Consider the following 72089-nt stretch of genomic DNA (forward strand, 5'->3'; position numbering starts at 1 on the left):
TGTATGTTATGTTCTCTTGAGTTGAGGTCTTTTTCTAAATTAATTATTAATTCATGTCATAAATGTTTTATTACTCCTATTAATTCCCTGATGGCTCAGACGGTAAAGCGTCTGCCTACAATATGGGAGACTCAGGTTCGATCCCCTCCTGGGTTGGGAAGATGCCCTGGAGAAGGAAATGGCAACCCACTCCAGTATTCTTGCCTGGAAAATCCCATGGATGGAGGAGCCTGGCAGCCTACAGAGTCGCAAAGAGTCAGACATGACTGAGTAACTTCACTTTCACCCCTAGTGTATGTCAAGTTTCAGTCAGCTTTTGCTGTTCCATTCAGTTTTCTTTAATACAATTATAGGAAATCATACTTTCAACTGGTTTCATATTTTATCCATATTTTGTCATTTTATAATTTCTCATTTTCTTAAGTGTGTTTTTAAAATAAATGCAAATATATCCACAGACTTGGGAAAACAAGAATTGAACAAGGCAATTTAAGTCTTTGATGATTAGTATCTTGCAATATAGTGACAATGTCATAGAACACTGAAATAAAATATAGTGTCCTCAGGTTTAATTCATGTAAAGAAATTTATCCAGAATAAGAGAAAGAATTTTCATGACCTGCTCAAGCTTTATAGTGTTTGGTCTGGAAAGGCCTTTGCCTGTTGGACAAAGACCAGAACTAGAATTGAAGTGTGCCCATTGGATTAATTAAAAAAAGGAAATCATTAAGCCCAAGAGTAATAAACAAATTATCACCTATAAGAAAAGAGAGACAGCGCTTGCCTCATTCAGTATCAGAATGCACAAAAAAGATCAAATTATATAGAGAAGCACAGGAAAGACATCTTCTACTGTCTCATATATCACATACATAACTTTTGTCATATTTTATAGGTTTTTATTTTTGAATTGTTGAGTTTATGACCTTTACTTATTTTACTCTTGGGGTATTAAATCTGTATGGTTTTTCACATCGTACACGTATGACTGCTTCTGTCCTTGGAAATAAGATATGTTTCTTTCTGATTTTTCCTGGGCATCAAAGAGATATAGCTGAAGTTGGAAGGTTGCTAATCCAAGGAAGCTTTCCTTCATCAAATTGTTTCAGGGATGATTTGAGTTTCTTAGATCTTTTTCCTTCATTTTATTTCTCCCTCACATTTCATGTTTCTTAAAATACAGGGCAGAAAGTGGCTGTAGCTAAAAGGAACCCCAACTTTACTATTCCCCCAGAAGTTTATGATCTGGAATTTATGGGTGCCATTTAAACATTGTTTAGGAGAAAATTAATCTGATCTGACTAGTTCGAGTGTTTACCACCCCTGGCCTAAGGAGGGTGGGTCTCGTTGAGAAATTCATGACAGAAACACAGCTCAGAAGCCATGGTGTATCTGTGTATTGTGGAGTGGGAGCAGGTCTTAAAGCACAGGCACTGGGACTCATACATTAAGGTGATACAGTAAGGTGACAGAGGCCAGAACTCAATCAAAGATGGTACTGAGACTAGGATCTGCTTTAATTCACAGGAAGCCTTTGCAACTAAAACCATAAAGTGCAGGAACAATGTGAAAGGAGGGATTCTCTGTGGACTGAAGTGTCAGCTCTAGCTGGGAGGCTTCCTTTTTCCTCAGAATCCCTGACACCATCTCTAGTCACTGCCCCTCTTGATTATCCCTCTGCCCTGATGGCTTTCTTGTTTGCCTTTGAACATGTGGAACCAGCATCTTCCTCAGGTCCTTTGCAGTGGCAGTTCCCTTGGCCAGACACACACTTCTCCTGGTATCTCACTAGGTACTTCTCTCTCTTCCTTGACATCACTTCAAATAACCCCTTGTTTGCAGCCCTTGCAACTTGGTATAAAATAATGCCACCTACTATTCTCTCCTTTATACATGTTTTTGTTTTCTTCATAACACCTGTCACCTTCTAATATATTATATATTTATTTGAATATCATCTTTCACCATCCTTGGGTTGTGGGGGATTTGGTTTTAAGCACCTCTACTTATTCTCTGTATGGCTTGGGACAAGTTTGCTCTCAATATTTTTCTCAAATTCATGAAAGAATTTCTCATTAAAACTGTAAATACATGAACCATTTGGAAATATACTGAGAATGGGAAAAAATTTCTATTCAGAGGTGAAATGGGGTATAACTTCATGGAGAATTTATCTACATACAACATATTAACATCAATTTCATGCCAACAAAATTGAAATTATAGTGTCTCAGTGATGTGAGTTGTGTCTGTTTGGGTGAAAATTCTTCATGCTATTTTCTTTTTTCCTGATAGTCATCTTCATCACATGGAGCCAGGGAACAATACACAAATCCCAGAATTTCTTCTTTCTGGGACTTTCAGAGGGACCAGAATTGCAGCCCCTCATCTTTGGGCTTTTCCTCTCCATGTACCTGATCACTGTGTTTGGAAACCTACTCATCATCCTAGCTGTCAGCTCAGATCCCCTCGTCCACACCCCCATGTACTTCTTCCTCTCCAACCTGTCCTTTGTAGACATCTGCTTAACTTCCACCATCATCCCAAAGATGCTGCAAAGCACTCAGACACAGAGCAAAGTCATCACCTATGAAGGCTGCATCGTCCATCGCTGTATTTTTACTTATTCTTTGCAGGATTAGATGACCTCCTCCTGACTGTGATGGCCTATGACTGGTATGTGGCCATCTGCCACCCATTGCACTACATGGTCATCATGAGCCCCTGGCTCTGTGGACTGCTGGTGCTGCTGTCTTGGGTGTTGAGTTCTATGCATTCCTTGTTACAGAGTTTAATGATTTTGCGACTGTCTTTGTGTTCAGACTTGGAAATCCACCACTTTTTCTGTGAAACCACATGGCTCATCCAACTGGCCTGTTCTGACCCCTTTCTCAATAACATGGTGATGTCATTTGAATCTATAATTCTCGGGGGTGGTCCCCTGGCTGGCATCCTTTACTCTTACTCTAAGATAGTGTCCTCTATCTGTGGAATCTCATCAGCTCAGGGGCAGTATAAAGCATTCTCCACCTGTGCATCTCACCTCTCTGTTGTCTCCTTATTTTATTGTTCAGCCTTAGGAGTGTATCTTAGCTTCACAGCTGCCCACAGCTCACACACAAGTGCTATAGTATCGGTGATGTACACTGTGGTCACACCCATGCTGAACTCCTTCATCTACAGTCTGAGAAACAAAGACATAAAGAGAGCTCTAAAAAGATTCTTTGGGATGGAAACTTTTAGAAAAGGTCCATTTACCTCGAGCTGAAGAATGATAGCAGGGCTTAAAGTCTCAGAGTCAGATAGTGAGATTATTTGTTTAGATTATGGTAATATCAACTGCTTCCTCATTTTATTACCTGGTATTTCCATTTCTTCAATTTCACTTCTCTCTACAATTTTAAAAACATCCTTTATTAACTTTTCTCTTCTCTGTCATCTAAGTTTTTTCTTTTGCTATTTTTCTGCTCTCTCAAATTGATTCAAACCTTGTGTGAAACATATGTAAATTCCCATTTATCTCATGAGCTTTCACACATTTCTTAAGAATAAATTCTTCTGAAATGAAATGCTTTGTACTGAGTAAACTTTTTTTTTCATTTTATTAAAAGAATAAACATAGTTTGTGCTACTTCTATGAAAAATCTAACTTGGTAACCAAACTAATTATATAATTTCATAGGAGAATAAAATATGAAACTATAATTTGTTACTGTTTTAATTCATCATACCTTGGAATATTACTACCATAATTTCTCTTTCTGGAAATGTAGACATGAACAGATGTATGTTTCATAACTGGTCATCTGATTTTACACCCCTCAAGGTACTATTCTCTATTTAGCTCAGTGTTGCATTCTCTACAGGAGTTACTGAGAAAGCAGAGCATCAGATGCATGTCTCTAATTGGTATCTATATGAAACAGCAATTTCAATACAGAGTTTGATATAATAAGACCTAGAATCAGACAGGACCTTAAGTATGATGCAACAGAAATTTATGTCAGATTATTCCTATGCAAAGCATTTTTTCATAGTGTCCATTTAGTTATTGAGACCTTGGTTTAGTGTCTGTATGTAAAAGGGTTTATTGTTGGGGTGAAGGATTATTTGGTGTAAATATATCTTTCTGCTTGAAAACTTCCATTGTGCCTAAAAATATATGGTTCCTTCCAATGCTCTAAATGAAATATTTCCCCCATTCCATTTCTGTCATAACCAATACTGTTCTTTTATTATATATAATGTATATCATATATATATATATCACATATCTCATATCTATATTGTATATAGATATAATATATATAACATCATATATATGCATATATATATATATATATATATATATATATATACACATCTCCAAATCATGGCTCACTAGAGAGCTTAAATTCCTATCCAGTCCTTTGATAAAGGTGTAAGTTTTTACAAATAGGCATATCCTTTTTTCTCTTTTTTTAATTAATGTGTTTTTCATTGAAGGATAATTGCTTTACAGAATTTTGTTGTTTTCTGTCAAACCTCAACATGAATCAGCCATAGGTATGCATATATCCCCTCCCTTTTGAACCTCCCTCCCATCTCCCTCCCCATCCCACCCCTCTAGGTTGATACAGAACCCCTGTTTGAGTTTACTGATCTATACAGCAAATTCCTGTTGGCTATCTATTTTACATATGGTAATGTAAGTTTCCATGTTACTCTTTCCATACATATCATCCTCCTCTCTCCCCATGTCCATAAGTCTATTCTCTATGTCTGTTTCTCCGTTGTTGCCCTGTAAATAAATTCTTTAGTACCATTTTTCTAGATTCTAACACATAGGAATCTAGATTCTAACACATAATATATATGTGTTAGAATATGGTATTTATCTTTCTCTTTCTGACTCACTTCACTCTGTATAATAGGTTCTAGGTACCTCATCAGAACTGCCTCAAATAAATTCCTTTTTATGGTTGAGTAGTAGTCCACTGTGTATATATACCACAATTTCTTTGTCCATTCATCTGTTGATGGACATCTAGGTTGCTTCCATGTCCCAGTTATTCTAAATAACACTACAATTAACAATGGGATACATGTGCCTCTTTCAATTTTGGTTTCTTCGGGCTATATGCCTCGCAGTGTATTGGTGGGTCATATGGTGGTTTTATTCCTAGTTTTTAAGGAAAAATTCCAAACTCCATACTGTCTTCCATAGTGGCTGTATAAATTTACATTCCCACCAACAGTGCAAGACTGTTCCCTTTTTTCCACACCCTTTCCAGCATTTTTTGTTTGTAGACTTTTTGATGAGGACCATTCTGAATGGTGTGAGGTGATATCTCATTGCAGTTTTTATTTGCATTTCTATAATAAGGAGCAACATAGTGGCAGATTTATTTTTGGGGGCTCCAAAATCACTGCAGATGGTGACTGCAGCCATGAAATAAAAGGACGCTTACTCCTTGGAAGAAACGTTATGACCAACCTAGATAGCATATTGAAAAGCAGAGACATTACTTTGCCAACAAAGCTCCATCTAGTCAAAGCTATGGTTTTTCTGGTAGTCATGTGTGGATGTGAGAGTTGGACTATAAAGAAAGCTGAGCGCCAAAGAATTGATGCTTTTGAACTGTGGTGTTGTAGAAGACTCTTGAGAGTCCCTTGAACTGCAAGGAAATCCAACCAGTCCATCCTAAAGGAAATCAGTCCTGGGTGTTCATTGGAAGGAGTGATGTTGAAGCTGAAACTCTAATACTTTGGCCACCTCATGCGAAGAGTTGACTCATTGGAAAAGACTCTGATGCTGGGAGGGATTGGGGGCAGGAAGAGAAGTGGACGAAAGAGGATGAGATGGCTGGATGGCATCTCTGACTCAATGGACATGAGTTTGAGTAAACTCCAGGAGTTGATGATGGACAGGGAGGCCTGGCGTGCTGAGATTCATGGGTTCACAAAGAGTCAGACATGACTGAGTAACTGAACTGAACTGAATATACTGCTAATTTTTAAAATTCAGAAAGTTGAATACTTTAAAAATGTACAGTTTATTGCATGGAATTGCACTCTAATAGCATATCCCAGAGGCAGAGGTCACCATGGTTGTTTGCTGGGTTTCCTGAAAATGTTTTTATCTATCATGCTGAAAAAGGAACACTGCACTTAAAAATGAGAGTGTCAATGTTGAAAATTAAATCATTCTAGGCAAAGGCTACCCACTCCAGTCCATGGGGTCGTGAAGAGTCAGACACAACAGAGCAACTTTCACTTTCAGTGGAAGTCCGACAGAAGAATGAATGGGAGGTAGAAATTGCATCCAGTAAAAGTGGAACCTGAGTCTAAAGTTCTTGCTAATTAACAGGAGTAGACAAATAGGGTATTAATTGTAGAGGGTCAGTCGATGAGGTGAGGGCATTTCATTTTATTGTAAGATGGGGCGTATTAGACTGTGCCTCCACATAGAGGAGAAAGATCTAAACTGAGGACTGTTGGCAAATACACACTTTCAATAGCTGTGTAGGAAACACACACATTACAGTATCTTCTCTCACTCTTGTGTGCACATAAGAAACAAAAATCTTAGTTATTTTTAAAAAATTGGATGTATGCTAGGGACGTTTACTTTGCAACTATTTTATTATCTGTGAGGCTAAATAAATCTATGAATTTGTTAGTCATGCAGTGTTTCTCTATTTAAAAAATGTCTCTATAACTATTTTGTTTTATATAGTGGTATCAGAGTGTTGTTATTTCTTTTTAAAATTGCATTCTTTGATAGGAAGGATTATTTTTTAACAGAAACCTTAAATTTGTGATTTAGTTCTTTTATATATGCATAGATATATTTGTGAGATTGTATAAGAACTGATAAATTTTGTTGGTCTAATCTGCCAAAATTCTCTTCATTGCTTTTCCAAAAGAATTTGGGTATTTGACCTACAACAATATATGAGTTACAGGTACATGGCATAATGATTTAATACTTGTTTATACTGCTAAATGATCACTACAGTAAATCTCCTTAACATCTGTCACCACATATAGTTACAATTTATTTCTTGTGAGGGCAGCTTTTAGGATATACTGTCTCTTAGCAACTTTCAATTATGCTAAAAAGAGTATTATGAACTATAGTCACCATGCTGCACAGTACATACCACTCATTGCTCTTGATTGCTATTTTTCTTACCGTAATAATTTGTCACTTTAATATTCTAAATGTTTCAACTCTTGCTGTAAGCAAGAAAGGAAAGTGAGAGCTATTTAGCATTCTTAGTGGTGAAAGACAACTTATATATATTTACTTCTATTTAGAGTTTCTCATCAGTTATTCCTTATTATTCCTTTCGGCCTTCTGATTAAATCTTTTCCTAAAAATTCCATCTCCTCTGATCATAATTCTCTACCATTTGACTTACATTCTATAGCCATATTTGAATTCCTCTCTCTACACATAAGATAAAATTATAACTTAGATACTGCTCCTTCCTCACTTCGTAAATGTTCTTCTGTTATATTGTTTCACTTCCAAATCTTTGGCAATTTGATCTTGAATTAGAGATCCATGTTAATATTGTTAAATTTTTACTCTTTTGTGTCTTTTTATCAGTTATTTGTAGATTTTCATTCAATTTTATTAGATCCTATTGTTCAGGAAGGGGCTTCCCAGGTGTACTAATGGTAAAGAACCCATCTGCCAATGCAGGAGAATTAAGAGATGCAGGTTCGATCTCTGCATTGTGAAGATCCCCTAAAGGAGGGTATGGCAACTCACTCCACAGTTCTTGCCTGGAGAATCCTTTGGCCAGATGGAGGCTACTGGCAAACTACACTCCATAGGGTCACATGGAGTCTGACATGACTGAAGTTACTTAGCACATGGCATATTGCTCAGGAAACAATATACTTAACATAATTGCACTCTCACCGATATATTTTGTTCCATAAGTTTTTAGTTTTTGAAAAATCTCTTTCTAAAATGTGTTCTTTCTAAATTCTGTATATCGTGACCATCTTTCTAAATTCCATATATATGTGTTAGTATTCTGTATTGGTTTAGAAAGATGGTAATGATAACCCTGTATGGGAGACAGCAAAAGAGACACAGATGTATAAACAGTCTTTTGGACTCTGTGGGGGAGGGGATGATTTGGGAGAATGGCATTGAAACTTGTATAATATCATATAAGAAATGAATCGTCAGTCCAGGTTCGATGCAGGATACAGGATGCTTGGGGCTGGTGCGCTGGGATGACCCAGAGGGATGGTATGGGGAGTGAAGTGGGAGGGGGGTTCAGGGTTGGGAACACGTGTACACCCGTGTAGGATTCGTGTTGATGTATGGCAAAACCAATACAATATTGTAAAGTAATTAGCCTCTAATTAAAATAAGTAAATTTAATTAAAAAATAAAATGTGTTCTTTTATATACTTTTACACAAATGAATCAATACAATCCTGAATTTATGATAAATGGTCTTTATATTTTAGGGACAAATATTCGTTATGTTTAATATTTTCTACAATTTGTCCCTCTTTTGTTTCTTTCTCAATAATACCTCAGGGACTTGCTTCCAATCAACCAGTATAATGCTGGTTCATTATTTCCATATCTGTATAATACTGCATGGTGTGGTTGTGTGACTCAGACATTTGGTGGTGTATTATATTATTTATAAATAAGTGACTATTATATCACTGCTACAAAAGTACTTTGGAATTCTTAGTTTAATATTATTTTTCTCAAACAAGGATAATTGTGTCCTCCAGGAACCTTTAAGCAATATTTCTAGACATTATTCACTGTCACACTGATGATGGGTAAGTGGTGGGCAAGGATGCTTCTAAACATCTTGCAATTTATAGGACAGACCCCACCCCAGAGAAGAATCTGGCAGAGAATGCCCAATAGTGCAGAGACTGAGGAATCCTGAGTTAAAAGTTATCCGTGTTTCTAATATCAATGGAAAAGTGGTTCCAATGTAGTTTTTCATATTCATCTAAAGAGTACTGCTTACTTTTGCACTGGGGTCTTTAGTTCATTTTAAAAAGATGTGTCAGATAAGGAACTACTTAATTTCTTTCTAGATAGGTGGCCATTTACTCCAGCTTTTATTCAACAATCCAACATTTTCCAACCAAATTGGATGCAATCATCCCATAGGATAGTGTTCATATCTAAAGAGACCTAATTCTTTATTTATTTGAGTTTTTTTTTAATTTTATTTTATTTTTAAACTTTACATAATTGTATTAGTTTTGCCAAATATCAAAATGAATCCGCCATCATTCAACAAATAATAGCAAAACATTTGCTACTTGCGAGAAATTTCTGGATAATTCTATGTTATATTCTCTTGAGCCAAGGTCTTTTCTAAATTAATTCTTAACTCATGTCATAAGTGCTTAATTATTCCTATTATATATATCATGTTTCAGTCAGTTTTTGCTGTTCCATTCATTTTTCTTTAATACAATTGTGTGAAGTCACCCTTTTAACTGGTTTCATAATTTAGCCATATTTTGTCATTTCATAATTTATATTTTTCTTCAGTGTGTTTTTAAATAACTGCAAATATATTCACAGACCTGGGAAAATAAGAATTGAACAAGGCAATTTAAATCTCTGGTGATTAGCATCTTGCAATATAGTGACAATGTCACAGTACACTGAAATAAAATATAGTCCTCAGGCTTAAATCATGTAAAGAAATTTATCCAGAATAAGAGAAGGAATTTTCATGGCCTACTCTATAAAGTAAGATCTGGAAAGGCCTTTGCCTGTTGGTCAAAGACCAGAACTAGACTTGAAGTATGCCCATTAGATTAATTAAAAAAGTGAAAACATTAAGACCAACAGTAGCAAACAAATTATGACTCGTAAGAAAAAAAGAGACAAGGCTTGCCTCATTCAGTATCAGACCACACAGAAAAAGGTCAGATTATATGGAAAAGCACAGGAAAGACATCTTCTACTGCTTCATGTAACACATATGAAACTTGTCATATTTTTTGTGTTTTTATTTTTGAATTGTGAGTTTGCTATCTTTACTTTTTCTTCTCTTGGGATATTAAATCTGTACGGTTTTGGTTTTTCACATCATTTAGATATAACTTTCTTTCATTGGAAAAGAGATATGTTTCTTTCTGATTTTTCCTGGGCATCAAGGAGATGTAGCTAAAGTTGAAACATTGCCAAACCAAGGAGGGTTTTCTTTGTCCCATTGTCTCTGGGATGATTTGAGCTTGTTAGATCTTTTCCCTTCATTTTATCTCTCTCTCTCCCATACTTTTTATATTTCTTTAAACACAGGACAGAAAGTGGTTGTAGTTAAAAGGAACCCTAAATATATTACTCTCTCAGAAGCTTATGAACTAGAATTTCTGGGTACCGTTAAAACATTGTTTAGGAGAAAGGTAATCTGATCTGACCAACTTGAGTTGTAACCACCCATGGCCCAAGGAGGTTGGTTCTGGATGAGAAATTCATGCCAGTAATGTAGTCCAGGAGGCTGTGGGGTGTGTGTGCCTGTGCCTTGTGAAGTGAGGGCAGTTCTTAAAGCAGAGGCAACTGGACTCATATATTAAGTTGGCATGAGAAGTTCACAGAGGCCAGAACTCAATCAACAGATGAAACTATGAAAGGGATCTAATATAATTCATAGGACATTTTTGCAAGAAAATTAATAAAGTGCAAAGAACCACATGGAAGGAGGAATTCTCTGTGGACTGAGGTGTCAGTTTTAGCAGAGAGGCCACTTTGATCCTCAGTATCCTTGACACCATCTCTAGTCACTCCCCGTCCTGCTCATTCCTCTGGCTTCCTTGTTTGCATTCAAACATGTGGAACAAGTGTCTTGCTCAGGACCTTTGCAGTGGCTGTTGCCTCTTCCAGCCACACACTTCTCCTGGTGTCGTACTATATCCTTCTGTTTCTTTCTTAACATCTCTTCAAATAACCTCTTGTTTGTTGGCCTTGCCTGAACACTCAGTACATAATAGATTTCCCTCCTACTCGCTTCTTTATATCTGTTTTTGTTTTCTTCAAAACATCGTTCACCTTCCGACATAAAATATATTTATTTGAATATCATCTTTCACCATCCTTGGATTGTGGGAAATTTGTTTTTCAGTACCTCTACTTATTCCTTATATGTTCTTGAAGCATGTTGGCCCTCAATATAAAATATACCTCAAATATCTGAAAGAATTTCTCATTAAAATTGAAAATACATGTGTTTCCCATCCTGAACCCCCATCCCACCTCCCGCCCCTTACCATCCCTCTGGGTCATCCCAGTGCACCAGCCCCAAGCACCCTGTATCATGTTGATGTATGGCAAAACCAATACAATATTGTATAGTAAAAAAAAAAAAAAAAACTGAAAATACATGAACTCTTTGGAAGTATGCTAACAATGTGATAAAAATATCTGGTGAGAGACGAAATGGGATACATATTTAGGGAGGATCTGTCTATATACAATATATTAGCATCAGTTTCTTGCAAGCAAAATAAAAATTATAGTATTTCAGCTATGTGAGTTATGCCAATTTCAGGGAAAATTAGTCATGTTGTTCTTTTTTTTCCCTAGAGTCACCTTCACCATATGGAACTAGGGAACAATACAAACATTTCAAAATTTCTTCTCATGGGACTTTCAGAGGTACCAGAACTGCAGCCCCTCATATTTGGGCTTTTCCTCTCCATGTACCTAATCACTGTATTTGGAAACCTGCTCATGATCTTGGCTGTCAGCTCAGACTCCCACCTCCACACCACCATGTACTTCTTCCTCTCCAACCTGTCCTTTGTAGACATCTGCTTCACCTCCATCACTATCCCAAAGATGCTGCAAAATGTTCAGATACAGAGCAAAGTCATAACTTATGAAGGCTGCATTGTCAAGATGCATTTTTACATTCTCTTTGCAGGATTAGATGACTTTATCCTGACTGTGGTGGCCTATGATCGCTTCATGGCCATTTGCCACCCCCTGCATTACACAGTCACCCTGAACTCCCAGCTCTGTGGATGGCTGGTTCTGGAGTCCTAGATCATTAGTGTCCTGAACTCCTTAATGATATTGTGATTGTCCTTCTGCTCAGACTTGGAAATCCACCACCTTTTTTTTTTTTTTTTTGGTGAAATCAAACAGCTAATCCAGCCTGCCTGTTCTGACACCTTCGTCAATAACATAGTGCTGTATTTTGGATCTGGAATTCTTGGAGTTGTTTCCCTGGCTGGTATCCTTTACTCTTACTACTCTTACTCTAAGATAGTGTTCTATCTTAGAGTATAAAGCATTTTCCACCTGTGCATCTCATCTCTCTGTTGTCTTCTTATTTTATTGTACATGTTTAGGAGTATACCTTAGTTCTGTTGGTACCCACAGCTCAGAAGCAAGTGTAATAGCCTCAGTGATGTACACTGTGGTCACACCCATGCTGAATCCCTTCATCTACAGTCTGAGAAATAAAGACATAAAGAAGGCTCTGAAAAGATTCTTTGAGATGGAAACTTTTTAATAGGGCCATTTGATCTTGGACTGAAAAAATGCCCATGATAGCAGGACTCAAAGCCTCATAGGCAGATATTGTGATTCTTTGTTCAGATTGTGATGATAGTAATTGCTTCTTCAATTTATAGCCTGGTATTTCCATTTCTTTTATTTCAACTTCTCTATACAATTTTAAGGACTTCCCTAGTGGCTCAGATGGTAAAGCATCTGTCTACAATGTGGGACACCCAGGCTCAATCCCTGGGTTGGGAAGATCCCCTGGAGAAAGAAATGGCAATCCATTCCAGGACTATTGCCTGGGAAATCCCATGGACAGAGGAGCCTTGTAGGCTACAGTCCATGGGGTTCCAAAGAGTCAGACACAATTGAGCGACTTCACTTCACTTTATAAAATTTTAAAAACATCCTTTATAAACTTTTCTCTGTTATCTAAGTTTTTTCTTTTGTCATTTTTCTACTCTCTCAAATTGATTCAAACTCTTTTGTGAAATATATTTAAATTCCAATTTATCTCATGAGACTTCACCCATTTCTTAAGAATAAATTCTTCTGAAATGATCTACTTTTTACTGAGTAAATTTTATTTCATTTTACTAAAGAATTATCATGAATTTTGCTACTTCTATGGAAAAAAAACTGTATACCCAAACCTATTACATAATATCATAGAAGAGAAAAATATGAAACTACATTTTATCACATTTTGGTTCTTCATACCTTGGAACATCGCCACTGTAATTGCTCTTTCTGAAAATGTAGACATTAACAAATAGTGTGTTTCATAGTATGTCATCTGCTTTTACACCCTCACAGTGTACTGTTCTCCATGTAGCTCAATGTCCACTTTACCTACATGAATCACTGGCAAAGTGAGCATCAAAATCATACCTCTAATTGGTGTGTATGTGAAACAAAAATTTCAATAATGAGCTTGGCATTATAAGATGTGGACTCAGAGGGGACCTTAAGTATGATGTAGCACAAATTCATGTCAGATTATTTCTATGCAAACTGTTTTTCATGGTCCCATTTACTTATTGGTGTATGTGATTTCCTTGTTTGTGTGTAAAGAGATTTATCACTGGAGCAAAGGATTGTTTGGTGTAATTATATCTTTCTGCTTCTGCTTGAAGAAATTCCATTGCTGCTGCCTATGAATATGATTCTTTCCAATTCTCTAAATGAAATATTTTCCCCATTCTAATTTCTTTCATAATCAATAAAAGTCAATGGATAATATAAATATCATATTTAAATGATATATGTGATATAAACTATATAAATAAAACACTTTGACACTTTTCTTTCTTCCTAAAAGAGCTATCTCAATCACTTTTAGGTGTGACTCAACTACCTGTGCTTAGCATATTACCCTAAACCATGCAGCATGGTTTAATTCAGAAATGTTTAATTTTTAGCTAATTCATTAACATGTAATTACATACAGTAAACTGCACATTTTTAAAATATACAGTTTTTTTTATTTCAAAAATTAAGAGTATATTACATGGTTCCATTTGTGAATAATTTAAAAAGGTGCACACATCAATATAGTATACTAACGCATATATATGGAATTTAGAAAGATGGTAACAATAACCCGGTGTACGAGACAGCAAAAGAGACACTGATGTATAGAACAGTCTTATGGACTCTGTGGGAGAGGGAGAGGGTGGGAAGATTTGGGAGAATGGCAATGAAACATGTAAAATATCATGTAGGAAACGAGTTGTCAGTCCAGGTTCGATGCACGATGCTGGATGCTTGGGGCTGGGGCACTGGGACGGCCCAGAGGGATGGTATGGGGAGGGAGGAGGGAGGAGGGTTCGGGATGGGGAACACATGTATACCTGTGGCGGATTCATTTTGATATTTGGCAAAACTAATACAATTATGTAAAGTTTAAAAATAAAATAAAATTAGAAAAAATAAAAAATAGAAAGGTGCACAATAAGTTTTAATTTCTTTGTAATGTTGTTAACAATATAATTGCCCTGAGTCTCAGTTTTCATTTCATAAGGAAATATGAGATGATAAATTCTAGCTTCACTTGGATGTTGTGAGGTATGGATACTGCAATGCATAGAAATATTTGCTGAGTCCACAAACCATGTTCAAGGTTAGGAGTACATATATGTTTATATGTGCCTTCATCTGTATCCACCAGTCTCTGAAATAAACCCACTCACACATATATATATATATATATATTGCACACAGTCTCATTAGTAATCTCACCCATTGTGTTGAAGGAAAACTTGAGAGAAAGTTGGAAGGATAGAGTAAGAAAAAAAAAAAAGAATGCTGGAATTAACACAAACTAGAAAGAATGTAGAAATGTTAACACAAAGATTTAAAGTAGGATATTAATTTCAATAATGATGTACTTTTTCTATCTTAAATTTCAAAGGCCTCAAAATCAGAGCCACATTTACATTTAGATAAATAAAAATTATCTGTATAAATTAATGGGAAAAAGATCTTTAAGGTGACTCTGATTTCCTCCTATATATGGTAGGAGTTCAACACAAAATGCCCTATTTAAGAGAAGCTTATTGTGTGAATTGAAAATCTTTAGCTCAGGTCCTAGAAACAGTAGATGATTGAACAAATATATTTTAGATTCCTATTGATGAAAGTGAAAGTGGAGAGTGAAAAAGTTGGCTTAAAGCTCAACATTCAGAAAATGAAGATCATGGCATCTGGTCCCATCACTTCATGGGAAATAGATGGGGAAACAGTGGAAACTGTGTCAGACTTTATTTTTCTGGGCTCCAAAATCATGGCAGATGGTGATTGCAGCCATGAAATTAAAAGATGCTTACTCCTTGGAAGGAAAGTTATGACCGACCTAGGTAGCATATTCAAAAGCAGAGACATTACTTTGCCAACAAAGGTCCGTCTAGTCAAGGCTATGGTTTTTCCTGTGGTCATGTATGGATGTGAAAGTTGGACTGTGAAGGCTGAGCACCGAAAAATTGATGGTTTTGAACTGTGGTGTCGGAGAAGACTCTTGAGAGTCCCTTGGACTGCAAGGAGATCCAACCAGTCCATTCTGAAGATCAGCCCTGGGATTTCTTTGGAAGGAATGATGCTAAAGCTGAAACTCCAGTACTTTGGCCACCTCATGCGAAGAGTTGACTCATTGGAAAAGACTCTTATGCTGGGAGGCATTGGGGGCAGGAGGAGAAGGGGACGACAGAGGATGAGATGGCTCGATGGCATCACTAACTCGATGGCTGTGAGTTTCAGTGAACTCCGGGAGTTGGTGATGGACAGGGAGGCCTGGCGTGCTGCGATTCATGGGGTCACAAAGAGTTGGACATGACTGAGCGACTGATCTGATCTGATCTGATCTGTTTGCTCCAATAACAAATTACCATACCAGTAGGTAAAAAAGTACCTGTCATAAAATTATGTAAGGTCAGAGGCCTGAAGTCTAATTGAGCAAAAATTTAGATATCTACAAGGCTGTGATCCTTAAGGATATCCAGAACAGGTTGCATTCAATTTCCTGTTTTACTTCTAGTGGCTACCACCATTCCATAGTTCACGGTCCTTCCTCCATATTCAAATCCAGGTGTATGGCATTTTAACTCCCTCTCTAATTCCAATTCTTCCCCTCTCTTGAATGGTTAGAAAAATCATCATAATTGTATAAGTTTGACCTGGATATCTGTGCTAATATTCTTTTTTTTTTTTTTTTGTGATGCTTTCTTTTTTTTTTCAGTGTTTTATTTATTATTATTATTATTTTAATTTAAATTTATTTATTTTAATTAGAGGCTAATTACTTTAAAATATTGTATTGGTTTTGCCATACATCAACATGAAATGGAATATTACTTGGCCATTAAAAAGAATACATTTGAATCAATTCTAATGAGGTGGATGAAACTGGAGCCAATTATACAGAGTGAAGTGAGCCAGAAAGAAAAACACCAATACAGTATACTAACGCATATATATGGAATTTAGAAAGATGGTAACGATAACCCTGTATGTGAGACAGCAAAAGAGACACAAATGTATAGAACAGTCTTTTGGACTCTGTGGGAGAGGGAGCAGGGGATAATTTGGGAGAATGGCATTGGAACATGTATAATATCATATAAGAAATGAATTGCCAGTCCAGGTTTGATGCAGGGTACAGGAAGCTTGTGGCTGGTGTACTGGGGTGTGCTAATATTCTTATATCAAGATAAATGATCAGCAAGCTTATTTCCTCTGCTATTGTAATTAAACTAGTTATGTAAACTAGGCTATTCCAAAGTTCTTGAGATTTTTCTGTAGAAATCTTTTGGAGGATCTTATTGTGACTACTGCAAAATATTATCCTAATAGAAATTATTTGATGTCACTTTGGTGGCTCAGAGGTTAAAGTGTCTGCCTGCAATGCGGGAGACCTGGGTTTGATCCCTGGGTTGGGAAGATCCCCTGGAGAAGGAAATGGCAACCCACTCCAGTATTCTTGCCTGGAGAAACCCATGGACAGAGGAGCCTGCTGGGCTACAGTCCATGGGGTCGCAAAGAGTTGGACACGACTGAGTGACTTAACTAATACTTTTGTAAAAAATCAAACACAAATTTATCACAACCTAACAGGTGACCAAAAATCTTTTCTTTCAAAATTAAGAAAGATTGGAGGATTCTGGGTGAAGGCCTAAAACTACTTACACCTGATCTAACACAGACCACTTTCTTGCTACTCAAATTGTCATCCACAGGCCAGGACCTGTACTATCAAATAACACTTAGAGTCTTGTTAGAAACACAGGTCCCTGGGCCCCTGATCTGGCCTGCTGCTGCTGCTAAGTCGCTTCAGTCGTGTCCGACTCTGTTGGACCCCATAGACGGCAGCCCACCAGGCTCCCCTGTCCCTGGGATTCTCCAGGCAAGAACACTGGAGTGGGTTGCCATTTCATTCTCCAGATCTGGCCTACTGAATAATAATTTACATTTGAAATACAATCCTTGGTAATTTGTAGAAGCAGTGGATTTAGAGAAGTGCTAGTCTAGAATAGGTTTCATCACTTTCTCAGTGTTGATACTTGGGAAGTATGATTACTTGCATTGGATGATGTCCTGTATGTCAGAAGAGTTCAGTAGGACCCCTTCAAATATTGCCAAATATCTTTAATTGCAAAATCACTCTTGGTTGAGAATCACTGCTCCAGTGTTTGAAAACTGGGAGCCTCCTGAGAGATTCCAATCAAGACTCCATCTCTTATTTGGTTTAAAATATTGAGCACTTCCCCAGTGGCTTAGATGGTAAGGCGTCTTCCTACAATGCCAGAGACCTGGATTCAATCCCTGGATTGGGAAGATCCCCTGGAGGAGGAAATGGCAACCCACTCCAGTACTCTTGCCTGGAAAATCCCATGGACAGAGGAGCCTGGTAGGCTACAGTCCATGGGGTCCCAAAGAGCTGGGCATGACTGAACCACTTCATTTTCACTTTTATTGAGCATAACATTAAAGCCTTCTGAGTATCATTAACATAATGGGGAATGAAGTGCATAAGGGGACTACATCATAAATGTAGTATGAGAACTACATTTATTTATGACTACATCATAAATAAATTTTTTTGCAATCACTATTATGTTCTAAGGTAGGTTATGGTATGTTGTTACTCTTGTTCACTCACTAAGTCGAGTGCTTAGTTTTCATATTAATTAGAAAGATCCTGACCAAGTTGTTCAATCCCACAGTCATGTCTGGCTCTTTGAGACCCCATGGACTGCAGCAACCCAGGCTTTCCTGTCCTTCATCATCTCCTGGAGCTTGCTCAAATTCATGTCCATTGAGTCAGTGATGCCATCCAACCATCTCATCTTCTGTTGTTCCCTTTTCCTCCTGTCTTCAATCTTTCCCTTCTGCTTTTGTTAAGTCCATACCATTTCTGTCCTTTACTGAGCCCATCTTTGCACAAAATGTTCCCTCAGTATCTCTACTTTTCTTGAAGAGATCTCTAGTCTTTCCTATTCTATTGTTGTCCTCTATTTCTTTGCATTGATCAATGAGGAAGGCTTTCTTATCTCTCCTTGCTATTCTTTGGAAATCTGCATTCAGATGGATATATCTTTCCTTTTCTGTTTTGCCTTTTGTGTCTCTTCATTTTTCAGCTATTTGTAAGGCCTCTTCAGACAACCATTTTGCCTTATTACATTTCCTTTTCTTGGGGATGGTTTTGATCTCTATCTGGTGAACAATGTTATGAAGCTCCATCCATAGTTCTTCAGGCACTCTGTCTATCAGATCTAATCCCTTGAATCTATTTATCACTTTCATTGTGTAATCTTAAGGGATTTGATTTAGGTTGTACCTGAATGGTTTAGTGGTTTTCCCTACATTCTTGTATTTAAATCTGAATTTTACAATAAGGATTGCAAAAATAAATCCTGACCAAGGGATTTATGCAAATACATGCCTACTGCAGCATTACTTGGAATTTATATATCTCAGTATCTTTTCTATCTCTGGATATTCACATAAAAATGTTTTATGTGAAAATGGGCACACTAAAGAGCTTTAATTATTACTAATTATAATACTTGCAATTATTTTATTACCAATGATGTTTTATATATATATTTCCATTTTTTAGTCATTTACTTTCTTGATAAAATATATTGTCTGAGAGAGTCTTTTGTTTTGTATGTTCTGGTTGGATTGGTTGGATTCCCATGTGTGATCATACTTTTCAACAAAAATTTGATGTTTCATTTATTCACAATTTTTTTCCTTTTTTTTAAAATTTGGTTCTATTATTTATTTATTTATTTTATTTTTTACTTTACAATATTGTATTTGTTTTGCCATACATCAGCATCTACCATGGGTGTACACGTGTTCCCCATCCTGAACCCCACTCCCACCTCCCTCTCCATACCATCCCTCTGGGTCATCCCAGTGCACCAGCCCCAATCCTCCTGCATCCTGCATCAAATCTGGACTGGCGATTCGTTTCCTGTATGATATTATACATGTTTCAATGCCATTCTCCTAAATCATCCCCCGCCTCCCTCTCCCACAAAGTCCAAAAGACTGTTGTATACATGTGTGTCTCCCTTGCTGTCCCGCATACAGGGTTGTCATTACCATCTTTCTAAATTCCATATATATGCGTTAGTTTACTGTATTGGTGTTTTTCTTTCTGGCTTACTTCAGTACGTATAATAGGCTCCAGTTTCATCCACCGCATTAAAACTGATTCAAATGTATTATTTTTAATAGCTGAGTAATACTCCATTATGTATATGTACCACAGCCTTCTTATCCATTCATCTGCTGATGGACATCTAGGTCGCTTCCATGTCCTGGCTATTATACACAGTGCTGCGATGAACAATGGGGGTACACGTGTCTATTTCAGTTCTGGTTTCCTCATTGTGTATGCCCAGCAGTGGGATTGCTGGATCATATGGCAGTTCTATTTCCAGTTTTTTAAGGAATCTCCACATTGTTATCCATAGTGGCTGTACTAGTTTGCATTCCCACCAACAGTGTAAGAGGGTTCCCTTTTCTCCACATCCTCTCCAGCATTTATTGCTTGTAGACTTTTGAATCACAGCCATTCTGACTGGTGTGAAATGGGACCTCATCAGATCAGATCAGTCACTCAGTCATGTCCGACTCTTTGTGACCCCATGAATCGCAGCACGCCAGGCCTCCCTGTCTATCACCAACTCCCAGAGTTCACTCAGACTCATGTCCATCGAGTCAGTGATGCCATCCAGCCATCTCATCCTCTGTTGTCCCCTTCTCCTCTTGCCCCCAATCCCTCCCAGCATCAGAGTCTTTTCCAATGAGTCCACTCTTCGCATGAGGTGGTCAAAGTACTGGAGTTTCAGCTTTAGCATCATTCCTTCCAAAGAAATCCCAGGGCTGATCTCCTTCAGAATGGACTGGTTGGATCTCCTTGTAGTCCAAGGGACTCTCAAGAGTCTTCTACAACACCACAGTTCAAAACCATCAATTTTTCGGTGCTCAGCCTTCTTCACAGTCCAACTCTCACATCCATACATGACCACAGGAAAAACCATATCCTTGACTAGATGAACCTTTGTTGGCAAAGTAATGTCTCTGCTTTTGAATATGCTATCTAGATTGGTCATAACTTTCCTTCCAAAGAGTAAGCGTCTTTTAATTTCATGGCTGCAATCACCATCTGCAGTGATTTTGGAGCCCAGAAAAATAAAGTCTGACACAGTTTCCACTGTTTCCCCATCTAGTTCCCATGAAGTGATGGGACCGGTTGCCATGATCTTCGTTTTCCGAATGTTGAGCTTTAAGCCAACTTTTTCACTCTCCACTTTCACCTTTATCAAGAGGCTTTTGAGTTCCTCTTCACTTTCTGCCATAAGGGTGGTGTCATCTGCATATCTGAGGTTACTGATATTTCTCCCAGCAATCTTGATTCCAGCTTGTGTTTCTTCCAGTCCAGCGTTTCTCATGTTATGGTACCTCATATTGGTTTTGATTTGCATTACTCTGATAATGAGTGATGTTGAGCATCTTTTCATGTGCTTGTTAGCCATCTGTATGTCTTCTTTGGAGAAATGTCTATTCCGTTCTTTAGCCCATTTTTTTATTGGGTCGTTTGCTTTTCTGGAATTGAGCTGCAGGTGTTGCTTGTATATTTTTGAGATTAGTTGGTTGTCAGTTGCGTCATTTGCTATTATTTTCTCCCATTCTGAAGGCTGTCTTTTCACCTCACTTATAGTTTCTTTTGTGGTGCAGAAGCTTTTAATTTTAATTAGATCCCATTTTTTTTATTTTTGCTTTCAACACATTAAAAAGATCATACACCGTGACCAAGTGGGCTTTATCCCAGGGATGTAAGGATTCTTGAATATCCACAAATCAATCAATGTAATATACCACATTAACAAATTGAAAAATAAAAGCCATATGATTATCTCAATAGGTGCAGAGAAAGCCTTTGATAAAATTCAACATCCATTTATGATAAAAACTCTCCAGAAAGCAGGAATAGAAGGAACATATCTCAACATAATAAAAGCTATATATGACAAAACTGCAGCAAACATTATCCTCAATGGTGTTCCTAAAGTCAGGAACAAAACAAGGGTGCCGACTCTCACCACTACCATTCACAAAATTATTGCATGCAATTTTATTATTTTAAGTATGTAGATATATTAGAATGTTTGATAACATATACTCAGTCATATGTTGTTCTTTATATTACTCAGTTCAGCTAAGTCACTCAGTCGTGTCCAACTCTTTGCAACCCCATGGACTGCAGCAACCCAGGCATCCCTGTCGATCATCAGCTCCAGGAGCTTGCTCAAACTCATATCCATTGAGTTGGTGATGCCATCCAACCACCTCATCTTCTGTCATCCCCTTCTCCACCTGTTTTCAATCTTTCCCAGCTTTTCTAAGGACTCAGTTCCTTGCATCAGCTGGCCAATGTATTGGAGTTTCATTTTCAACATCAGTCCTTCCAATGAATATTCAGGATTGATTTCCTTTAGGATTGACTGGTTTGATATCCTTGCAGTCCAAGGGACTCTCAAGAGTCTACTTTAATACCACAGTTCAAAAGCATCAATTCTTCAGCGCTCAGCCTTCTTTATAATTCAAATCTCACATCTATACCTGACTACTCAAAAACCCATAGCTTTGACTATGTGGATCTTTGTCAGCAAAGTAATGTCTCTGATTTTTAATATGCTGTCTAGATTGCTCGGTTTTTCTCCCAAAGGGCAAGTGTCTTTCATTTTCATGACTGCAGTCACCATCTGCAGTGATTTTGGAGTCCAAGAAAATAAAGTTTGTCACTGTTTCCATTGTTTCCCCATCTATTTGCAATGAAGTGATGAGACTGGATGCCATTTTTTGAATGTTGAGTTTTAAACCCGCTTTTTCACTCTCTTTCACTTTCATCATGAGGCTCTTTAGTTCTATATCACTCAGTTATATGGTTGTTTTTCCATTGCTTTTCTACTTTTTAGCTTTTTTTTTTTTAACTGCAATAATTGAACTGTCACTTTAATACTTGTCACTTGCAAATCCTTGTTATAAACAAAAACAAGAGTGAATGTTCTCTTGCATAGTGTGAATAAATAAACTTTTATACATTTATATACATGGAAATCTGTTATTGGAAATGGAAATACATGGAAATACTCATTATTGCTCTTATCAGCCTTTCTTGATTAAACATATTTCTAAAAGTTGTATCACTTTTGGTGAGCACTTGGAAAGCATTCTTCTTTACCATTTGAAAATGTCACCTTCATCTTTCATATGCATATTTGAATCCAAATATATTAAAATGAGAACAAATTGTAACTTGAGTACTCCTTTATTCTAACATTTTAAAATCCTTTAAGATATTTTATTTCTAAGTCTTTGGGAATTTAAGTTGAAATAGTAGCTCATGTTGGTATCATTAAATTGTTAATATTTTATGTCCTTATATAAGTTAATTGTAGATTTTTGTTCAATATTGTTGCATTCAGTTATCTTGAAATCACTATGAAAAGTGAAACTGTTAGGCAACGAAAGTTGCCTAGTCGTATCTTACTTTTCGGGATTCCAGGGACTGTAATCCATCAGGCTCCTCTGTCCATGGAATTCTCCAAACAAGAATACTGGAGTGGGTAGCCATTCCCTCTCCAAGGGATCTTCCTGACCCAGGAATTGAATCTGGGTCTCCTGTATTGCAGGTGGATTCTTTACTGACTGAGCCAGCTGGAAAGCCCAATGTGCATCTCTACTGTACCTGATTCTTGATTCATTCAACAAATAATTGAACATCTACTATGTGCCACTGTTTCTAGGAACATTGAGTATTACATTCAGTTAAAAGTCATCAGTGGCCACAGGAATGGAAAAGGTCAGTTTTCCAACCCCCAAAAGGGACAATACCAAAGAATTTTCAACTTACCCCGTGATTGCACTCATTTCACACTCCAGCAAAGTAATAATCAAAATTCTCAAAGCCAGGCTTCAACAGTACATGAACCGTGAACTTCCAGAAGTTCAACCTGGATTTTGAAAAAGCAGAGGAAAAAGAGATCAAATTGCCAAAATCCGTTGGATCATAGAAAAAGCAAGAGAGTTCCAGAAAACATCTACTTCTGCTTTATTGATTACACCAAAGCCTTTGACTGTGTCAATCACAACAAACAATGTAAAATTCTTCAAGAGATGGGAATACCAGACCATAGACCATCTGACTTGTATCTTGAGAAATCTGTATGCAGGTCAAGAAGCAACAGTTAGAACTGGACATGGAAGAAGAGAGTGGTTCCAAATTGGGAAAGAATTATGTCAAGGCTGTGTATTGTCACCCTGCTTATTTAACTTATATTCAGATTACATCATGCAAAATGCCAGACTGGATGAAGCACAAGCTGGAATCAAGATTGCTGGGAGGAATATCAATAACCTCAGATATGCAGAGCACCACCCTTATGGCAGATAGTGAAGAGGGACTAAAGACCTTCTTGATGAAGGTGAAAGAGGACAGTGAAAAAACTGGTTTAAAACTCAACAGTTTAAAAATAAAATAAAAGTAAAAACAAAACAAAACAAACAAACAAACAAACAAAAAACAACACACTGGTTTAGAGAGAGCCTTCAGACAGCAGCTAATCTCTTTCCTGAGGGGAGGGAGAAATTAACAGAATCATCCTTCTCAGGTTAACTGGAATTAAAATCAAAACTGTACAAGCCAGTAGCTTCTTGGCCAGAATGGAGGAGCTACCTCACGGGTCTGAAAGTACATTAGAGGGGAGCTAAATACTTCAGGGGTATCCATTTAGAAGGTACTCTGATGAGAAGGATACAAAGGAGAAAGAATCATTAGATATACTCAAATCTAATAATTTACATTGGAATTATAACTTTATAATGTTTTTATACTGTTTTATGCAAAATGTAAATTTTCATGTTTGAAATAAATTGAATGTTTAATGTCAAAAAAAAAAAAAGTAACTAAGATCATGGCATCCGGTCCCATCACTTCATGGCAAATAAATGGAGCAACAGTTGGAACACTGAGAGACTTTATTTTTGGGGACTCCAAAATCACTGCATATGGTGAATGCAGCCATGAAATAAAAAGACCTTTGCTCCTTGGCAGAAAAGCTATGACCATTCTATACAACATATTAAAAAGCAGAGACATTACTTTGCCAAAAAAGGTCCATCTAGTCAAAGCTATAGTTTTTCCAGTAGTCATTTATGGATGTGAGAGTGGGACTATAACGAAGGCTGAGTGCTGAAGAATTGATGCTTTTGAACTGTGGTGTTGGAGTAGACTCTTGAGAGTCCCTTGGACTGTAAGGAGATCAAACCAATCCATCCTAAAGAAAATCAGTCTTGAATATTCATTGGAAGGACTGATGCTGAAGCTCCAATACTACAGCCACCTGGTGCAAAGAACTGACTCCTTAGAAAAGACCCTGATGCTGGGAAAGATTGAAGGCAGGAGAAGGGGACAACAGTGGATGAAGTGATTGGATGGCATTGCTGGCTTGATGGACATGAGTTTGAGCGAGCTCCAGAAGTTGGTGATGGACAGGGAAGCCAGGGTTGCTGCAGTCCATGGGGTTGCAAAGAGTCAGATACTACTGAGTGACTGAACTGAAATGCATGTCTACTCTTTTGCCAATTTTATTGCTAATCTATGTCAGATCATTAAGTCAATGCCATTTTTTTTGTTTCTTTAAGTTATTTTTTCAATTGAAGTATAGTTGATATGGGCTTTCCTGGTGGTGCTATTGGAAAAGAACCCACTTTATAATGCAGGAGACATGAGATGTGGGTTTGATCTGTGAGTTGGGATGATCCCTTGGAGGAGGGCATAGCAACCCATTTCAGTATTCTTGCCTGGAGAATACATGGATAGAGGCCCCTGGCAAGTTACTGTCCATAGGGTTGCAAAAATTGGACACAACTGAAGTGACTTAGCACACACAAGGATCAAGTACAAGGAGATTAGACCTCTGGAAGGCAGCCAAGTTCATGGGAAGAGGGTAATAAAAACTAGATTCATCTTACTTCTAATTAACCTTCTGGGGAAAGAGACTCATCAGGAAAATTTTCCTATCTAGACCAGTGTCCCACAGGGAAGTGTTGTGCTCAGATGTGGGAGTAACAATGGAAACAGTGCCTAATGAACAGACATGGAGAGCTGTAAAATCTCCTTGGCTGCATCCCTCAGTCTATACAACCTTGAGCTGCACAGGGCATGGTTATTGGTTTTGGAGTCCTACATTTGAATAAGGATCAATGCTTCCCTCTTTCCTTCTGACCTGCCTGAGAACAGAGCTTCAGCCTGCATCATCAACCATCCACGGAGAAACATGGATATCCACACAGGGGCTTTCCTCCTGTCATCCCCATCCAGGTGAGTGTGAGAGTTCTATAGGTACTTCAAGGAAGTTTGAGAGAGAATACAAGTGGAAAACTTTTTTCTGAGGTCACTTGAGAGCCTAATCGGCCCACACCAGGGCTGAAATATTAGCCATGGTTGTTCATTAGATTGACTAATTAACTTATAATTCATTTATTTTATATGTTAAAATTTTTCGAGAAATGTCTGATGAACTCAGCAGCACAAGAATCAATGTTGACAATTAAGTGATGGGAATGGAAACCCAATTGGATGAGAATGAGGAAGCAATGAGGAGCATCAAGTGGTTCCAGTAAAATCAGAGCATATTAGAGGAGTTATACATTTAAGGAGAGTAAGAAAAGTGGGTTTGGAGGCATATGAAATGAAATATCCACATTTACAAAAAGACTTTTGAATTTGGGAAGTACTTGAATACCTTCCATTTTTATTAGAACGACCCACATCTATGGAAGTATATACTGCCTTGCAACAGTGTTCTTGAGACAAACATTTCACAGTATCTTTCCTCAGGTTATATATTCACAGGAAAATATTGTGCTTAGAATGAAAACAGGGGTATGAAAATGAGTCTTACTTTGGAATTCTTAAATACCAAGAGGTAGGGAAGCAAGGGAAGCATTTGGAAGGTAGAAAGAAAAAACAAGCAAATTCACATCTCTGTGATACCTGCTAATTTAGTATGAGAAAGGAACTATGCTGAATTTTTACATGTATTGACTAAATTTGCCTTCCAACTTAGGAGGATAGATACCACTATCCCCACTATTTGAATTAGGTCATTAACGTTTAGAATGGGTCTGTAGATCCACTACATTCAAATGGCTAATATGTGATAACAGTGAGTTTCAAAAGTCAGTTTTATGAATCAAAAGCTTTGTATTCAAGATCATTTACAAAAGTCTGTTACCATTTATCTTTTTTATTTTTTTCAGTTTTATTTATTTATTTTCTTTACAATATTGTATTGGTTTTGTCATACATTGACATGAATCGCCATGGGCGTACATGTGTTCCCCATCCTGAACCCCCCCTCCCACCTCCTTCCCCATCCCATCCCTCTGGGTCATCTCTGTGCACCAGCCTAGAGAATTTATCTTTTAAAATCCTCATCTATAATTGTGTATTGTCTATTTTCTGTTGTCAGTTGTGGGTTTATTCCCTTGGAAGTGTTAGTTGCTCAGTTGTGTCCAACTCTTTGTGAACCCATGGACTGTAGCCCGCCAGGCTCCTCTGTCCATGGGTTTCTCCAAGCAAGAATACTGAAGTAGGTTGCCACTTCCTACTCCAGGGAATCTTGATGATCCAAGGATCAAACCTGGGTCTCCTGCATTTCAGGCAGATTCTTTACCATCTGAACCACCAAGGAAGCCTTATTCCCTTTGCTTACTTTCTACTGGAATGCTCCTGTTGTCCTAAAATGATTACTCCTTCCTGCTTTGATAAATTGCTCTAGAATATTTTATGAGATATTTTGAGTATCAAGGCAATATAACTGTCATTGGAAAGCTATCAGAATCAAGGAATCTTTCTCTTTTCCATGGTCTGTTAGGGACCAGCTGAGTTTATTAGATTTTGCTTTGAAAATGAAAGTATTCAATACAGGTTTGTAGGGGAGACCATGGTGTAAATCCCTGATGCCATCAGACTTGTCATAGAGGTTGAAATGTCTGCATAAGTGAGGTATACATACTCCAAGGCCTGTATCCTAGGACAAGGCAACCACCAAGGAATGTGACCCACAGGTAGACCTTATTTTCCTCCACAGGACTTTTCATTCTATCAGTTTTTTGAACTCCTTTTTTTTTTTTTTTTAATGCATGCATGCTTGTTCAGTTGCTTCAGTCATGTCCAATGCTTTGCAAGTCCATGGACTGTAGCCCACCAGGCTCCTCAGTCCATGGGATTCTCCAGGCAAAAATACTGGGGTGGGTTGCCATGTGCTCCTCAAGGGGATCTTCCCACCCCAAGGATTAAACCTGTGTCTCTTGCATCTCCTGCACTTCAGGGGGATTATTTACTGCTGAACCACAGGGGAAGCCCAATACAGGGCACAAAGTAGTCACATTTAAATGGAATACAGTTCATAGGAAGCTTACCGTCTAGAACTTGGGTACTATTTCTACATTTTCTTGGGCAAAAACAACATAGTGTTGATGACTATCTTTCATCGCTGCTTTCGTAATTACTGTAGCCCAAAGTGAGAAGAGTCAGAGAGTTACAAGCCCAGTAAGACATGATGTGTGTAAGTGTGTGTGTTGTGTGTGTGTGTGTGTGTGTTGTGGGGAATGAGCAGTTCTCTGGAAAGTGATTCTTAAATTATCAACTCAAAAATGTTACCCTTAAAACACAGACACAATAATGTCAACCAGAAGATGCAAATAAAGGAGTCAATTCATTTTAATTCACAGGAATCAAAACAAATGTAAAAATGTGAAAGTAACAACATGTGGATGAAGTACTTCTTGTGTCTTGAAAGTTCAGCTGTAGCAGGAAAACCTTATTCCTTATCATCCTCTGATACTATTTCTCCTCACACTCACTCTTGCTTGTTTCCCTTGACACTTTTGCTGCTTTTTAAGTCTTGAATATTTGAAACAAGCCCTGCCCTCAGGTACTTTGCAGACTCTTTTCCCAATAGGGAACACTGGTTCCCCAGAGACTGATGTCTCTGCTTTGTCTTGCTTCGGGTCTCTGTTCAAATGTCTCTTTTTTTTTTTTGCATATCTTCCTGAACTCTCAGTAAAATGTAACATATCCATGCATGGATATTTTATTACATTTATACCTGCCTTTTCCCCCCATATCATCTGTCACCACATGAGATGACATATATATATATATATATATATATATATATATATATATATATATTTCATTTGCTAGCTCATATTCTTTCTTCATCATTGCATTGTTGGAAGTTTTGTTCTCAGCATCTCACACATTTACCCTAGAAGATGGTTGATACTCAACATGAATTTCTAGAATATGTGAAAGACATTTGATTTAAAACAGTATAGTCATGACCTCTTGGGGAAACGGTTGAGTGTTAGACAGGAATTTCTAATCACAGATGACACAGTAGATTACTTAAAGATGATTAAATATTGTAATTCATAGCATTTTACTGTGTTAATGTGCACACATGTAGAAATTAATCATGCTATATGTTTCTTCCCTAGTAGTGATCACCACCACGTGGTACAAGGAAATGATACAGGGATGGCACAATTTATTCTTCTGGGATTATCAGAGGAACTAGAACTGCAGCCTATCATATTTGGACTTTTCCTCTCCATGTTTCTGATCACTGTGTTTGGGAATCTGCTCATCATTCTTGCCACAATCTCAGACTCCCACCTCCACACCCCCATGTACTTCTTCCTCTCCAACCTGTCCTTTGTAGACATCTGTTTCATCTCCACCACCATCCCAAAGATGCTGGTGAACATACAGACACAGAGCAAAGCCATTTCCTATGGAGGCTGCATCACCCAGATGCATTTTTACATACTATTCGTAGAGCTGGAGAACTTAATTCTAACTGTCATGTCCTATGACCGCTTCATAGCCATCTGTGACCCCCTGCATTACACAGTCATCATGAGCCCTATTCTCTGTGGACTGATGGTGCTCCTGTCCTGGATTATGAGTGCCCTGAATTCCTTGGTACAAAGCTTACTGGTACTGAGACTGTATTTCTGTACAGTCTTGGAAATCCCCCACTTTTTCTGTGACTTGAAAGAAGTACTCCGACTTGCCTGTTCTGACATCGTTCTTAATAATGCTGTGATGTATTTTGCAGTTGGGCTTTTCGGTGCTGTCCCCCTGGCTGGTATATGTTACTCGTACTCTAGGATAGTTTCCTCCATATGTAGAATCTCATCAGCTGAGGGGAAGTATAAAGCATTTTCCACCTGTGCATCTCACCTCTCTGTTGCTTCCTTATTTTATTGTACGGGTTTAGGATTGTATCTTAGCTCTACTGCTACCCACAACTCACACTCAAGTGCAATAGCCTCGGTGATGTACATTGTGGTCACACCCATGCTGAACCCTTTCATCTACAGTCTGAGAAATAAAGACATAAAGAGGGCTCTGAGAAGATTCTTTGGAGTGGCAGCTATGAAAGGGCCATTTGTCCTAGGGCTGAGGAAGTGCTGGTAATTGCAGTGCTCAAAGCATTAGAGTCAGAAATTGTGATTCTTGATCAGATTGTTGAAAGAGCATTTGTTCCTTTTATGAATTGCCTGGGTTTTGCACTCTTTGATTTAAATTCAGCATATAATTTAAGTAACTCAATTAAGCTTTCTTAATAGCTGATGCATGGACAATTTTCCATTTTTTTTCTATATTTCTACTTTCCCTAAATTTTTCCCAAACATGGGTGAGAAATATTTGGAAACTTCCATTTATTTGGTAGGAAAAATTGGATTTCTTAAGGCCTTTGTCTTAAGAAATATCCATCTTCTCAAGTATTTAAAATAATTCTTCTCTACTCATGAGGAAAAAATGCCTTTGGCAGCTAAAGTAACTTATAGAATTCAACTGTAGAGTAAAGTCTGAAACCAGTGTTTTTATTTTGGCTCTGTAATTTTTCTGTATCACCAGTTTAACTGTCCTTCCTGATAATATCGACTTTATTCATGCCACTGAGTTTTAGAACTGGTCTTTTGGTGTCATACAATTATTCAGCCTGTGTCCCCAGTATCTACCATGTGTTGTTGCTGTTGTTGTTTAGTCGCTAAATTGTGTTTGCCTCTTTTGCAATCCCATGGACTGTAGCCTGCCGGGCTTCTCTGTCCATGGGATTTTCCAGGCAAGAATACTGGAGTATCCCTCTTGAGCCTCCCTCCCACACCATACTACTCCTCTAGGTTGTCACAGAGCATCAAGTTGAGCTCCCTGTGTTATTCGTTTTTGGCTAAAAAAATTCTATGCTGCCTACAATTATGGCTTCTCTATCGCATATAAGTTAAGTAAGCAGGGTGACAATATACAGACTTGATGTACTCCTTCCCCAATTTGGAACCAATCCGTTGTTCCATGTCTGGTTCTGTTGCTTCTTGACATGCATACAGGTTTCTCAGGAGGCTACTAAAGTGGTCTGGTATTCCCATATTTTTAAGAATTTCCCACAGTTTGTTGCCATTCACACAGTCAAAGGCTTTAGCATAGTCAATAGAGCAGAAGTAGATGTTATTCTGGAACTCTCTTTTCTCTATGATCCAACAGATGTTGGCAATTTGATGTCTAGTTCCTCTACTTTCTCTAAATCCAGCTTGTGCATCTGGAAGTTTTCAGTTCATGCATTGTTAAAGCCTACCTTGGAGGATTTTGAGTATTATTGTGCTGGCATGTGAAATGAGTACAAATGTATGGCAGTTTGAAGATTCTTCTGCATTGCCTTTCTTTGGTATTGAAATGACAACTGACCTTTTCCAGTCATGTGGCCACTGCAGAGTTTTCAAATTCTGCTGGCATATTGAGTGCAGCACTATTGCAGCATCATATTTTAGGATTTGAAATAGCTCAGCTGGAATCCCATCACTTCTACAAGCTTTGTTCACAGTGATGCTTCCTAAGGTTCACTGGACTTCACACTCCAAGATATCTGGCTCTAGGTTAGTGGTAATACCACTGTGGTTATCCAGATCATTAAGATCTTTTTTTTGTATAGTCTTTTTGTGTATTCTTGACACTTCTTCTTAATATCTTCTGCTTTTGTTGGGTCCATAGCATTTCTTTCCTTTTTTGTACCCATCTTTGCATGAAATGTTCCCTTGTAATCTCTAATTTTTTTGAAGAGATCTCTAGTCTTTCCCATTCTGTTGCTTTCCTCTGTTTCTTTGCATTGTTCATTTAGGAAGACTTTCTTTTCTTTCTTTTTTTTTTTTTAGTTGTGCTTTTAAATAGTTTATTTATTTATTAATTTATTTTTTTAGGAATTTTTCTACTTTATTTTTTCCCACATAAAATCAATTGAAAAAGAAGCAATTATCAAGATCATTTAAGTATCAGTTCAGTTGAGTTGCTCAGTAGCGTCTGACTCTTTGCAACCCCATGACTAAGCACACCAGGCTTTCCTGTCCATCACCATCTCCCAGGGTTTGAACAAACTCATGTCCATCGAATCAGTGATGCCATCCAACCATCTCATCCTCTGTCAATCCCTTCTCCTCCTGCCTTAAATCCTTCCCAGCATCAGGGTCTTTTCAAATAAGTCAGCTCTTTGCATCAAGTGACCAAAGTATTGGAGCTACGGCTGCAGTATCAGTCCCTCCAATGAATATTCAGGACTGATTTCCTTTAGGATGGACTGGTTGGATCTCCTTACAGTCCAAGGGACTCTCAAGAGTCTTCTCCAACATTGCAGTTCAAAAGCATAAATTCTTCAGTGCTCAGCTTTCTTCATGGTCCAACTCTCATATCCATACATGACTAGTGGGAAAACCATAGTGTTTACTAGATGGAGCCTTGTTGGCAAAGTAATGTAGGAAGACATTCTTATCTCTCCTTGTTGAACTTGCATTCAAATGGGCGTAACTTTCCATTTTTCCTTGCATTTTGCTTCTCTATGAAAAGGCAAAAAAATATGACACTGAAATAAACTCCCCAGGTTGGTAGGTGCCCAATATGCTACTGGAGAAGAAGGGAGAAATAGCTCCAGAAGGAATGAAGAACCTAAGCAAAAGTGGAAACAGCACCCAGTTGCACATGTGTTTGGTGGTGAAAGTAAAGTCTGATGCTGTAAAGAACAATATTACATCAGGTCAGTTCAGTCTCTCAGTCGTGTCTGACTTTTTGTGACCCCATGAATCTCAGCACACCAGGCCTCCCTGTCCATCACCATCTCCCGGAGTTCACTCAAATTCATGTCCATTGAGTCAGTGATGCCATCCAGCCATCTCATCCTCTGTCTTCCCCTTTTCCTCCAGCCCCCAATCCCTCCCAGAATCAGAGTCCTTTCCAATGAGTCAACTTTTTGCATGAGGCGGCCAAAGTACTGGAATTTCAGCTTTAGCATCATTCCTTCCAAAGAAATCCCAGGGCTGATCTCCTTCAGAATGGACTGGTTGGATGTCCTTGCAGTCCAAGGGACTCTCAAGAGTCTTCTCCAACACCACAGTTCAAAAGCCTCAATTCTTCGGTGCTCAGCTTTCTTCAGAGTCCAAATTTCACATCCATATATGACCACTGGAAAAACCATAGCCTTGACTAGACGGACCTTTGTTGGCAAAGTAATGTCTCTGCTTCTGAATATGCTATCCAGGTTGGTCATAACTTTACTTCCAAGGAGTAAGTGTCTTTTAATTTCATGGCTGCAGTCACCATCTGCAGTGGTTTTGGAGCCCCCTCAAATAAAGTCTGACACTGTTTCCCCATCTATTTCCCATGAAGTGATGGGACCAGATGCCATGATCTTCGTAATATGAATGTTGAGCTTTAATCCAACATTTTCACTCTCCTCTTTCAATTTCATCAAGAGGCTTTTGAGTTCCTCTTTACTTTCTGCCATAAGGGTGGTGTCATCTTTGATGTTTCTCCCAGCAATCTTGATTCCAGCTTGTGTTTCTTCCAGCCTGGCATTTCTCATGATGTACTACGCATAAAAGTTAAATAAACAGGGTGACAATATACAGCCTTGACGTTCCTATTTGGAACCAGTCTGTTGTTCCATGTCCAGTTCTAACTGTTGCTTCCTGACCTGCATATAGGCTTCTCAAGAGGCCAGTCAGGTGGTCTGGTATTCCTATCTCTTTCAGTATTTTCCACAGTTTATTGTGATCCACACAGTCAAAAGCTTTGACAGAGTCAATAAAGCAGAAATAGATGTTTTTCTGGAACTCTCTTGCTTTTTTGATTTATCCAGCAGATGTTGGCAATTTGATCTCTGGTTCCTCTGCCTCTTCTAAAACCAGTTTGATCATCTGGAAGTTCATGGTTCACGTATTGCTGAAGCCTGGCTTCAAGAATTTTGAGTATTACTTTACTAGCGTGTGAGATGAGTGCAATTGTGCAGTGGTCTGAGCATTCTTTGGCATTTTCTTTCTTTGGGATTGGAATGAAAACTGACCTTTTCCAGTCCTGTGGCCACTGCTGAGTTTTCCAAATTTGCTGGCATATTGAGTGCAGCACTTTCATAGCATCATCTTTCAGGATTTGAAATAGCTCAACTGTAATTCCATCACCTCCACTAGCTTTGTCCGTAGTGATGCTTTCTAAGGCCCACTTGATTTCACATTCCAGGATGTCTGGCTCTAGGTGAATGATCACACCATCATGATTATCTTGGGTATGAAGATCTTTTTTGTACAGTTCTTCTGTGTATTTTTGCCACCTCTTCTTAATATCTTCTGCTTCTGTTAGGTCCGCACCATTCTGTCCTTTATTGAGCCCATCTTTGCATGAAATGTTCCCTTGGTATTTCTTATTTTCTTGAAGACATCTCTAATCTTTCCCATTCTGTTGTTTTCCTCTATTTCTTTGCATTGATCGCTGAAGAAGGCTTTCTTATCTCTCCTTGCTATTCTTTGGAACTCTGCATTAAGATGCCTATATCTTTCCTTTTCTCCTTTGCTTTTCACTTCTCTTCTTTTCACAGCTATTTGTAAGGCCTCCCCAGACAGCCATTTTGCTTTTTTGCATTTCTTTTCCCTGGGGATGGTCTTGATCCCTGTCTCCTGTACAATGTCATGAACCTCAGTCCATAGTTCATCAGGCACTCTGTCTATCAAATCTAGTCCCTTAAATCTATTTCTTATTTCCACTGTATAATCATAAGGACTTTGATTTACATCATACCTGAATGGTCTAGTGATTTTCCTTACTTTCTTCAATTTAAGTCTGAATTTGGCAATAAAGAGCTCATGATCTGAGCTACAGTGTGCTCCTGGTCTTGTGTTTGCTGACTGTATATAGCTTCTCCATCTTTGGCTGCAAAGAATATGATCAATCTGATTTTGATGTTGACCATCTGGTGATGTCCATGTATAGAGTCTTCTCTTGTGTTGTTGGAAGAGGGTGTTTGCTATGACCAGTGGGTTGTCTTGGTAAAACCCTATTAGCCTTTGTACTGCTTCATTCCATATTCCAAGGCCAAATTTGCCTGTTACTCCAGGTGTTTCTTGACTTCCTACTTTTGTATTCCAGCCCCCTATAAAGAAAAAGACATCTTTTTTGGGTGTTAGTTCTAAAAGGTCTTGTAGGTCTTCATAGAACCATTCAACTTCAGCTTCTTCAACATTACTGGTTGGGGCTTGACTTGGATTACTGTGATATTGAATGATTTGCCTTGGAAACGAACAGAGAGCCTTCTGTCGTTTTTGAGATTGCATCCAAGTACTGCATTTTGGACTCTCGTTGACCATGATGGCTACTCCACTTATTCTAAGGGATTCCTGCCCACAGTAGTGGGTATAATGGTCATCTGAGTTAAATTCACCCATTCCAGTACACTTTAGTTCACTGATTCCTAGAATATCGATGTTCACTGTTGCCATCTCCTGTTTGACCACTTCCAATTTGCCTTGATTCATGGACCTAACATTCCAGGTTCCTATGCAATATTGCTCTTTATAGCTTCGGACCTTGCTTCTATCACCAGTCACATCCACAACTGGGTATCGTTTTTGCTTTGGCTCCATCCCTTCATTCTTTATGGAGTTATTTCTCCACTGATCTCCAGTAGCATATTAGGCACCTACTGACCTGGGGAGTTCCTCTTTCAGTATCCTATCATTTTGCCTTTTCATACTGTTCATGGGTTTCTCAAGGCAAGAATACTGAAGTGGTTTGCCATTCCCTTCTCCAGTGAACCACATTCTGTCACACCTCTCCACCATGACCTGCCCATCTTGGGTGGCCCCACATGGCATGGCTTGGTTTCCTTGAGTTAGACAAGGCTGTGGTCCGTGTGATTAGACTAACTAGTTTTCTGTGATTATGGTTTCAGTATGTCTGCCCTCTGATGCCCTCTTGCAACACCTACCATCTTACTTGGGTTTCTCTTACCTTGGACGTGGGGTATCTCTTTGTGGCTGTTCCAGCAAAGCCCAGCTGGTGCTCCTTACCTTGGATGAGGGGTATCTCCTCACTGCCACCCTTCCTGACCTTGAACATGGAGTAGCTCCTCTAGGCTCTCCTGAGCCCACACAGCCACTGCTCCTTGGAAGTGGGGTCGCTTAAATGGCTGCTTCCCCTGATCTTGGGTGTCAGGTAGCTCCTCCTGGCCTCTGCCCCTGGCCTTGGGTGGGTGTAGCTCCTTTTGGCTACTCCTTTGCTGTCGCAGTCTGGCGCTCTCGGTCGCCGCCCCTGACCTCGGGTGCGGTAGCTCCTCTCCGCTGCGGCCTCTGACCTCAGACGTGGGGTAACTCCTCTCGGCCGTGCTTGTGTGCTGTCGCAGCTGCCTGTGCTTATTCCTATTGCAATATTGCATAGGAACCTGTAATGTTAGGTCCATGAATCAAGGTAAATTGGAAGTGATTAAACAGGAGATGACAAGAGTGAACATCAACATTTTAGGAATCAGTGAACTAAATGGGAATGGGTGATTTTAATTCAGATGACCATTATATCTACTACTGTGGCAAATAGATGGGAAACAATGGAATCAGTGAGAAACTTTATTTTGGGGGGCTCTAAAATCACTGCAGATTGTGACTGCATCCATGAAATTAAAAGACACTTGCTCCTTGGAAGAAAATTATGACAACCCTAGGCAGAATATTAAAAAACAGAGACATTACTTTGCTGACAAAGGTCCATCTAGTCAAAGCTATGATTTTTCCAGTAGTCATGTATGGATGTGAGTTGGACTACACGGAAAGCTGGTCTCTGAAGAATTGATACTTTAGAACTGTGGTGTTAGAGAAGACTCTTGAGAGTCCTTGGACTGCAATGAGATCCAACCAGTCCATCCTAAAGGAAATCAATCCTGAATATTCATTGGAAGGACTGATGCTGAAGCTGAAAAATCCAATTCTTTGGCCACCTGATGAGAAGAACTGACTTATTGGAAAAGACCCTGATGCTGGGAAAGTTTGAAGGCAAAAGGAGAAGGGGACGACAGAGAATGAGATGGTTGGATGGCATCACTGACTCAATGGACATGAGTTTGAGTAAGCTCTGGGAGTTGGTGATGGACAGGAAAGCTTGGCATGTCGCAGTCCGTGTGGTCCCAAAGAATCAGACACAACTGAGCAACTGAACTGACAGTGGGCAAGAATCCCTTAAAAGAAATTGAGTAGCCCTTATAGTGAACAAAGAATCTGGAATGCAGTACTTGGGTACAATCTCAAAACACCACAATAATCTCTGTTCATTTTCAAGGCAAACCATTCAATATCAGAGTAACCCAAGCCTAAGCCCCACCCACTAATGCTGAAGAAACTGAAGTTGAATGATTCTATTAAGACCCTCAAGACCTTCTAGAACTAACATCAAAAACAGATGTCCTTCTCATTACAGGGAACTGGAATGCAAAACACATGTATACCTGTGGCAGATTCATTTTGATATTTGGCAAAACTAATACAATTATGTAAAGTTTAAAAATAAAATAAAATTAGAAAAAAAAAAGTAGATAATCAAGAGATACCTGAGTAAGAGTTAAGTTTGACCCTGGAGTACAAAATGAAGCAGAGCAAAGGATAACCGAGTTTTGCCAAGAGAATGCACTGGCTATAGCAACACCCTCTCCCAACAACACAAGAGATGACTCTACACATGGACATCACCAGATGGTCAATATTGAAATCAGATTGATTACATTCTTTGCAACTGAAGATGAAGAAGCTCTATACAATCAGCAAAACAACTTTGGGAGCTGACTGTGTTTTAGATCATGAACTCCTTATTAACAAATTCAGACAACTGGAAGAAAGTAGGGAAACCTACCAGGCCATTCAGGTAAGACCTAAATCAAATCCCTTACAATTATAAAGTACTGAATGTGACAAAGATTCAAGGAATTAAATCTGATAGACAGAGTGCCTAAAGAACTATGGACTGAGGTTCATAACATTGTACAGGAGGCGGTGATCAAAACCATCCCCAAGGAAAAGAAATGCAAAAAGACAAAATGGTTGTCTGAGGAGGCCTTACAAATAGCTGAGGTTTTTATACTTATTTAAATACAAGACAGAAAATGGTCACACTTTAATGAAGCACCAAGTTCACATGTCCCAGGCAGGCTCACCAACTGGACTATGAATGTTATTTCTTTACTCTTTAGGGTAAAGATAATTTGATTGACAGCTTTATTTCTAGAGTTTTTTTTTTTTTCCCCTAATTTTGGTGGTTAGGAATGAGAAGATGCTTCCTTGGTGGCTTAGACAGTAAAGACTTTGCCTGCAATGCAGGACACCTGGGTTTGATCCCTGGGTTGGGAAGATCCACTGGAGAAGGCAGTGGCAGTGCATACCAGTATTCTTTCTGGAGAATCCCATGGACAGAGGAGCCTGGTGGGCTACAGCCCATGGGGTCACAAAGAGCCGGACACAGCTGAGTAACACTTTCACTTTCTTTTAGGGATGAGAAAAGCCTGGGTGTATTGTGCCCCTAACAGGACAAAATATGCTCTGTGTTGTGTGTTGTGTGTCTTGTGGCTGATGCAGTTCTGAGTGTTGACTACTTGAACCCACATACAGTAAAGTGATCTTTAAAAGACAGAAACCAGAATGTTAACCAACATATGAAGATAAGGAGAATCCTTGTGACTAGGATCCATGCCTAGTCACAGGATGCCTTGAAATCAAAATTGATGATGAGTAATGAACAGAATTTAACAATGGACTCCTTGTGCCCTGAAGTCCCAGTTGTGGTAAGGAGTCCACTCTCTGACACTATCTGTCATCACTCTCCCTGTGCTCTTTGCTCACCACACTGGAAATATATTGAGCCTGGAATGTCTGAAATAAGAACCTTCCTCAGATCCTTTGCACTAACTTTTTTCCCTGCAGGGCACACACTTCCCCAGATAACTCTTTGTTTGCCAACTATTTTTCCTTAAGGTTTATGTACAAATATACCCCTGTTTTTCAGTCTTCCTGAACTTCCAATGAAAATAACAAAACCACCCACTCTCTCTTATGTTTGCTTTTGCTTGACATACAATTGTAATTGCAGCATTTTCAACATGTTACTGAAGTCCATTTATATAAAAATTAATCATAGTATTTTAAAATTTTAGTCTTTACCATCAAACATGTGACCAGGCAATGATACCCAATTTTCAGGATTTCTTCTGGGATTATCAAAGGAACCAGAACTGCAGCCCGTCATATTTGGGCTTTTCCTCTCCATGTACCTGATCACTGTGCTTGGAAACCTGCTTATCATCCTGGCTGTCAGCTCAGACTCCAACCTGCACATCCGCATATGCTTCTTCCTCTCCAACCTGTCCTTTGTAGACATCTGTTTCACCTCCACCACCATCCCAAATATGCTATGGAACACCCAGACCCACAGCAAAGGTATCACCTATGAAGGCTACATCACCCAGATGTATTTTTCCATACTCTTTGGACAACTTTCTCCTGACTTTGATGGCCTATGTCCACTTCTTCACCATCTGTCACCCCCTGCACTACAATATCACCCCCAAGTCCCCAGCTCTGTGGACTGCTGATGCTGGTGTCCTGGATCTAAGTGTCCTAAATTCCTTGTTACAAAGTTTAATGATGTTGTGATTGTCCTTCTGTACATGGAAATATCCCACTTTTTCTGTGATCTCAATCAGATATTCAAACTTGCCTGTTCTGACATTTTTCTTAAAGATGCTGTGTTGTATTTTTCAACTGGGTGCTGGCTGTGGATCCTTTGCTGGTATCCTTTACTCTTATTCTCAGATAGTTTCTTCTATATGTAGAATCTCATCAGCTCAGGGGAAGAATAAAGCATTTTCCACCGGTGCTTCTCACCTCTCAGTTGTCTTCTTGTTTTACTCTTCTGTCCTAGGAGTGTACCTTAGCTCTGCTGCTATACAGCTCACCCTCAAGTGCAATAGCCTCAGTGATGCACACTGTGGTCACACCCATGCTGAACCCCTTCATCCACAGTCTGAGGAATGAAGATATTAATGGGGCTCTGAAGAGATTATATGGGATGGCAGGTATAAAATGACCAATCATTCTGGAGGTGAATAAGTGTCCTTGATTGCATGACTCAAAACTTCAGAACATAAAATTGTGATTCTTTGAGCACTGTGGAATATAATTTGTTGCCAATTATTTCCTGGGATTTCTATTTCTTTGAATTCAACCTTTGTATTCAATTTCAACAATTCAATTTATTAATCTTTCTGCTCTGTCTGGTATACAGACAGTTTTCTTTGGGGCCATTTTCATATATTCCCAAAGTTTTCTCTACTTTGTATCAGATATATTTGTAAATTAACATATATTTCATGGAGAGATTTAGATTTCTTAAAAATATTTTCTTCTCAAAAGACTTATACTGTCCCACACAATTGCCCCTAGTTTCCATGAAAGAGCAATCATGAGTTGTTATACTGATATGAATAAAACTATACTTGGCATCTAAGATCATTTATGCAATGCCTTTGTAGGGGGAAAGATGAAACCAGTTTATCTTTGGTATTGTCACTCTGCTTTACATCATTATTTTAACCACTCTTCCTGATAATGTGGACTGTCTCATGAACCCAATTTCAGTATCTATCTACTGATATGATGCCGTTGCCTAAGAATGCCTGGGGGGCGTTGCCCAGGCCCATAATGTTTGTGATTTTGATCTGAACAAATGTTTTGACTAAACCAGCCCTTATGTTGTTGTTGTTTTAAATGAAACATAACTGATATTACCTTATGTTAGTTTCAGGTGTACAACATAATGGTTTGATCATTTGTGTATATCACAAACTAATCACCACAATAAATCAAGTTAGCTTTCATCATGATGTTGTTGTTTTCATTTGCTAAGTCATGTATGACTTTGTGATGACATGGACTATATAGCACACCAAGTCCTCCACTATATCCCAGAATATGCTCAGATTCATGTCTATTGAGCTGGTGGTGCTACCTAAACACTTCATGCTCTGCCACCTCCTTCTCCTTTTGCTTTCAATCTTTCCCAGCATCAGAGTCTTTCCCAGTGAATCAGCTCTTCACATCAGGTGGCCAAGGTATTAAAGCTTCAGCTTCAGCAACAGTCCTTCCAGTGAATATTCAGGATTTATTTCCTGTAAGATTGACTGCTTTGTTCTTCTTGTTGTCCAAAGAACTCTCAGGAGTCTTCTAGAGCACCACAATCTGAAAACATAAAGCTTTCTTTATGATTCAACTCTCACATCATTACATGACTACTGGAAAACCCATAGCTTTGACAACATGGACCTTTGTCAACCAAGTGATGTCTGTGCTTTTTAAAATGCTTGTCTGGAGAGGGAGGTGGGAGGGGGAGTTCAGGATGGGGAACACGTGTACACCTGTGGTGGATGCATGTTGATGTATGGCAAAACAAATACAATATTGTAAAGTAAAAAAAAATAATAAAAAATTTAAAAAAAATAAATAAAATGTGTGTCTCAATTTGTCACAGCTTTTCTTCCAAGGAGCAAGCATCTTTTAATTTCATGGCCTCAGTCACCATCTGCAGTGATTTTGGAGCCCAAGAAAATAGAATCTGTCACTACTTCTACTCAGATTACAACTGGGAGATCACTAATCCCTACGAGCCCCATTTCTACAATGGAAAACCGAGTTCATAATAGTACTACCTCACAGAATAAAGTTTTCCAAAGATAAATCATACAATCTCTAGGAGATGCTAAGATCTAAATATACCTCTTACAATTAACAAACACTTTCTTATGAGGAACAAAATAACCAGTCTTGTGCTGGAATTATGAAATGTGTAATTGTTTTGGCAGTATTGTCATAAATCCAAGCTGTGTACTGTCTAAGGTTTTATACTAAAATGACACTGTTAACCCACTTCTTAAAGATGGTGATAGGATTTTAGGGGCTGTGACCCACTACAGTTAGTGCTTGATTAGGGCCCTAATCAAGACAAAATACCAATCTTGGATTCTAGATAAAGATGGATTCATGGTTGGGATAAGTTATTGGGAAACTTAAGGTTTATTCCTCTGGGTAGACACGACAGTTCATGTAAAGAGTAATAAATGTTGAATGCATCTGACTTGTAACATTGTCTCCTAAACATAGAAAATGAGCAGGAAAATTTTTTTATCTGTGCAGACCAGTGTCCCTCAGGGAAATCAGTTATTAGAGGTGGTGGAAACAAGAGAGAAACATGGTAATGAGTAGACACAGGGAGCTGTAAATATCTCCTCTGCTGCATCCCTCAGCCTGTGCATCCTTGGTCTGGACAGGACTCGGTTGTTGTTTTTGGAGACATAACTGACTTAGGGGACTGATGCTTGACTGCATCTCACTGTCTTGTCTGGGAACAGAGCTCCTATTCCCATCATCAACCATTCAAGAGGAATTTGGACATCTCCATTGAGACCTTCCTCTCAGAGACTCGCCCAGGTGAGTCAAGAACCAGATAAATACTGCAGAGTGTCAAAGGGAATAACAATCAAAAACATTCACCCGAGTTCACCTGAGAGCCAGTCCAGGCTAACCCAGAGGCAAGATCACTGAAATTGTTTGTGTGCTTGATTAATAATATATTAATTTTTTATTCCAAAAATAGAAGTGAAAATTGAACTAATAATGCAAGGTCAAGGTTGACCATTAAAAGATGAACATGAAAGCCCAATGAGAAGAGGGAATAGGAGGTATAAAGTGCTTCCAGTAAAAGTAGAATCTAAGTTCAAGGAGTTTGCAATTAACTGGAGTAGAGACAAAGGGTATTAGCTGGGGAAGGATGTACAGAGATGCAAGGACTTTTGTATTTTTTTTTAATATGGAGCATATTTGACTATGATGAGAAGTATCCAGATTAAGGAATGCCTCCATATATTTTCTTAAAACAGCAGTTCATGAGATATATATATTTCACAGTATTTCTCCTCTCAATGTAGAAAATAAAACACATTATCATGTGAAAAAATGGTGTAGTAATGTGTTTCATCAGTAGTTATTTCCTTTAAGAGTGAATACATGTGTAGATTAGCTAACCAATTGCTTTCTCTGTTGAAAATATGGAGACATGACTAATCAGGACCTTTCCTTTTTTAATTTATTTTATAGAAATGTATTTACTTATTTTAATTGGAGGATAGTTACTTTATAATATTGTGATGGCTTTTGCAATGCATTAACATGCATTGGCCATAGGTATACATGTGTTTCCCCAGCTGACACCCCCTCACACCTCCCTCCCCACCCCATCCCTCTAGGTGAATCCAGCATGTTTTATTACCATTTTATATTTTATTCTTCCAAACAATTAAATTTTTTCATCAAGCTTGCTGCTTGCTATTTACTTATTTTTTGTATATATAAAACTATATATAATGTGTGAGAATTTATAAATTTTGTGTGGTAAAATCAGTGTCAATTCATCTTGTTGCTTTTCATTTTTTGCAATTCATCTCTATTGCTTTAAAAAAAAAGTTTAACTGAAGGAATAGAGTTGTCACTTAAATATTCTTTACTTAGAAAACCCTTGCTTTAAATAGAAATGAAAATGTTCTTCTGTATATTAGGTGCTAATAAATCATGCTTTTAATTCATTTCCAACTACCTTTCCTATCTCTTATCCCTTATTGTTTATTTTATTTCGATCAGATCTATCTATGAGAGTTGCACATATTCAGCCACTACTATTTGGAAGGCATTTTCCTTTACATTTAATCAAAGACAACTTTGTATTCCATACCTGAATTTGAGTCCATATGTCCCCATGGAAGAGGAAATTATAACTTAGGTACTGCTTCCTCCCCACATTAAAAAAGACTTTCTGTCATATTCTTTCATTTCCAAATCTAAACTTGAATAGTAACACACTTGATATTATTAAATTACAATTATTGTATATCATTTCTTTGAGAAGTAATTTCTAGATTTTCCTTAAATTTTGTTTCCTATAGGCATTTTTAAAGGTATCTTTTATTGAGTTGTAATCAACGTATGTTATATTATATTAGTTTCAGGTTTACAACATATTGATTCAATATATATATACATATATTGTGAAATGGTTACCAAAATGAGTCTAGTTAATACAAATCACCAAGTGTAGTTATAATTTTTTGTTTTTATAGAAACTTTTAAGATTTACTCTATTAGCAACTTTCAAATATGCAATGCAGACTATTGTCACAATACTGTATATTCAAATATGCAATGCAGACTATTGTCACAATACTGTATATTATAGCCCCATGACTTATTTGTCTTATAACTGGAAGTGTGTACGTTTGACCCCTTTCATCCAGTTTACCCACTCCCACTCCCTGCTCCTGCCTCTGGCAGCCAGAATCTGTTCTCTCTGTCTATGAGCTTGGCTTTTGGCTTTGTTTTTTTGATTCCACATATAAGCAAGATGTTACAAGTGTTTGTTTGTCTCTGTCTGACTTATTTCACTTATCATAAAAGCCTGCATGGCAATGAAGACCCAGGACAGCCAAAATAAATAAATAAATAATTAAAAAAATAATAAAGAAATAAAACAAGTAGGATATAAATCTGTAATATGCAGTATAGGGAGTATAACCAATATTTTGTAATTCTTTTAAATGGAGCATAATCTATAAAAATATCAAATCACTATGTTGTACACCTGAAACTAATAAACAGTTTAGCTCAACTATATACCAGTTCTAAAGAAAAGAGTGAAATCTTGCCATTAGCAACAACATGATTGGAACTTGAAGCCATTATGATAACTGAGAGAAGTCATATAGGCTTTTTAAAATATGGAGTTTCCTAAAGCACTGAAGAAAATTTATGACCAACCTAGATAGCATATTGAAAAGCAGAGACATTACTTTGCCAACAAAGGTCCGTCTAGTCAAGGCTATGGTTTTTTCCAGTGGTCATGTATGCGTGTGAGAGTTGGACTGTGAAGAAGGCTGACCAGTCCTGGGTCACAATTACCACACAATTGGAAGGATTGATGCTGAGGCTGAAACTCTAATACTTTGGCCACCTCATGCGAAGAGTGACTCATTGGAAAAGACTCTGATGCTGGGAGGGATTGGGGGCAGGAAAAGAAGGGGACAACAGAGGATGAGATGGCTGGATGGCATCACTGACTCGATGGACGTGAGTCTGAGTGAACTCCAGGAATTGGTGATGGACAGGGAGACCTGGTGTGCTGCAATTCATGGGGTCTCAAAGAGTCGGACACGACTGAGTGACTGAACTGAACTGACTGAAAGCACTGAAGACACATGTGGACTTCATGACTTGAAGTTTCAGCAGTAACACGGAGGCTACATAATTTTTCAACCTTCTCTGACAATATCTCTCCTTACTAATCCTCCTGCTCATTTTCCCTCACCACATTGGCTTCCTTTTATCAACTGGGTCATCTTAAGCAAGCACTCTCCTCACAGCCTGTGCACTGGCTGCTCCCTTGTAAGGACACCCTTCCCCAAGTCTGTTCATGACAGTCACCCTTCTCTGAAGTCCGTTCAAATAACATCTTGTTTGTAGTTCTTGTCTAAACATGCCTAAAATAGTATTTCCTTTTCACCCTTGCCTTTATGCCAGCTTTCTATTCTTTTTATTTTATGGGTCTCTTTTTAAGAGACCCACAAGCATAAGACGTGCTATATATACATTTAAATTTCTATGTAACTTTTTATTTGCTTATATGCTCTCTGCACAGCCAGATTTTATGAGCTTTTGTTTTCCAACACCCTAACTCCCTGCATAGATAGTACCTGGAATATTGTCACAATTCAATTTATATTCCTCAAAGTATGAAAGGATCTCTCATTAAAATTGTAGTATTCATAACATGTTGGGGGAAACTGACCATGAGACAACTTTGCTAACTAGAGATGACACAGGAGGTTCCTTCAAGTGCACAAAATCCATGAACAAAATGCTGAAAGCAATTATTGATGGCAAAATATAAATGGTAGCATTTCTACCACATGAGTAATGATGCTTCTTTTGTGAAAATAAATCATGCTATTTTCCTATTTTTCTATAGTCACCATCAACACATGGCAATAAGAAACCTAACAGGAGTTTCACAATTTCTTCTTCTGGGAGTCTCAGAGGAATTAAAATTGCAACACTTCATATTTGGTCTTTTCCTCTCCATGTACCTGATCACTGTATTTGGAAACTTGCTCATCATCCTGGCCATCAGCTCAGACTCCCACCTGCACACCCTCATGTACTTCTTCCTCTTCAACCTGTCCTTTGTAGACATCTGCTTCACCTCCACCATCCCAAAGATGCTGTGGAATATCCAGACACAGAGAAAAGTCATAACCTATGAAAGCTGCATCACCCAGATGTATTTTTTCACACTCTTTGCAGGACTGGACACCTTGCTCCTAACAGTGATGGCCTATGATCACTTCATGGCCATCTGCCACCCACTGTACTACACAGTCATTATGAACTCCCAGCTCTGTGAACTGTTGGTGCTGGTGTCCTGGGTCATCAGTGTCCTGCATTCCTTGTTAGAAAGCTTAAGTTTGTTGAGACTGTCATTCTGTACCTTCTTAGAAATCCCCCACTTTTTCTGTGAACTCAATCAGATGATCCAACTTGCCAGTTCTGACACCTTTCTCAATAATGTGGTGATGTATTCTGGAGCTGTGTTGCTGGCTGGGGGTTCCCTCATGTGTATTCTTTACTCTTACTCTAGGATAGTTTCTTCCATAGGCAGAATCTCATCACCTCAGGGGAAGTATAAAACATTTTCCACCTGTGCATCTCACCTCTCAGTTGTCTCCTTATTTTACTGTACAGGTTTAGGAGTGTACCTCAGCTCTGCTGGTACCCACAGATTCCACTCAAGTGCAACAGCCTCGGTGATGTACACTGTGGTCACACCCATGCTGAACCCATTCATCTATAGTCTGAGAAATAAAGACTTAGATAAAAGTCTGAAAAAACTCTTTGGAAAGAGAATCATAAAAGGTCCTATTGGCATAGGTTTTAAGTGCTTAGTCGCTCAGTCACGTCCAACTCTTTGCGACCCTTTAGACTGTAGCCCATCAGGCTCTGTCCATAGGATTTCCCAGGCAAGTATATTGGAGAGGGTTGCCACATCTTCCTCCAGGGGATCTCCCTGAACCAGGAATCGAACCCATATCTCCTACATCTCCTGAATTGCAGGTGGATTCTTTACTCGCTCAGCCATCAGGAAAGCCCAATAGATCTGAATTCTCCTGGCTTATAACCCGATCTCTTGAGAACAGAGAATCAGCAGGAAAAATTTCTTTCTGTCCAGACCAATTTCCATAGGGAATTCATGTGCTTACAGGCCATTGTAAAATAAGAGAAAAGTACATAATGAGCAGACAGAGAGAGCTGTAAGTCTGGCTCAAGTTTCAATAGTTTAATCCTTCCTGCTGTCTCGTCTGCACACAGAGCTTCAGTCTCCATCATCAACCATCCAGGAAAGGATTCAGACTTCTGCCTAGAGAACTACCTCTCAGAGTTCCCGTGCTGGTGAGTCCAAGAGCCCAAAAGACACTGCAGGAACAGGTCATAGAGAATGAAAATCAAGAATATTTGTCTGAGGACACGTGAAAAATAATTCAGTCTATCCCAGAGTACAAAGAATACTGTGGTGGTTTGCTTGTTTGATTGAAATATCAAAGTATTTTTTAGATGCTAAAAAGAGAACTCAGTAAGGCAATGCTGAGTGATGACAATTAAATGACAGGAAAGAAAGCCCAATTACAAAAGGGAAGAGAGACATAAAGGGCTTCCAGGCAGAATATAATAGAATGTATATCCAAGTATCTTACAAATTTACTGGAAGAAAGAGGTAAGGCATTAACTGGAGGGACATAAAATGAAGTGAAGGCATTTTTTTTGAACTTTCAAAATAGGGCATATTTGACTATATTTCCTTATTGATGAGAAAGGTCCACACCAAAGAAGGCCTGCAAACACATCCTTGCAACAGCAGCATCTTCTATGGAGAAGAAAAGGGAAGGAAAATAATTGATTTGCATAAAGGGGAAGGCTAATCAACTTGAATTATTCCATTACTTGTGATGCTTGAATATGTAAGTGGATTTGATAACTATTTACTTTCTGTATCTCAAATTATCTTTGTGACTCCTTTCCTTGGTAGAATAGAACTGGAGAATTTCTATTCTTGTTTATAATTGCTGCTGCTGATAAGTCGCTTCAGTGTTGTTCGACTCTGTGCGACCCCATAGATGGTAGCCCACCAGGCTCCCCTGTCCCTGGGATTCTCCAGGCAAGAGTACTGGAGTGGGTTGCCATTGCCTTCTCTGTGTTTATAATTATGATCTTTCAAATAAACAGGTGGAGGTTACCACTACCCCCTCATACTGGTTATTTGTCATTTTGTTCTTTATTTATGTATATATGTATTTGAGGGGAATTGTGAATATATATGAATTTGGTGTGGTCAAATTTCTCAATTAATCATATTGTATATTCTCCATTGCCTTCTATTTATTTATTTATTGGCGTATAGTTGCTTTACCACATTGTGTTAGTTTTTGTAGTGCTATGAAGTGAATCAGCTGTATGTATACATACATCCCCTCCCTCTTGGACCTCCCTCCCATCCCCTATACCATCTATCTAGGTCATCATGGAGCACTGAGCTGAGCTCCCTGTGCAGCACAGTAGGTCCCCACTAGCTATCTGTTTTACACATGGCAGTGCACCTGCGTCAGTCCCAATCTCCAAATTCATCCCCCTTCACCCCTCCAGCTGTGTCCATATGTGTTTTCCTGACATCTGTGTCTCTATCCCTGCCCAACAAAAAGGTTCCTCTGTACCATTTTTCTAGATTCCACTTACATGCATCACTATATATTTGTTTTTATTTAAATATTTTTTTCTGAAAGAAATTGAGCTGTCAGTTTAATATTCTCCACTTGTCAATCATTTTTTTCTGTTTATTTTTATTTTTAAAAAAATATTATAATTATTATTTTTCACTTTACAATATTGTATTAATTTTGCAATACATCAACATACATCTGCCACGGGTGTACACGTGTTCCCCATCCTGAACCCCCTCCCATCTCCCTCCCCATACCACCCCTCTGGGTTATCCCAGTGCACCAGCCCCAAGCTTCCTGTATCCTGCATCAAACCTGGACTGGCGATTTGTTTCTTATATGATATTATACATGTTTTAATGCCATTCTCCCAAATCATCCCCCCGCCCCCCCACCCCCAGAGTCCAAAAGACTGTTCTATACATCTGTGTCTCTTTTGCTATCTCATATACAGAGTTGTCATTACCATCTTTGTAAATTCCATGTTTTAGACAAAAATGAAGTTGAAATTTCTGTATCCTTTGTGCTAATAAATCACCAATTACAGTTTTTCCAACATGCATTTACATCTCTGCTATTTCTAATTGGTCCTTTATTTATTTATTTTTGGCCACCCTACATGACATATGGGATCTTAGTTCCCTGACCAGGGGTGGAACTTGTCTCCTCTGCAATGGAAGTGCTGATTCTTAATCACTGGATCACCAGGGAAATCCCTAATTGCTCCTTTTGATTAGACTTATGTTTAAAAGTTGCTTCACATCAAACCATCATTTGGAAGGCATTCTTGTTTATCATTTGACTAATGGTCACTATACCTTCTGTGAAAATTGAAAGCGAAAGTCACTCAGCCATGCCAGACTCTTTGTGACCCCATGGACTCGTCTGTCCATGGAATTCTCCAGGAAAGAATACTGGGGTGGGTTGCCATTCCCTTCTCCAGGAGATCTTCCTGATCCAGGAACTGAATCCAGGTCTCCTGCATTGTAGGCAGATTCTTTACCATCTGAGCCACCAGGATACACTGAAATCCACAACTATTCATATAAGGTAGAATTATAACTTAAATACTGCTTTCTCCTTACATTTAAAAAGTCATTGTTTCATTCTTTTTTTCCAAGTCATTGGCAACTTAACTTTATATTAATGAGCCATGTTGATTTTGTTAAATTGTTACTATTTCGCATTTTTATATAGCATAGATTTTCATTCCATTTTGTTACATACAGTTGTTTTGAAACTACTCTACTTGACCTAGTCTCATTCAAGTTAATATTTCTTTTCCATAAATTCTTAGATTATTTTAAAACTTCTCTTTCTGTATTATGCATGAAGTCTTAACTACCAGACTGCTAGGGTTGTTCCCAAAAATTAGCATCTTGTTTGTACTGTCCACTTTGGATATATTCTTGACTATGGTAATTGTTAAAGATGTTTGTCAGCCTGAAAGCATTTAAATTCCTAATGGAAAAAAATCTTACTCATTATTAAAATAAAAATTGATTGAAAGTGAAAAAAGAATATCTGTAGTTTGACTATTAATAGCTATCTTCAGATTGTTTATCAGAGACTGCTTTTTTACTACTACTAGCACATTTGGGGGTAATTATTCTTACCCCAAAATCTGAAAGGCCTTTAAGTTTATCCCAGGACAATGGTATTAAAAATATTTTTTGTTTCCCTCTTAAACTATATACTGAGTTCAAGCAAAGATTTTTATGCTTGGTCATGATTTTGATTTGCCTATTATTATTATTATGTACCCACATATTATATGTCCATTTTTCTATAGATATCAATATTTCAAATACTTTTTACAAAAGATTGTTTTTGAACTGACTTTAACTACATGCTTTTGGTCATAAATTAAAAAAATTCTCTCTAGTTAAAAATGTCTATCATCTTACTTCTGAGTATCTTGACTTATTTATCATGATTTTGCCCACACAAAAACTTTATAGGTATAAGATGTTTAACTATGAATGTGTCTGTTACACTTACACTGAGGTCATAATCTTTCTAATTTTTTGCAAGATGTTTTAGGGTGAGAAACTACAGACTTGGCAAAATAAATAGATATTTGTGTTTAATTTTATCAACAATTCACTTCTTCCAAATAAAATGAAATACAACCTTACCACATATTAAATGTCCATAAATAGAGACCTAAGTCCTAATGTATCCAACAAATAACTGAGAATGTGCTATATACCAGATCATTCTAGGAAGATTATGTTTTATGTTATTTGACATCTAGGTCATTGTCAATTTAATTAATTCATTTTTATATCATGAGTCAGAAAGTCGCTCAGTCATGTCGAATCTTTGCAACCCATGGACTCTACATATAGTCTATGGCATTCTCCATGCCAGAATACTGGAGTGGGTAGCTGTTCCCTTCTCCAAGGGATCTTCCCAACTCAGTAATAAAATCCAGGTCTCATGCATTGCAGTTGGATTCTTTACCAGCTGAACCACAAGGAAAACCCATAAGTTATTGCTATTATATTTCTTATACAATTAGTTTTCAATGCTTCATTCAATTTTATTTGCTAAAATGGTATTGAAACCATACTATTTAACCTGGTTTCATTCTCCTTTCCCCAACTTTTCATTTTTTCTAAATTCATTTTTGTACAAGCACATATATATTCACACATGGTTAAAATACAAAGTTGAACATAACAGGTGAAGTCTCTGTCTGCTTGGACTCTGTGTTCATTGAGAAGATGAGTACAATGAAAGAAATGTATGAATAACACAATGTCTCAGACAACTAATACGAAGAATGTTACTCAGAAGGTTGGAAACATCATGACATGTATATCTGACGTGTATGGACCTTGGAGGTCACTGATGGTTGGGCAAACTAGGACCAAAGTGTGCATACAAGAATTAACAGAAAAATGGTGAAAACCCAAGGATAGCAAAGAGAAGGGGCCACATATGAAAAGAGAGAAAGAGGACTGCCTAGTCTGCTATCAGACCACATAAAAACAATTAAACAAAAAAATATAAAACAGGCACAGGAAAAACAGATTTTACTGCCTCATCTTAAAGATGGGCTTTCCAGGTGGCACTAGTGGTAAAGAACCTGCCTGCTGATGCAGGAGACATGAGTTGTGGGTTCGATCCCTGGGTCAGGAAGATCCCCTGGAGGAGGAAATGGCAAGCCACTCCAGTATTCTTTTTTTTTTTTTTCACTTTTCTTTTTTTTTAATTTTATTTTATTTTTAAACTGTACAATATTGTATTAGTTTTGCCAAATATCGAAATGAATCTGCCACAGGTATACCTGTGTTCCCCATCCTGACCCTCCTCCCTCCTCCCTCCCCATACCCTCCCTCTGGGTCATCCCAGTGCACCAGCCCCAAGCATCCAGTATCGTGCATCGAACCTGGACTGGTGACTCGTTTCATATATGATATTATACATGTTTCAATGTCATTCTCCCAAATCATCCCACCCTCTCTCTCTCTCCCAGAGTCCAAAAGACTGTCTGGAGAATCCCATGCACAGAGGAGCCTAAAGGGCTACAGTCCATGGATTTTCAAAAAGTCAGACATGACTAAAGTGACTAAGCACAGGATACCACATTAAAAGTGGCCAACATTCATTTTACATTATGTATTGTACTTTATATACATCCTTTTATAAGCATTGTTTTTTTTTGCCTTTACTCATTTTTATCTTGAGTGGTATAATCTGCAAATGTTTTAAAGCATAAAGACATCACTGCTTTATCTTTGGGGTAAGTGTATTTTTTTTTTTTTATCATTTTTCCTGTGTGTCAAGGGAGTATTCAGTTCAGTTGCTCAGTCGTGTCTGACTTTGCAACCCCATGAAACACAGCATACCAGGCCTCCCTTTCTATCACCAACTCTCAGAGTCCACCCAAACCCATGTCCATTGAGTGGCTGATGTCATCCAACCATCTCATCCTCTGTCGTCCCATTCTCCTCCTGCCCTCAGTCTTTCCCAGCATCAGGGCCTTTTCAAATGAATCAGCTCTTCGCATCAGGTGGCCAAAGTATTGGAGTTTCAGCTTCAATATCAGTCCTTCCAGTGAACACCCAGGACTGAACTCCTTTAGGATGGATCTCCTTGCAGTCCAAGGGACCCTCAAGAGTCTTCTCCAACACCACAGTTCAAAAGCATTAATTTTTAAGTGCTCAGATTTCTTCACAGTCCAACTCTCACATCCATACATGACCACTGGAAAAACAATAGCCTTGACTAGATGGACCTTGGTTGGCAAAGTAAGTCTCTGCTTCCGAATATGCTGTCTAGGCTGGTCATAATTTCCTTCCAAGGAGTAAGCATCTTTTAATTTCATGGCTTCAATCACCATCTGCAGTGATATGGAAGCCCAGAAAAATAAATTCAGCCACTGTTTCCACTGTTTCTCCATCTATTTGCCATGAAGTGATGGGACCACTAGATGCCATGATAATCATTTTCTGAATGTTGAACTTTAAGCCAACTTTTTCACTCTCCTCTTTCACTTTCATCAAGAGGCTTTTTAGTTCCTCTTCACTTTCTGCCATAAGGGTGGTGTCATCTGCATATCTGAGGTTATTGAGATTTCTCCCAGCAATCTTGATTCCAGCTTGTGCTTCTTCCAGCCCAGCATTTCTCATGATGTACTCTGCATAGAAGTTAAACAAGCAGGGTGACAATATACAGCCTTGACATACTCCTTTTCCTAATTGGAACCAGTCTGTTTTTCCATGTCCAGTTCTAACTGTAGCTTCCTGACGTGCATATATTTTTCTCAAGAGGCAGGTCAGGTGGTCTGGTAGTCCCATCTCTTTCAGAATTTTCCACAGTTTATTGTGATCCACACAGTCAAAGGCTTTGGCATAGTCAATAAAGCAGAAATTGATGTTTTTCTGGAACTCTCTTACTTTTTCGATTTATCCAGCGGATGTTGGCATTTTGATCTCCTGGTTCCTCTGCCTTTTCTAAAACCAGCTTGAACATCTGGAAGTTCATGGTTCACATATTGCTGAAGCCTGGCTTGGAGAATTTTGAGCATTACTTTACTAGCCTGTGACATGAGTGCAATTGTGTGGTAGTTTGAGCATTCTTTAGCATTGCCTTTCTTAGGGATTGGAATGAAAACTGACATTTTCCAGTCTTGTGGCCACTGCTGAGTTTTCCAAATTTGCTGGCATATTGAGTGCAGTACTTTCACAACATCATCTTTCAGGATTTGAAATAGGTCAACTGAAATTCCATCACCTCCACTAGCTTTGTTCGTAGTGAGGCTTTCTAAGGCCCACTTGACTTCACATTCCAGAACGTCTGGCTCTAGGTGAGTGATCACACCATCATGATTATCTTGGGCATGAAGATCTTTTTTGTACAGTTCTTCTGTGTATTCTTGCCACCTATTCTAAATATATTCTGCTTCTGTTAGGTCCATACCATTTCTGTCCTTTATCAAGCCCATCTTTGCATGAAATATTCACTTGGTATCTCTAATTTTCTGGAAGAGATCTCTAGTCTTTCCCATTCTGTTGTTTTCCTGTATTTCTTTGCATTGATTGCTGAGCAAGGCTTTCTTATCTCTCCTTGCTATTCTTTGGAACTCTGCATTCAGATGCTTATATCTTTCCTTTTCTCCTTTGCTCTTTGCTTCTCTTCTTTTCACAACTATTTTTAAGGCCTCCCCAGACAGCCATTTTGCTTTTTTTTTTTTTTTTTATACTCAAGGGAGTATAGAAACACATGAAATGTCACCAGAACCAAAGAAGGTTTTCTTTACCACAATCTGTCAGGGACCATTTGAGTTTATTAGATTTTTCTTTTCTCTTATGTCCAGTTCCCGTCTCTCTCCCTTGATACATACATACATCATTTTCCAGTTTTATCTGTTTATTTATTTTTGCCTGTGCTGGGTCTTCATTGATGTGTGGGCTTTTCTCTAGTTGGGCAAACAGGGGCCACTTTCTAGTTGCACTGTGCAGACTTCTCATTGTGGTGGTTTCTGTTTGGAGGAACACGGGCTCTAGGGCACTCTGGCTCAGTAGTTGTGATGCATGGGCTTAGTTATCTGGCAGCATGTGGAATCTTCCTGGACCAGGGATTGAACCTGTGACCCCTGCATGGACAGCCAGATTCTTAACCATTGAACCTCTAAGGAAGTCCATATATATATTTGAGAAAGAAAATCATATATATATATATGTGTGTGTGTGTGTGTGTTTGTGTGTGTACACACACACACACAAGCATATAGCATCATAGACTCAATGGACATGAATGCGAGCAAACTCTAGGAGATAGTCAAGGACAGGGAAGTCTGATGTGCTACAGTCCATGGAAAGTATCAGACATGACTTATCGACTGAACAACTACATGAGTTTATGTAATACATTTTCAACATAAGTTTAATACAAAGCATAAAATGGCTATACCAAAACAGAGCTCCAAGTTTATTGGTACTGTGCTCAGTTGTTTCAGTTGTGTATAACTCTTTGCAACCCTATGGACTGTAACCCACCAGGCTCCTCTGTCCATGGGATTCTCCAGGTAAGAATACTGGAGTGGGTTGCCATGCCCTTCTCCAAGGGATCTTCCCGACCGAGGGATCAAACTTGGGTCTCTTGTGTCCCCTGCATTGCATGCAGATTCTTTACCCATAGAGCTATCTTGGAATGTTGGAAAATTTACAAATTGGAATTTCTGAATGCCATTTCTAGATAGTTTGCCATGATCATCTTGAGTTATATCAACATCTAACTTAATAAGGGTAGTTAGGGGTGAAAAAGACATGGAAGTTACACAGCATAGGAAAGAAGATTCTACTGTGTGTGTGTGTTTTCATGCCCTGTGAAGTGTGTGAAGTCGTCCAAGCAGGAGTACTGAGCACATATATTCCAAGGTGAATCTTATAACAGAGTTCTAAACTCAACTGATAGAAAGGATTCATTAGTATTTACAAGCCAACTTTGCAACAATTTCCTAAAGTTCTAAAATACATAATGTATATAAGGGACTCCTTGATATTTGATGTTTCAGCAGCAGCAGGGAGGCCACCTTGCTCCTCAGCACCCTATGACATCATCTCTCCTCACTTTCCCCCCTGCCCATTACCTTTCCCATACCGCACATCTTAAAGAAGTACCTCTCTTTGCACTGCTGTTCTCCCTGCCTGGCACACATTTCATCTGATATGTTCATGGAAATGTCACCTTGTTTTTCAAGTTTTCAAGCCTTAGCATGAACATCCATAAAAAATAGCACCCCTTCTTTACTCATTCTCTTATACCTGCTTTCATTTTCTTCATAACATGTGTCACGGTCTGAGAAGATATACATACTTTTTTTTTTTTTTAATTCTCTGGATATTTCTCTGTAGATGGATAGTAAGAGTTTTTATTTTTAAGCTCCCCATACTCATTGACTAGACAGCACCTGGAACATTGTCAGCACACAATTTAAATGCCCTGAAAAAATGAAAAAAATTCTCCTTAAATATGAGAAATATTTGACTTGCCAGGGAAAATGCTGAAAGTTGAACAAGCTTGCTAATTAAAGATGACATAAGAAATTCCACCAAGGGGACTGAATTGATAAACAAATTTTTGAAATTAATATTTTGATAAGTAATTATAAATGGCAGCCCTTCAACAATGTGAGTAATATCTGATTGTGTAAAAATCAGTCATGTTATTTTCCCCTTTTCTCATAGTTACCTTCAGCCCATGGTACCAAGGAACCTAACACATGTTTCAGGTTTTCTTCTTCTGGGATTTTCAGAAGAACCAGAACTGCAGCCCCTCATATTTGGACCTTTCTTCCCCATGTACCTGATCACTGTGTTTGGAAACCTGCTCATCATCCTGGCCGTCAGCTCAGACCCCCACCTCCACACCCCCATGTACTTCCTCCTCTCCAACCTATCCTTTGTAGACATCTGTATCACCTCCACCATCACCCCAAAGATGCTGTGTAACACCCAGACACAGAGCCACATTATAACCTATGAAGGCTGCATGATTCAGATGTATTTTTTCATGCTGTTTGCAGGGTTGGATGACTTCCTCCTGACTGTGATGGCTTACGACGGCTTTGTGGCCATCTGCCACCCCCTTCACTACACAGTCATCATGAACCCACAACACTGTGGAATTCTGGTTTTGGTTAGCTGGATCATTAGTGTCCTACATTCCTTGTTAGAAACCTTAATGGTATTGACACTGTCCTTCTGCAGAGAGGTGGAAATCCCTCACTATTTCTGTGAACTCAAGCAGTTGATTCAACTTGCGTGTTCCAACAACTTTCTTAATGAACTGATGATGAATTTTGCAGCTGGGCTTCTGGGTGGTGTTCCACTTGCTGCTATCCTTTACACTTACTGCAAGATAGCTTCCTCAATATGTAGAATCTCATCAGCTCAGGGGAAGTATAAAGCATTCTCCACCTGTGCATCTCACCTCTCAGTTGTCTCCTTATTTTACTGTACATGCTTAGGAGTGTATCTTAGCTCTGCTGCTCCCCACAACCTACACTCAAGTGCAACAGCCTCAGTGATGTACACGGTGGTCACACCCATGCTGAACCCCTTCATCTACATTCTGAGGAACAGAGACATTAAGAGAGCCCTGAGAGCGCTCTTTCAAATGTGAGCTATAAAAAAACGTAATTCACCTGGGCTGAAGAAAGGTCTCAGAATCATAGATTGCTAGTCTTTGATCAGGCTGTGGAAGTTGAACTTGCTCTTTCAATTTATTTCCTGAAATTTTCCTTTTTTTGACTTCAGCTTCTTCATACGATTTATATACCTTAGTTAAGGCTTGTGATATCTCTCATAATTCAAACATTTTTTTTCATTTTATGGTTTTCCCACTTTCTCAGATTTATTCTTAGCCTTGGATCTGGATAATTTGGGAATTAATCCTTTTTTCATATAACTAGATGAATTTCTTAAAATTACATGCATGCTAATTCACTGTAGTCAAGTCCAACTGTTTGTGACCCTATGGACTATAACCTGCCAGGATCCTCTGTCCATGGGATTCTGCAGGCAAGAATACTGGAGTGGATTGCTGTGCCTTCCTCCACGGGATCTTCCTGAGCCAGGGATCTAACCTGCATCTCTTATGTCTTACCTGCAGGTTCTTTACCACTAGCGCCACCTGAGAAATCCTTCTTAAAATAATTTATTTTCTGATCATCTGTTTTACATATGGTAATATGCATGTTTCAATGGGGAGGGACGTGGGAAGGGGTTCAGGATGGGGGTACATATTGCACCTGTGGCTGATTCATGTTGATGTATGGCAAAACTATCACAATTTCATAATTATCCTCCAACTAAAATTAATTTATTAAAAAATAAAAAAAAATTGTTCTCAAATAAAACATATAGCATCAATGACTTTTTTGTTGTTTGTATAAAGAATAGTCATGAGTTGTAGTTCTGCTATGAAGAAAAACTACTCTAAGCATTTATGTCTGTTCATGTATTTGTAAAGATTAAAATCTCAAACAACAGATCTGATTTTTGTTTGTATCATTTCTTTGTATATAACTACCTTAACTCTTTTTCCTGATATTCTAGACTTTTAAAATTTAGTGTCATTTGTAACGTGCAATTTAATTTCTTTTCCTCTTTAAGTTCCTATTATCTTGTTCACATACCTACCATGTGTGTGCATGCATGCTCGGTTGCTTGATTTGTGTCTGACTCTTTGTGACTCTATGGACTGTAGTCTGCCAGGCTCCTCTGTCCATGGCATTTTCCAGGCAAGAATACTAGAGTGGGTTTCCATGCCTTCTCCAGGGGATCTTCCCAACCCAGGGATTGAACCTGTGTTTCCTGGGTCTCTGGCATTGCAAGCAGATTCTTGACCCACTGAACCACCTGGGAAGCCCCATACCTACCATAGTTAATGGCAAAAATAGATCATCAAATGCCTGTATCCATGTGGTATCCCCAAGGCAATGCACTTTTGGAATTTTTTTCCTGATTTTTAAATCTGAAGTAGAGTTGATTCACAATATCTTATTTATTTCAGGTGCATAACACACTGATTCAGTATTTTTACAGATTATTTTTTGCCGGGGTCCAGCCCCGGCTGTTCCAGGGTATTTGAAGGGGAGACGGCGTTGGTGACTATTTAAATATTCATCAAAGATATAAAGAGTAATAGAATGAGGATAGCTCAGTAGGAAAATTCAGTGGAGGAAAGAGGCTGAGTGGCTTGGTTTATACGGGAGACCAATAAAACTTCAAGACAAGAAGCTTGCACCACTTACGTAGGCCACAGGAGTCCTTCCGTTCTCCCGAAGGAGAGGAGACACTGAGGCCTCCCTGGTCGGATCTTAGAAGCCCAGGCATAATTAGTAAGCATGGCGGGTTCCGTGCTCCAGATGGAGAATCAGCCAGAGTTTGAGAGAGAGAGAGACATGGGGAGACCAGTATTTAGAGGAACTGATCCCAATTCTTTATTTTCCAGAGTCTGTTTTTATACACTGAGATGTTATACAAAACTCACGCAGGGACAGCAGTCCTGACTTTTATTAAAGTCAGGTGCTTCACACAAATGTATACAGCGATCTTAGGGGTGTTACATCATCTTCTGGCCAGGGGGGCCTGCTGACAATGTAAGACCCTCTCCTTGTGACAGAGGTCAGTCAACACTTATTTCTCCAAGGGTGATTATTCTTAAAACAGATGTCGCTCAAATAAAGTTACATTCCTATAGGGTGAGGGTGTAGTGGGTTTTAGTTAAGTAAAGAATTTACTTGTCCTAAGGTCTAACATGATTTATATCAAAGGTTAATACTTATTTCTTCTATATATTCATTAATGTGTGTAAGGACAGGGGATGTGGAGTCTTAGCAACAAACATTGGCTCAACAAATGAAAAACCCTTCACCAATACAATTTCTAATCAGCCCACTATATGTATACTAATGGTTTTCTAACTTTTCTAAGGAACCTGTTTTTAGAAGGCTTAAAGAATCTCATGCCTCTCAGGGTTGGGAGGCTGTGAGCAATCACATGTGGCCGGACAAGCCTGTCAGGCAGGCTAGAGAACCTTCAGAGGAGTTTGTAGGTTGAAACACTCCTATCACACCCAGGAATTATTATTAACTGGAGCTCTAAGTTAACTCCTTCTCCAAAAGAGGTGGTGGGGGACAGCCACCCATAAAGTCAGAGGTGTAGGGGAGAGCACAAAGTAGTAAAGTAGGCAGGATCTGGTTATGGGGGTAGATGCTCGAGAATTTCCAGGGGGACTCCTGAGGCTCAATCCCGCCTTTGCGTATGTCGAACCTCCTTCCTCATGACCTTTGCCATGGGTGGGGTGCCTCACGCTGGCCCCCAACAATTTTTCACTAAAAGTTAATAAAAGATAATGTCTATAATTGCCTGTGCTACACAATATATCCTTGTTACTTGCCTATACAGTAACTATCCTCTCTTTTTCCCATACTGCTAATTTGCTCATACCCCACTCTCTTTACAGTCTGGTAACTTTTAGTTTGTGTTCTGTATCTGTGAGTATATCCCTGTTTGCATATATTCTTCTTGTATTATTTTTAAGATTCCATATGATCATTTACCATACATCATAAGTTATATCATACACTATTTTTTCTCTCTCTGACTTATTTCACTAAACCTAATAATAATTAAATCCATCCACATGGCTTCAAATAGCAAAATTTCATTCTTTTTAATGTCTGAGTAACATTTCATTATTTATACATATTAATGTTTATTTATTTGTGGCACATATTCTTTATACTCTTGTCTATTGTTGGACATTTGAGTTGCTTCCATATTTTGGCTATCGTAAACAGTGCTGCCATGAACATTAGGGTGCATGCATCTTTTCAAATTTGTCCTTTTATAGTTTGGGTGTATATATTCCCACAGGACTGGAAAAGGTCCGTTTTCATTCCAATCCCAAAGAAAGGCAATGCCAAAGAATGCTCAAACTACTGCACAATTGCACTCATCTCACATGCTAGTAAGTAATGCTCAAAATTCTCCAATCCAGGCTTCAGCAATACGTGAACTGTGAACTTCCTGATGTTCCAGCTGGTTTTAGAAAAGGCAGAGGAACCAAAGATCAAATTGCCAACATCCGCTGGATCATGGAAAAAGCAAGAGAGTTCCAGAAAAAACATCTATTTCTGCCTTATTGACTATGCCAAAGCCTTTGACTGTGTGGATCACAATAAAATGTGGAAAATTCTGAAAGAGATGGGAATCCCCGACCACCTGACCTGCTTCTTGAGAAACCTATATGCAGGTCAGTAAGCAACAGTTAGAACTGGATGTGGAACAACAGACTGGTTCCAAATAGGAAAAGTAGTACATCAAGGCTATATATTGTCACCCTGCTTATTTAACTTATATGCAGAGTACATCATGAGAAACGCTGGACTGGAAGAAACACAAGCTGGAATCAAGATAGCCTGGAGAAATATCAATAACCTCAGATATGCAGAGGACACCACCCTTATGGCAGAAAGTGAAGAGGAACTAAAAAGCCTCTTCATGGAAGTGAAAGAGGAGAATGAAAAAGTTGGCTTAAAGCTCAACATTCAGAAAACGAAGATCATGCATCCAGTCCCATCACTTCATGGGAAATAGGTGGGGAAACAGTGGAAACAGTGTCAGACTTTATTTTTGGGGGCTCCAAAATCACTGCAGATGGTGACTGCAGCCATGAAGTTAAAAGACGCTTACTCCTTGGAAGAAAAGTTATGACCAACCTAGACAGCATATTCAAAGACAGAGACATTACTTTGCCAACAAAGGTCTGTCTAGACAAGGCTATGGTTTTTCCTGTGATCATGTATGGATGTGAGAGTTGGACTGTGAAGAAGGCTGAGCACTGAAGAATTGATGCTTTTGAACTGTGGTGTTGGAGAAGACTCTTGAGAGTCCCTTGGACTGCAAGGAGATCCAACCAGTCCATTCTGAAGGAGATCAGCCCTGGGATTTCTTTGGAAAGAATGATGCTAAAGCTGAAACTCCAGTACTTTGGCAACCTCATGTGAAGAGTTGACTCATTGGAAAAGACTCTGATGCTGGGAGGGATTGGGGGCAGGAGGAGAAGGGGACGACAGAGGATGAGATGGCTGGATGGCATCACTGACTCAATGGACATGAGTTTGGGTGAACTCTGGGAGTTGGTGATGGACAGAGAGGCCTGGCGTGCTGCAATTCATGGGGTCGCAAAGAGTCAGACACGACTGAGTGACTTAACTATATAACTATTCCCAAGAGTAATTTCCAGGGTCATATAATAGTTCTATTTTTAGGTCATTGAGAAACCTCCCTGCTGATTTCCAGAGTGAATGAGTGAGTGAGTGAGTGAAGGTTGTTCAGTCATGTCTGACTTTGTAACCTCATGGAGTATACAGTTGATGGAATTCTCCAGGCCAGAATATTAGAGTGAGTAGTCTTTCCTTTCTCCAGGAAATCTTCCCAATCCAGCGATCAAACCCAGGTATCCCACATTGCAGGCAGATTTTTTACCAGCTGAGCCACAAGGGAAGCCCAAGAATACTGAAGTGGGTAGCCCATCCCTTCTGCAGCAGATCTTCCCAACCCAGGAATCAAACCAGGGTCTCCTGAATTGCAGACGGATTCTTTACCAACTGAGCTATGAGGGAAGCCCATTTTCCTTAGTGGCTGTACCAATTTATAAACCCAACTATATTAATGGACAGATGGTCCAAACAGAAAATCAATAAGGCATTAGTTGTCTTAGATGACATAAGTCACTTAAATAAACCAGTTGGATAATAGGTAACACAAATTTGAATAAATATTTGACATAAAGAATGTGACCTCTCCTTTCCAGAGAGGACATATGTATGCCTATGGCCCATTCATGGTGATGTATGCCAGAGGCCATCACAATATTATGAAATACGATATAGCAAAATCTTTGTTATATGTCAACTCCTTAAATTATGGAAAATCAATATTCAAGTGAGAGGAGGTTTATATGTTGGAGTGAAGGATTCAATGGCTTATTTTATGTGCTTTTATTAGATTATCTTCTGGTTTCTGGTTGAAAACTTAGAGTGCTGCCTATACATGAATTCTGCTGCTGCTCTAAAGAAATATCTTCCTATTTTCTAAGTTAGGCATAATACTAACTTAGGAGAAATGCATGTACATTACAAATAATAACCATTTTATGTCCTCTCTATGGTAAAGAATCTCTTCAGTCTTTATAATAAAAGGGTGACTCACAAGAACAATTGAATTCCTGTCTAGTCCTGTGTTTTAGGGTCATAAGTTTTTATCCACAAACATTCATTTTCTTTCAAACTCCTCTGGTTACCTGAAAGGGAACTTTAATGGAGTTACATTTTAATAATGTCATCTAAATTAAACTTGAATAACAAAATGGTCATTAATGTTGTCTTGATAGCAAACCAAATGTCAAAATTCTTCACTTCTGCTCATTTTGGGCTGTTGTATCGGTAAGCTCTTGTTGCATCACAAGTCATTTTTTTTTAATAGTTTATTGAGGTATAGTTGATTTACAATGTTGTGTCAATTTCTGCTATATAGTGAAGTGATTCAGTTATACACAGATATGCTTTATTTTTAAATCCTTTTTCATTATGCTTTATAACAGAATACTGAATATAGTTCCTGTGCTATACTGTAGGACCTTGCTGTTTATTCGTGCTAAATATAATAACTTGTATCTGTTAATCCCAAACTTTCAATCCATCCCCTCTACACTCCCTCTCCCTTGGCAACTGCCAGTCTGTTCTCTATGTCTGTGAGTCTGTTTCTGTTTCAGAGATAAGGACATTTGTTACGTTTGTGTCATATTTTAGATTCTTCATATAAGTGATATCATATGGTGTTCACAGCAAGCCATTATAAAAGCAAACAATTTGACATGTTTTGCTAACATGAAATTGTATGGTGATCTTTCTTCTGGTGCAAATAAAAATTGTTTACCTTGAAATTTTCTTGTGTCTGTATTGCCTGTATTGCCAAATATTTCTATCTTAGTTCAGTTTTAGTATATCTCATAGATTTAAGTATGTGATATTTTTATTTTCATTTGTCTTCAGGTGATTTTCTATTTCTCCCTTGGTATTTTTATTGACCTCATAGTTGTTCAGTAGCATGTGTTTCAGTTTTCACATAGTTCTGTTTTTTGTTTCCATCTTTCCTCTTTTATTTGATTTCTAGTTTTATATATTAATGATTGGAAGAGAAGCCTGATGTGATTCAAAATTTCCTAAATTTATTGAGGCTAGTTTTGTGTCCCCAGAACACGGCCTATTCTTGAGAATGCCCCATGTACACTTGAGAAAAAAATTTATATTCTTATACATTAGGATGGAATGTTCTATATAAATATATCAAATGCATCTGGCCTTATATTTAATTTGCTGCTACTGCTGCTAAGTTGCTTCAGTCGTGTCCGACTCTGTGTGACCCCAGAGACAGCAGCCCACCAGGCTTCCCTGTCCCTGGGATTCTCCAGGCAAGAACACTGGAGTGGGTTGCCATTTCCATCTCCAATGCATGAAAGTAAAAAGTGAAAGTGAAGTCACTCAGTCGTGTCTGACTCTTAGCAACCCCATGGACTGCAGCCTACCAGGCTCCTCTGTCCATGGATTTTCCAGGCAAGAGTACTGGAGTGGATTGCCATTGCCTTCTTTTCTCTGTTTAATTTAGCTGATACTTATTTTTTGACTTTCTAGTTGGATGATATTTATTCATATATCAAGATTGTTAAAGTCATGGGCTATTATTGTGTTACTGTCAATTTCTCCCTTTAGGTCTGTTAACTATTGTTTTATATGTTTGGTGCTCCTATTTTAGGTGCTTGTAAATAAAAAAAACGATTATGTGTTCTTGATGAACTGTCCCCTGTAGCATTGTATTCTGTCCATTTTTGTCTTTTGTTTCCTCTTTTATCTTGAAATCCATTTTTTTCTGGTATGATTATGGCTACATCTTTTATGTTGCCATTTGCTTGGGCTCTCCTTCTCCGTCACTTAATTTTAAATCTATGTCTTTAGACATGAAGAGTCTCTTGGGTTTAGTATGTATGTGGGTCTTGTATTTTAATCCACTCTGTATTTTTTATAGGTGCATTCAACACATTTAGAATGATTATTGACAGATGAGGATTTAGTACTGCTATTTTATCTTTTCTATTCTGGTTATCCTATTCCCCACCCTCCTTTTTTCTTTTTCCTGAGTTTCTGTCTGCCATTTGAATTTGGTCATTTTTCTATGATTTGTTTTAATCAACTTCCTCTTTTTTGATGTTTTGAGTCATTAGTCTAGATTTATGTTTTGTGGTCACCATGGGTTTATGGTAAACATCTCATAGGTAAAAATAGTCCTTTTCCTACTGATAGCATCTTATTTTTGTTGCACACATGGGTTCCTTAGTTTCCCTCTTCCCGTTTTGTGTTTTAGTTGCCTTTTTATGTTGTGAGCTTGTTACCTAATTGAAGTAGCCATAATTGTTTTCTGCTTTTTCTCCTCTTTGCACATTACATGATAATAAGGTATTTAAAACTCTGTTCTGTAGCATTTTATAATTTTATGACTCTATTTGTCACCTTACTCAAAGTTTTGTGTGTTTTTGCCTTTTTTGTTTCATGTTGAAGAGCTTCTTTCTACATTTCTTGTAGGTTAGGTCTAGTGTTGCAAAACTCCCTTAGCATTTGTTTGTATGAAAAAGTATTTCTCCTTCATATCTTAATGATAATTTTTATGGATAGAATATTTTGGGGTGAAAGTTTTTCTCTTCCAGAATTCTGAGAATGCCATTCCATTCCCTCCTGGCTTGTAGAATTTCTGCTGTGAAATCTTCTTTTAGCCTAATGAGTGTTTCATGAAGGCTACCATCCTGTTTTTTCTGTCTCAGCCTCTAAATGATTTTTTGTTCATGATTTTTGACAACTTTAATATGCTGTGTCCTGGAGAAGGTCTTTGTGCATTGAGGTAATAAGATGATCTTAACTTTATGGACTTGTATTTCCAATTCTTTGCCCAGGTTTGGGAAATGTTCAGCTTTATTTATTTGAGTAAACTCTCTACACTTTTCTTTTTTCTCTTCTCCTTTTCAGATACTCATTACCTTAAAGTGGCCCTTCTTTAACGAGTCAGTTACCTCTCCTTGAATTTCCTCATTTTTTAATATCTCATTTCTCTTTCTTCTCCTATTTGTATCATGTCTAGCTTTCCATCTACAAACTCACTAACTCTGTCCTGCTTCCAGTGATTTCTAATGCATTCTTCATCGGGCTTATTGTTTGCTTTTCAGCTCTAGAATTTCTGTTTAGTTTTATCTTAAAGTTTCAATATTTTGGAAAAGCATTCCTTCTGGTCATTAATTTTATTCCTGGGTTCATTCAGCCGCCTTTCTCAGTTTTCTTATATTGAATTTCTTCATGATAGTGTTGGAGTTTGGCTGTTGGACAGTTATTGTTTTCTTTGGGTGGTAATGTTTCTGTGGTTCTTTCTCGTGTTTGATATGTGCTGTTCCTCTCAGGTGGTGCCTTTGAAAAAGGGAGCAGTTTTCTTTCCTTCTAAATTAAAAATGTGTTGTTTTTTTAATCCACTAGGTGGCATACCTTTTTCTTTTTTTTCTTTTGGTTTTTCAATCTTTCTACCTGAGCAGCCCTTCATTATCATTTGATGCACTGGGATGACCCGGAGGGATGGTACGGGGAAGGAGGTGGGAGTGGGGTTCAGGATGGGGAACACGTGTATACCTGTTGCAGATTCATGTTGATGTATGGCAAAACCAATACAATATTGTAAAGTAATTAACCTCCAATTAAAATAAATAAATTTATATTTAAAAAAGAACTTAAAAAAATAAAATAAAATGCAGTCCAGATTGTGAGGTGGACTCATGCAAAAAAGATAAAATAAATAAATTTAAATTTAAAAAAAAAAGTATGCACTTTCCAACCTCTGTCAAAGATGTTCTCTTTCATCCTAATTATAGTTTCCTGTGCCTCTGGGATTGTTGGTACCTTGCTTGTTGCCACTGTTACCGATATGCTGCCTGGGCCACTGGGATTAAGGCTTTTCTAAAGGGTCTGAGAAATACTGAGTCACAGGCTCTATCACCCTCTTGTATGTAGTTGGCACCTCCTATATGTCCCCACCTTAGAAGTACAGGTTTGTGGAGTTCTCTGATAACCTGGTATGTTGTGCAGAGGCACCTTTGTTGTGTTGTGGACGTTATCTTGGCTGTTGATTGAAGGGGAGAGACAAAAAGGAGTCTTTCATTAAGCCATGATGTAGAAGACAAAATAATTTAAATAGAAAAACCCAAAGTCTCCACCAAAAGTGTATTAGAACTATTAAATGAAATCAGAAAAGCTGCAAGATAAAATTTTAATATACAGAAATTTAGAGCTCCCTATACACTAATAATCAACTATAAGAAGGAGAAAGGTAAAAATATATATATATAGTTAAAATCAAATTTAAAAATGCCTAGAAATAACCTTAACAAATGAGGTGAAAGATCTGTATTGCAAAATGTATAAAACATTAATGAAATAAATCAAAGATGATACAAAGAAATGAAAAATAAAAAACATTCCTGTGCTCTTGGAGTGGAAGAGAAAATACTCTTAAAATGACATACAACCAAAAGCAATCTACAGATCTCATGCACTCTGAATGAAAATACTCATGATATTTTTCACAGAAGTAGAACAAAATCCTAAAATTCACATAAACTACTAGAGACCCAGAATTGCCAAAGCAATCCTAGGAAAACAACAGCAACAACAACAAAGCTGAAGTCATAAGGATCCCAGACTTCAGACCATACTATCAATACCAAGATATGATAATCAGAACTGCATGGTACTGGTGCAAAAACTAATGCATGAATCAATAGATCATCCAAGCAATAAATCCAAACAGTTGTGACCAATTAAATGATGGCAAAGGAGGAGGCAAGAATGTACCATGGAGAAAAGATCAGTCTCTTCAACAAGTTGCACTGCCAAAACTGAATGAACATTTGTGCATGCTCAGTCATCTCCAGCTCTTTGCAGCCTCGTGGATGAGCCCTCCAGGCTTCCCTGCTGGTGGGATTTCCCAGGCAAGAATACTGGAGTGGATTGTCATTTCCTTCTCCAGGGGATCTTCCTGACTCAGGGATAGAACCTGTGTCTCCTGTACTGGTGGGCAAGATTATTTACCAGTGAGCCACTTGGGAAGCTGGTGAAAACTAAATGGCCACATGTGAAACAATGAAATTAGAACATTTCCTCACACCCCATACAAACAAAAAAATTCAAGATGGATTATGGACCTAAATGTAAGACCTGAATCATAAAATTCTGAGTAGTGAGAACATGGGCAGAATATGTTTTGACATAAATCATAGCAATATTGTTTTGGATCTCTGTCTTGTGCTTAAGGAAATAAAAGCAAAAATAAACAAATGGAACTTAACTAAATTTAAAAGTTTTTTCAAGCAAAGGAAACTAAAAAATGAAAAGATATCTATGGAATGGGATAAAATATTTGCAAATTATATCACTGGCAGGGATCAAAATCCAAAATATATAAAGAGCTCATACGGCTCAATATAAAAAATAAACAACTCAATAAAAAGTAGGCAAATGACCTGAATAGACATTTTTTTTTTCTAATGAAAACATACAGATAGATAACCAAAACATGGAAAGTTGATCAATACCACTATTTCCTACAGAAATGCAAACCAAAAAAGAATGAGATGTCACCTTGCACTTGTGGGGATAGCTATTATTAAAGAGTCTGCTGCTGCTGCTGCTAAGTCGCTTCAGTCGTGTCCGACTCTGTGCAATCCCATAGACAGCAGCCCACCAGGCTCCCCCGTCCCTGGGATTCTCCAGGCAAGAACACTGGAGTGGTTGCCATTTCCTTCTCCAGTGCATAAAAGTGAAAAGTGAAAGTGAAATCATTCAGTCGTGTCTGACTCTTAGCGACCCCATGGACTGCAGCCCACCAGGGTCCTCCGTCCATGGGATTTTCCAGGCAAGAGTACTGGAATGGGGTGCCGTTGCCTTCTCCGATCAAAGAGTCTACAATTAATGAATTCTGAAGAGGATCTCAAGAAAAGGAAACCCTGTACACTGTTGGTAGGGGTGTAAATTGGTGCAGACACTATAGAAAATAGTACAGAAGTTCCTCAAAAGCTAGAAATAGAACTAGGCTGTGATTAAACAATTCCACATGTGAGTATTTATCCAAAAGATGTAAAAACACTAAATAATATGTATTACTAAATTCACTGCCACAAAGTTAAGATAATCAACTTATGGTTTCAACCTAAGTGTTCATTGGCAGAAGACTGGACAAAGATAATGTGTTCTATACAATAGAATACTACTTAGGTATAAAACAGTGAAATCTCACTATTTACAACAATATGGCTAGACCTAGAGGGTATGGTTGTCTGAGGAGGCCTTACAAATAGCTGAGAAAAGAAGAGAAGCTAAAGGAAAAGGAGAAAGAGCTTGCTCAAATTCATATCCATTGAGTCAGTGATGCCATTCAACTGTCTGATCCTCGGTCTTCCCCTTCTCTTCCTGCCTTCAATCTTTCCCTGCATCAGGGTCTTTTCTAATGAGTTGATTCTTCACATCAGATGGCCAAATTATTGGTGTTTCAGCTTCAGCATCAGTTCTTCCAATGAATATTCAGGATTGATTTCCTTTAGGATGGAATGCTTAGATCTCCTTGCAATCCAAGGGACTCTCAAGAGTCTTCTCCAACACCACAGTCCAAAAGCATCAATTCTTCAGTGCTCAGCTTTCTTTATAGTCCAACTCTCACATCCATACATGACCACTGGAAAAACCATCGCCTTGACTAGATGGACCTTTGTTGGAAAAGTAATGTCTCTGCTTTTTAATATGCTGTCTAGGTTGGTCATAGTTTTTCTTCCAAGGAGCAAGTGTCTTTTAATTTCATGGCTGTAGTCACCATCTACAGTGGTTTTGGAACCCCCCAAAATAAAGTCTGTCACTGTTTCCATTGTTTCCCCATCTATCTGCCATGAAGTGATGGGACCAGATGCCATGATCTTATTTTTCTGAAAATTGAGCTTTAAGCCAACTTTTTCATTCTCCTGCTTCACTTTCATCAAGAGGCTCTTTAATTATTCTTCATTTTCTGCCATTAGGGTAGTGTCATCTGTGTATCTGAGGTTATTGCTATTTCTCACAGCAATCTTGATTCCAGCTTGTGCTTCATCCAGCCTGGCTTTTTACATGATGTACTCTGCATATACATCATTACAATAATGTACTCTGCATATACATGCATACTGTGGGCAGGAATCCCTTAGAACAAATGGAGTAGCCATCATGGTCAACAAGAGTCTGAAATGCAGTACTTGGATGCAATCTCAAAAACAACAAAATGATCTCTGTTCGTTTCCAAGGGAAACGATTCCATATCATGGTAATCTATGTCTTTGCCCTGACCAGCAACACTGAAGAAGTTGAAGTTGAACAGTTCTATGAAGACCTACAAGAGCTTCTAGAGCTAACACCCAAAAAAGATGTCCTTTTCATTATAGGGGACTGGAATGCAAAAGTAGGAAGTCAAGAAACACCTGGAGTAACAGGCAAATTTGGGCTTGGAGTACACAGTGAAGCAGGGGAAAGGCTAATAGAGTTCTGCCAAGAGAATACACTGGTCATAGCAAACACCCTCTTCCAACAACACAAAAGAAGACTCTATACCTGGACATCACTGGATGGTCGACACCAAAATCAGATTGATTATATTCTTTGCAGCCAAAGATGGAGAGGCTCTATACAGTAAGCAAAAACAAGAGGAGGAGTTGACTGTGGCTCGGATCATGAACTCTTTATTGCAAAATTCAGACTAAAATTGAAAAAGTGGAGAAAACCACTAGACCATTCAGGTATGACATAAATCAAACCCCTTATGACTATACAGTGGAAGTGAGAAATAGATTTAAGGTATTAGATCTGATAGAGAGAGTGCCTGATGAACTATGGATGGAGGTTCATTCAACAGGAGACAGGGATCAAGCCCATCCCCAAGAAAAAGAAATGCAAAAAAGCAAAATGGCTGTCTGAGGAGGCCTTACAAATAGCTGTGAAGAGAAGCAAAAAGCAAAGGAGAAAAGGAAAGATATATATACCCATTTGAATGCAGAGTTCCAAAGAAAAGCAAGGAGAGATAAGAAAGCCTTCTTCAGTGATCAATGCAAATAAATAGAGGAAAACAGTAGAATGGGAAAGGCTAGAGATCTCTTCAAGAAAATTAGAGATACCAAGGGAACATTTCATGCAAAGATAGGCACAATAAAGGACAGAAATGGTAGGGAGCTAACAGAAGCAGAAGATATTAAGAAGAGGTGGCAATAATACACAGAAGCACTGTACAAAACAGATCTTCAAGACCCAGAATCAGGATGGTATGATCACTCACCTAGAGCCAGACATCCTGGAGTGTGGAGTCAAGTGGGACTTAGAAAGCATCACTACAAACAAAGCTAGTGGAGGTGATCGAATTCCAGTTGAACTATTTCAAATCTGGAAAGATGATGCTGTGAAATTGCTGCACTCAATATGCCAGCAAATTTGAAAAACTCAGCAGTGGCCACAGGACTGGAAAATGTCAGATTTCATTCCAATCCCAAAGAAAGATAATGCCAAAGAATGTTCAAACTACTGCTCGATTGCACTCATCTCACACGATAGTAAAGTAATGCTCAAAATTCTCCAAGCCAGGCTTCAGCAATACCTGAACTGTGAACTTCCAGATGTTCAAGCTGGTTTTAGAAAAGGCAGAGGAACCAGAGATCAAATTGCCAACATCTGCTGGATCATCAAAAAAGGAGGAGAATTCCAGAAAAAACACCTCTTTCTACTTTATTGACTCTGCCAAAGTCTTTGACTGTGTGGATCACATAAACTATGGAAAATTCTGAAAGAGATGGGAATACCAGACCACCTGACCTGCCTCTTGAGAAACCTGTATGCAGGTCAGGAAGCAACAGTTAGAACTGGATGTGGAACAACAGACTGGTTCCAAATAGGAAAAGGTGTACGTCAAGGCTGAATATTGTCTCCCTGCTTATTTAACTTATATGCAAAGTACATCATGAGAAACGCTGAGCTGGAAAAAGCACAAGCTGGGATCAAGATTTCCAGGAGAAATATAAATAACCTGAGATATGCAGATGACACCACCCTTATGGCAGAAAGTCAAGAAGAACTAAAGAGCCTCTTGATGAAAGTGAAAGAG

The 72089-nt window shown here is 38.4% G+C and overlaps 3 protein-coding genes and 3 pseudogenes across 3 annotated transcripts; all 6 read left to right on the plus strand.

The window, feature by feature from the left end:
• The first annotated feature begins 2308 nt into the window (after positions 1–2308).
• On the plus strand, positions 2309–3268 carry LOC133251846 (olfactory receptor 7A17-like; annotated as a pseudogene).
• An 8189-nt stretch (positions 3269–11457) lies between these two features.
• LOC133251847 (olfactory receptor-like protein OLF4) lies at positions 11458–12515 on the plus strand (annotated as a pseudogene).
• A 16425-nt stretch (positions 12516–28940) lies between these two features.
• On the plus strand, positions 28941–30289 carry LOC133251953 (olfactory receptor 7A17-like). The gene has a single exon (XM_061424721.1). The coding sequence runs from the start codon at positions 29043–29045 to the stop codon at positions 30072–30074; it is 1032 nt and encodes a 343-aa protein (XP_061280705.1). The 5' UTR covers positions 28941–29042; the 3' UTR covers positions 30075–30289.
• Positions 30290–39192: 8903 nt separating this feature from the next.
• Positions 39193–40031, plus strand: LOC133251848 (olfactory receptor 7A10-like; annotated as a pseudogene).
• A 5992-nt stretch (positions 40032–46023) lies between these two features.
• Positions 46024–47492, plus strand: LOC133251849 (olfactory receptor-like protein OLF4). Its single transcript, XM_061424614.1, has 2 exons — positions 46024–46976; positions 47408–47492. The coding sequence occupies exons 1-2, from the start codon at positions 46024–46026 to the stop codon at positions 47490–47492; spliced, it is 1038 nt and encodes a 345-aa protein (XP_061280598.1).
• Positions 47493–56523: 9031 nt separating this feature from the next.
• Positions 56524–57533, plus strand: LOC133251954 (olfactory receptor-like protein OLF4). Its single transcript, XM_061424723.1, has one exon. The coding sequence runs from the start codon at positions 56524–56526 to the stop codon at positions 57445–57447; it is 924 nt and encodes a 307-aa protein (XP_061280707.1). The 3' UTR covers positions 57448–57533.
• Positions 57534–72089: the final 14556 nt, after the last annotated feature.

Source organism: Bos javanicus, chromosome 7 (genome assembly GCF_032452875.1).
Source record: "Bos javanicus breed banteng chromosome 7, ARS-OSU_banteng_1.0, whole genome shotgun sequence".
NCBI lineage: Eukaryota > Metazoa > Chordata > Mammalia > Artiodactyla > Bovidae > Bos > Bos javanicus.

What these genes read in the sequence shown, in the direction of transcription:
- LOC133251849 (XM_061424614.1), top strand. Translation starts at nt 46,024, where the DNA reads ATGGCAATAAGAAACCTAACAGGAGTTTCACAATTTCTTCTTCTGGGA. An exon ending in CCTATTGGCATAGGTTTTAA is followed by an intron (nt 46,977 to 47,407) that starts GTGCTTAGTCGC and finishes GTCTGCACACAG; the next exon opens with AGCTTCAGTCTCCATCATCA.
- LOC133251954 (XM_061424723.1), top strand. Translation starts at nt 56,524, where the DNA reads ATGGTACCAAGGAACCTAACACATGTTTCAGGTTTTCTTCTTCTGGGA.
- LOC133251953 (XM_061424721.1), top strand. Translation starts at nt 29,043, where the DNA reads ATGTGCACACATGTAGAAATTAATCATGCTATATGTTTCTTCCCTAGT.